The sequence below is a fragment of the Vicia villosa genome, linkage group LG1 (assembly GCF_029867415.1).
Source record: "Vicia villosa cultivar HV-30 ecotype Madison, WI linkage group LG1, Vvil1.0, whole genome shotgun sequence".
Classification (NCBI taxonomy): domain Eukaryota; kingdom Viridiplantae; phylum Streptophyta; class Magnoliopsida; order Fabales; family Fabaceae; genus Vicia; species Vicia villosa.
In genome coordinates this window covers 60501083-60573171 of record NC_081180.1, presented here as the reverse complement: position 1 = coordinate 60573171, position 72089 = coordinate 60501083, and the positions used below count along the sequence as shown (strand labels likewise).

Sequence of the window (72089 nt, the reverse complement as noted above, 5' to 3'; positions counted from 1 at the left end):
AGGGAAAATTTTGGGGTATGACAGCTGCCCCTGTTCAATATTCTTAAACCTGAAGAGTCAGATAGGCACGTCTGCCTATCGTGATCTAAAGGTAGAAGATGATTGGACACTGAGAATGCCCCGAAATTTGCATTTGTTGGGAAGAAGTTATGTGGGAGGTGGGCTCACAGATGCCACCCAAGGTAAATGTCCCTCTCATTTTTTTTAGAGAGTGAAGCATATGCTTTCGAAAGGAACCAATGTGTTTTTGTTGTATCACGGCCTAAAAGGCAACCTGAAATTTATGCAATGGTATGATGCATGCGATGTATGATGCAGTAAGCCTCTCAAAATAAATGAGAGCGGTGTATGTATATGCATAATGTATGAATGAGGTATGTTAGTTGAATGATGCATGATTGTTAGTTGAAGTATGTTAGTAACTCGAAAAAGAAAGATAACACCTTTTATTGTTGTTGATGATGTGTTGAAGGAGATCACTGCCAAGGGACTAACGTGATAAACCCAAAAGGATCACTTGCTATAGCGCTAGCAAGCTTTCGTAGTTTGTGAACCCCACTTACTATAGTTCTAGTAAGTTTCCGTAGTTTTTTTTTTTGAACCCCAATAGGATCACTTGCTATAGTTTCTTAGCAAGCTCACCTGCACCAATAGGATTACTTGTCATAGTTCTGACAAGCTCGCCTGCACCATTTGGATCATCTGCCCTTGTTCGGACAAATTTCACCTACACCATTTGGGTCATTTGCCCTGGTTCGGACAAATTTCACCTATACCATTTGGATTATTTGCCCTGGTTCGGACAAATTTCACCTACACCATTTGGATCATTTGCCCTGGTTCAGACAAATTTCTCCTACACCATTTGGATCATTTGCCCTGGTTGGGACAAATTTCACCCATACCATTAGGGATTACTTGTCATAGTTCTGACAAGCTCACCTGCACCATTAGGAGTCACTTGCCCTTGTTCGGACAAGCTTACCTACACCATTAGGGATTATTTGCTATAGTTCTAGCAAGCTCACCTGCACCATTAGGAGTCACTTGCCCTTGTTCGGACAAGCTTACCTGCACCATTAGGGATTATTTGCTATAGTTCTAGCAAACTTACCTGTATCGAAGGAATTACCTGCCATGGTTCTGACAAGCGTACCTGCATAAGATGAGCCATTTGCTATAGTTCTAGCAAACTTACTTGCATGAAAAAGATTCACTTGCTATAGCGCTAGCAAGTTTATCCATGTAAAATCCTTGACGGTATCCTGTAAATGTATGAAGATGATTCTCGCGACTCGAGGGTCGGCAAGGAAACGATATGTTTAGACACTCATGACTCGAGGGTCGGAATACACACCTATCACAACACGAGGGTTGGAAACTCACGACACGTGAGTCGGAAAACACCTATCACAACACTAGGATTGGAAACTCCCAACACGTGGGTCGGAAAACACCTATCACAACACTAGGGTTGGAAACTCGCGACACGTGGGTCGGGAAATACACCTGTCACAACACGAGGGTTGGAAACTGGATTTTTGTAGTATGTGAACGCGCTAGACGAGATGCATACGCTAATGCGTATGTATGTATGTATGCTGACACTGATGTCAATCCCAAGATTTTATCCCCTTATTGAACCCGTTGAACTTGTTTACTCCATGCTTGCCCCTATACCATGACTAGGCTTATGCTGGCTTGGTGATGTTTATGTATGTGGATGAATATGCATATGTGTAGTTTGTTTATGAGTGGAACGAAATAATGTCTTCTATAAGACTACCTGAAAAGGTTTCTGGAATGGATGTGAAAATTTGTTTTAAAGAAGACTTCCTGAAAAGGTTCTTAGAATGGATAAAAATTTGTCTTAGAGAAGACCACCTAGAAAGGCTCTTAGCAAAGGATGAGGAATGTCTTAAAGAAGATTGTCTGGAAAGGGCTGAAAGATGTCTGAAGGGACTACCTAAAAAGGTTCTTAGAAAGAGAATGTCTTGAAGAAGACTACCTAAAAAGGTTCTTGGGAAATGGCGATGATTGTCTTAGAGCAGACTACCTAGAAAGGTTCTTAGAAAAAGAATGTCTTACAGAAGACTACCTAAAAAGGTTCCTGAAAAGGGTGACAATTTATCTTAAAGAAGACCACCTGAGAAGGTTCCTAGAAAGGATCGTGCGATTTGTTTTAGAGAAGATTACCTGAAAAGGCTGAAAGACGTCTTAAAAAAGATTACCTGGAGAGGTTCTTAGAAAGGACGATGATTAATGTCTTAGAAAAGACCACCCAGAAAGGTTCGTAGAATGTCTTAAAGAAGACCACCTGAAGAGGTTCTCGAAAAGGATGACAAATTGTCTTAAAGAAGGCTACCTAAAAAGGTACTTAGAAAAAGACTGTCTTAAAGAAAACTACCTGAAGAGGTGTAATGTATCAACCCATGTATGTAATGCATGATTTATGTATTTGCATGATGCTCCAATGCTAGGTTGTTGGTAACCAAGAGCGTATATAGCTTGCTAAAGTTGTAAGGTTGTTGGATGCTAGCGCGATTTCCCACTACCTGCTTTTGAACTTTGATGATCGTAGTTAGGAGAGAGAGTGGTTCGAGGTTGTAAAGTGTGAGAACTCCTTTGCCTTTTGCCGTGCGTCTTGCCCCAGTTTGGCTCTTTTGAATTACTCCACACCTTTGAATTTTCGAAGTCCTCCATGTCTTTCACCTTCTTGCAATTCGTACCTTTAACCTTTTCGAGGATCACTACACCTTTAACCTTTGGAGGTTCTCCACACCTTTAACCTCTCGAGGTTTTCCACACCTTTAACCTTCCGGGATTCTCCACACATTTAACCTTTGAATGATTCACCTTATGTAATTATCCACACCTTCACCTTTTTTTGGAACTCTCCACCTCTTTCGAGATTCTCCATGCTTTTAACCTTTCGGGACTCTCCACACCTTTAACCTTTGAATTGTTCACCTTATGGGTTTGATACCCCATGCCCCAATGTTTAGTGGAAAAAGATGCCTATGATCCCCAAGCCATGAAGGAAGTGCCCCGAGAAATAACCTTGTCGTGTGCTTTGACGTTTAGATTAAAGGGTATGCCCTTGATTTCCAGATTATGGAAGGTTATCCATAGTCTTCTATCCTTCTGAATTTGAGTTCTTCCCATGTTTGACATGCCCCTGTTTGAGATTGCTCCGAGGTGTGCCCCAGTCCATTGCACCTTAGGAAGAATGCCCCTAGTGAATAGGATGTTCGATTGCATGCCCTTGTGATCTTTGAAATTTTAACCTTGTTTAGGAAAACCCTCTGGACATGGTTTCCCCATTCAAGAGTCTTTATTAGAAATGATCGCCTTTGGTTAAACCAATTTCGAGATCTTGATGCTAAGTGTATATTCATAGATGATGTTGTACCCTTTGAGAAGTAACTCCAATGTAATGCGTATGCAAGTTTTAAAATCGAAGTCCGTTATGAATTAGGACTGGATGATGAATGCTTGAAGAAGCGCAGTGGTTAGAAATAGTTTTAATAAACCTAGGAGTCAGTATAACAAAATCCTGCTTGATATGCTTTCATAGTTAACCTTGCCTCAATTAGGACTTTTAAATGTTGTAACTTGGCCTGGTTTATGTTTTAAGAACAATGGATATAAGGCTCAAAAATTTATTTATCCCACCCCTTTCTCCTTGATGTTCTCCAGATCCTAAAGATTCGCCTAATCCAATGAATGTGCTTTGTTGGCAAGAGAGTCGTTTCAGTTGTTATGTTGAGCAGAAGCTTTAGTAGAGATCCAAGCACCGATGAAAATTGTCGTAAAGATCCAAGTGTTTATGAGGAGCTTCGATGATTTGGCTGTCACAAGATTATCCTTTGTTGTTTCGCCTTTGTTTTGTTTTTATCCCCTATTTTTGCGTGAACCAATTCCTTTGAATTTGATCCATCGGGATGCCCTAATTTTTGCCTAAGTCGCTTTTGTTTTCTTTCATGGAATTTTTCCATTTTGACTTAGCGGGCGTTTTTTCCTTTTTTTGAATACTCCTTTGGAAATATTGATCCTTGGATATTGAATGTTGTGACTGCCATGTTGGTTTGGATTTGCAAGCTTCGACTCTAATATGTCCTCGATTTTGGATGATGTATTGAGGAAGAAGATGTTATGAATGTTATCTCCATTGCTTCCTCAATCTTGGATGAACGCGAGGAAAAGGATATGCTTGAAACTTTGCTTGATCCTTGCTTGGATTAACTGATTCTCTTGACAACCAAAATACACCATTGAATTAATTGAAATCTACCCTGCCCCTGGTTAAAATCAAGGTTTATTTGAAAAGTAGAAACAAGCTCCAACTCCTGGCTCGAGGGGGTAACGAGGGATTAACATCCTTATATCTCCACTGTTTAGGAATTGAAACAATGCCTGTACATCCTCGGCACGGTCTTACTTTGAAAGCATATGTTTAGCTGGACTTAGTTATTTGCATTCGTCATCCTCCCTTAAGTTTGTTAATAATTGAAAGTTGAAATTGAAATAGAATAGAAGGGTGCGAGTGGAAAGTCGTACTAGTGAGCGAATGTAGCGAATGAATTGATTTCAAAACATGCATGATTATTTTATTGAATTACTATTCGAAAGGTACAACGTTTTACATCAAATAGCATTTTGTGATCGTAGAGGTTACAACTTGACATGATAAACCTATTAATCCTAAGGGCAAACTCCTTTGTGAATCCGTCGACTTTGTTTTACTCCTTAGTTCGTGGAATTGTAGGAGTGAAGGCTAATCTCGAATTCTCCTTGGGCACGTCGAATCTGTCGGGAATGAATTGTTAGCGGTGGGTTTTCGTCGTATCGGAACTTCATGAGTTTCCTTTGACTGAACCTCTTTTGCTTTTTCTAAGGATAGTATCACGCCGTTCGCAATCCTCGGGGTTCGTAGATTGATAAAGGAAATTTAGGACCCTTTTGCCCCTTGGTGGAGAGTTAATATATGTCGCTTTCCCTCCACCGTAGTTATGCACCTTTGTTCAGGATATTGCCCCAGCTAGACTAATCATTGCCCCTAGGTTATCGTAGAGTGTCCTTGCAAATTTGATGTGTTCTAAGATGAACCCTTTTATGGCTAGATACCCCTTGAGTGTATCTATGAGGGAACTCTTTTATTGAACTAGTCCTTGCTCGACGATAGTCTTTTATTGTATTTATAATCAAGTTACGACAAGGCATGGATATGTAAATGGCATGGCGAAAGACATCCTCTTTTTTTTTTTGTAGTGAGGCCGAGATCGTTTTCAATAATTTATCCTCCTTTCTCCATAGTTGATGAACCCTTTTGGTCTTTGAAAGTTGCGGGAGACCGGCTAGCATGGTAAGTATGGATGCGGGAGAAGGTAGAAATGCAAGTTTGAATGTAAATGTATGAATGCACGAAAATGCGACTGCACGCGTATGCAAAGGACCCCTTTATTTTTGTATATTATGACTCCTTGTATGTAATGCAATTCGGACGTGCGATAGATATAATCCTAAGGATAGTCTATGCGGATTTAGGGATGACATTAGACCCTAGTGACATACGTGCGAGCTTGAGATTATAATACGCCAATGGGAATCCCTCAGATTAAGGGGTACGCGGAAAGTAGCAGTTGATGACCGTTCAGGACAGTCACCAAGTCTCATGACCTTCGAGAGGTCGTTCGACGTGTACTTACGAAGTTGTCCCTCGTGGGAAGGTTTTCTATGTGGAACGCAACCTATCTAAGGACGATATAAGACGAAGTTAACTCCCTACAGGCTAGGGATTGAAGGCGCATAAATGGAAGTCCAAACCCTACAAGTCAGAGGATGCGCGGGAATAAACACGGGTTAACCGTTCAAGTCAGTTACTAGCTCTCATGGCCATCGTGAAGCCAATCAACGTGCATTAATGAGGATGTCCTTCAGGGGAAGGACACGTTGTTGTAGAAACACATGGGTGTAAAAGAAAATCCCTATCGGCTAGGGGGTTCGTAGAGGCAAACACAGAGTGACCGTTCGAGACAGTCACTATATCTCATGGCCTTCGAGAGACCAATTGACGTGCGTAAACGAAGATGTCCCTCGTGGGAAGGACACGTAGTTGTAGATACAAGGATATAAAAATAAAATCCCTACATGTTAGGGAATGCATAGATGGTGATGTCCTTCGTGGGAAAGACGTGGTCTTAGAAATTAGAGTCCCTACAGGCTAGGGACCACGTAGGGATACCTGCAAAATTGAAACGCATACATTCGTGGCATATAAATTGCAAATATATATCAAGCACAAAAGCATAAAAGTCCTAGGTTCATAGGTTCGACGTAGCGGCTTTAGGGAGCCTACCCTTTCCATGGGAGTGTTCTAGAAGGTCTCATGGGGTCGTTCGTAGCCTCCGAGACTTTTTGTCTCTTCGGATTTTAGAACAACTCATTTTATCCATGAGGTTCGAATTTTTGGGTTAGGTTCCCAGAGAGATCAGCCAAATACCAAGTCCTGCCCTCAACAAAGTCAAGCCTCGTATTGGACATTTCCGGATATTCAACCCACTCTGAGTGGAATTATCAATAAGACTCGTAGGCGATTCAAGTCCCCCCTGGTCTTAAAGATAACTCTCACACTTAGGTTTAACAACAATTTTATATATCCCAAAAGATGCAATAGAAATAAAAATATTCACTTAAATAAATATTTAATTAAATTGCAGTAATGAAATTGCAAAGGAAAATAAATAAATAAATAAAATTTAAATATTTAAACTAACCTCGAAATCCGGCCGCTTATAATTCAAAATGCAGTGAAAAACAATTAATTAAATAAAAGGTATTTATTTAAACTACTATAAATAAATAGCAATGCGGTAATGGAATTGCAAATGAAGTAAATAAATAAAATTTTAATATTTTAAAAACTAACCTTGAACTCCGGCTGGCTTACAATTTAAAAAATGCAATACACCGCAAATATTTAAATAAACAGACATTATTTAAATAAACAGATATTATTTAAATAAAGGGATATTTATTTTACTGATGTAAATAGATGGAAAGGGAAATAAATAAATAAATAAATAAATAAATAAATAAATAAAATTTAAATTAAAAAAATTTAAATTTAAATATTTATGAAAATAAATAAACCCTAAAATGGCGAACTAAACAAACCCTAAAAAATTTGCCAAAAACCTAAATGTTTCGCCAAAAACCTAAACCCTGCCAAAACTTATAGGGGCATAATAATTCACCATTATAGTGTATCCCCAGCAGAGTCGCCAGCTGTAGCAACCTGCCCTAAAAATTAGATTATTTAGAGTCGCCACCTATTCTACCAAGGCGAATAGGAAACCTCGCGCAGTTAAGAGATCAGGGTAAGATACTATGTTCAGGTCGAGGGAAGGTGTTAGGCACCCTCAACCCTTTCCTAAGGTTTGCATTATAAAGCTAAGGTTTAGGGCTAATATAAAGAAAGATGACAGACAGTTAATAGGGTTAAGGCAAATAATTATCATAATTAAAGGTTTGTAATTCAAAGAAATAAAATCGGGACAAAATGAGATTTATGGGGGAGGGGACTCGCCTTGTTGCCAAGTGCCTACGTACCTCCTTATGGGGGATCAGAGTCTACGTAGTTCGGGGACAGGGTTGTACGCCTTAGAATTTGATTTGAATGGTTTGAAGGCTTTTTGAATGGCCTATCGTAGTTTTTGAAATTGTGATTTGAAAGGCATTTTGAGTTGCCTGATTGAAAAGGATGAAAATCCGTAGTTTGTGGTTTGATGTGTTTTAAGTGTTTGGGCGTACAACCTTGATTTGATATGTCACCGTTAGTTGTGATAATCAATAGGTTTGATTACCACGACTAACAGATTGAAGGGAGGATTGCTAACCACTATAATCGATATATTCGACTACCACGAATAGCAAATGAATATGTTTTATAGAATTAATTATTTAAACTCCATCGTCATCCCTCATAGTCGATAGATTCGATTATAAATAATAACGAATTTCGGAGAAAAAATAGGCTAATCATTGCAACCAATAAGATGGTTGAAACCCTTTAGCCAAATAATATGTATTTGAATTATATTAATTTAATTGATAATTAAATGATCGATTATTACCCATCGCGGCCGATTAATATGGTCGAAACGAATAATAAATTCAATCCTAAGATTTCGGTTAAAAAAACTAATGGGATTGGGCAAACCCTAATATCTTATATCACCGTTCTAGGGTTTTTGTGATAATTAAAGATTAATTAAAATTAATTAAATTGAATTAATCGAGGAAATAATCGAGAAAATAATCGGTACACATTATAATCCTAATCCTAGTTTTATTATTCTAATCCTAATTTTATAAATGAATTAAATTAAATATAAATAACTATCATTTAATCTAAATAATAAAATAAATAAAACAAATAAACAAAAATAAAAATTACATAGAACCTGGTTATAATCCTATGTGGCTCCCTTGTGAAGGTGCATAAGAAACCTTAGCCTTGTGTACGTTAGATCTGGGTTGTAGGACATCTGATGGTGGTAAGGCGAGGATGCATTGTGGACCATCAGGCAGCGAAGCATAAGATCCATGTTCAAATATATTGCAAAAGAAAATAGCATACCATGGGGATCGAACCCAGGAAACTTCACCCCACACCAACAGCCTTTGACCAACTGCGCTAGTCTTCTACGTTGTTAGTAAAAGGAGACACAAACAATAAATATAAAAATAAACGTCATTAGTAGAAGGTCAAACAAAACCAGCGCGTGGGACCCAGTGGTTCTTGGAACGGCCAATCAAGAAGTAAGCAAGTGGGCTGGCTTGGTTGACTCGCGAATCAAATGGAGAGAGAGTCAGTTGACTTTCTGACTGGCCAATGAAGCTTCGCCAACACGACATGCCTGCAAATCCAAAACCCTGAGATGCCCTGCCGTCGCCGGAACAGTGCTCCGATCACCCTCTCCGACGTGCAAACAACATCCAACCCTGCAAAATGAAGCAAAACGCCCGAACAAACAGCCCAAGTTAACCAAATCAAGTGCTGCGAGTTCAATAAGCGCGTTAGTTTTGGCCGAAACGGCCTGCATCACTGGGTTTCGAAGCTTGGTCATGATGTTGCCCTAACCATGGCAGATCTTGGTTCCGACCTCAAACCTCACGCATGATGGTTCTGAACTTTCCCAAATCGCTCCACAAACTCAAACAAATCACGAAATAGGAGTGAAACACGATACTTTATGAGATACGAAAATTTAAAACAATGCATGAACATGGGAAATTGATATGCACGTTATGGGCATCATGAGAGCATAAGGGTGATGCAGACTTACCTTCCCTTACCTTAGAACTTGACTGGGACGATTAGAAAGACTTGAAGGTGTCTCTAATTCGTGATCCAAATGTTCACCTTCCTTGAATATTTTTCTTCCTTTGAAACCCTAGTTTCCTCCCCAATTTTTCGTCCCCCCTATAAACCCCCTCATGGCTGCCACAATATCAACTATATATATGATAGATTTTAGGGTTGCAAGTGTGAAGAAAAATCCAACCAAATATTACACTTTGATGATTAAGAATTTGATTGAATTTTGCACCTAAACTTTCTATTTTGGTTCTTTTCTATTTCCAATGCTCTTCCACGAAATTTTTATCAATATTATGATGATTGGATGATTTGATTTGATTGGTAATTGAATCTTTGATTAAAACCTATTATTTCATATTTTATATGATTTATTTTCATTTAAATGAATTAAAATTCGAATAAATGAAATAAATATTATAAAAATAAAATAATTAATTAGAGATGATTTAAAAGGCCTACGGATATGTTTGGAATCAAAATTCTAGGCCCATTAACCAAAAATCCAAGTTTTGGTCAATTAGGGTTTCATGTATCACTTGCAAATTGCTCAACTTCAACCACGCGTATTTCTCTCAATCTTGGTCATATGAAGATGTTCTTTATCATTTTAGAAAGCTCAAAGTTTCCTCTAAATGATCCTTTTTGTTTTGTCTCAATTGAAGCTCCCATGCTCGAGTTATGAGCTTTGACCCAAAAGGTGTTTTTGTTGACTTTTAAGAGGACCCATAATCTATTGGATCATATCTCTTGAATGAAGCATTTCTAGCCTTGGCTTGTGAGAGACAAAGTTGTGAAGAATCAAATTTCCTTCAAGATAGGCTTTGGTTGGGAAATTTTTGATGCTCCATGTAAAAGTTATGACCAGTCAAAGTTGAGTTGACTTTTCCTATAAAAACCCTAATTTGAACCTTTTAAATTTGTTCATTTCTGAGTTTTTATTAATGGATCATGATCAACCTTTGATCAAATGATGGATATAACCTCACCTACTTGATATTGACAAAAAATCTCGCAGTTTGACTGTATTTTGACTATAGTTGACTTTAAGGTCAAACTAGTCGATCGTTGATCATCTGAGCCATTGAGTGAGAAGTCCTTGAAATTTGTGCTTGCCTTTTGTCATGAAGATGCTTTGAGACATATGAGACCCTTAGAGATCCATTTGAGGCCCCAGGGATTCAAAACTCCTTTGATAGAATACTAACCCTAATTTTGAATAGGAGAGAGTGACTTGAGAAAACTTTTGAACCTTGAGTTATTGGAGCTGAAATGCGGAGGGCAAATTTTGGGGTATGACAGCTGCCCCTGTTCAATATTCTTAAACCTGAAGAGTCAGATAGGCACGTCTGCCTATCGTGATCTAAAGGTAGAAGATGATTGGACACTGAGAATGCCCCGAAATTTGCATTTGTTGGGAAGAAGTTCTGTGGGAGGTGGGCTCACAGATGCCACCCAAGGTAAATGTCCCTCTCTTTTTTTTTAGAGAGTGAAGCATATGCTTTCAAAAGGAACCACTGTGTTTTGGTTGTAGCACGGCCTAAAAGGCAACCTGAAATTTATGCAATGGTATGATGCATGCGATGTATGATGCAGTAAGCCTCTCAAAATAAATTAGAGCGGTGTATGTATATGCATAATGTATGAATGAGGTATGTTAGTTGAATGATGCATGATTGTTAGTTGAAGTATGTTAGTAACTCGAAAAAGAAAGATAACACCTTTTATTGTTGTTGATGATGTGTTGAAGGAGATCACTGCCAAGGGACTAACGTGATAAACCCAAAAGGATCACTTGCTATAGCGCTAGCAAGCTTTCGTAGTTTGTGAACCCCACTTACTATAGTTCTAGTAAGTTTCCGTAGTTTTTTTTTTGAACCCCAATAGGATCACTTGCTATAGTTTCTTAGCAAGCTCACCTGCACCAATAGGATTACTTGTCATAGTTCTGACAAGCTCGCCTGCACCATTTGGATCATCTGCCCTTGTTCGGACAAATTTCACCTACACCATTTGGGTCATTTGCCCTGGTTCGGACAAATTTCACCTATACCATTTGGATTATTTGCCCTGGTTCGGACAAATTTCACCTACACCATTTGGATCATTTGCCCTGGTTCAGACAAATTTCTCCTACACCATTTGGATCATTTGCCCTGGTTGGGAAAAATTTCACCCATACCATTAGGGATTACTTGTCATAGTTCTGACAAGCTCACCTGCACCATTAGGAGTCACTTGCCCTTGTTCGGACAAGCTTACCTACACCATTAGGGATTATTTGCTATAGTTCTAGCAAGCTCACCTGCACCATTAGGAGTCACTTGCCCTTGTTCGGACAAGCTTACCTGCACCATTAGGGATTATTTGCTATAGTTCTAGCAAACTTACCTGTATCGAAGGAATTACCTGCCATGGTTCTGACAAACGTACCTGCATAAGATGAGCCATTTGCTATAGTTCTAGCAAACTTACCTGCATGAAAAAGATTCACTTGCTATAGCGCTAGCAAGTTTATCCATGTAAAATCCTTGACGGTATCCTGTAAATGTATGAAGATGATTCTCGCGACTCGAGGGTCGGCAAGGAAACGATATGTTTAGACACTCATGACTCGAGGGTCGGAATACACACCTATCACAACACGAGGGTTGGAAACTCACGACACGTGAGTCGGAAAACACCTATCACAACACTAGGATTGGAAACTCCCAACACGTGGGTCGGAAAACACCATTCACAACACTAGGGTTGGAAACTCCCGACACGTGGGTCGGGAAATACACCTGTCACAACACGAGGGTTGAAAAGGTTCTAAGAATGGATAGAAATTTGTCTTAGAGAAGACCACCTAGAAAGGCTCTTAGCAAAGGATGAGGAATGTCTTAAAGAAGATTGTCTGGAAAGGGCTGAAAGATGTCTGAAGGGACTACCTAAAAAGGTTCTTAGAAAGAGAATGTCTCGAAGAAGACTACCTAAAAAGGTTCTTGGGAAATGGCGATGATTGTCTTAGAGCAGACTACCTAGAAAGGTTCTTAGAAAAAGATTGTCTTACAGAAGACTACCTAAAAAGGTTCCTGAAAAGGGTGACAATTTATCTTAAAGAAGACCACCTGAGAAGGTTCCTAGAAAGGATCGTGCGATTTGTTTTAGAGAAGATTACCTGAAAAGGCTGAAAGACGTCTTAAAAAAGATTACCTGGAGAGGTTCTTAGAAAGGACGATGATTAATGTCTTAGAAAAGACCACCCAGAAAAGTTCGTAGAATGTCTTAAAGAAGACCACCTGAAGAGGTTCTCGAAAAGGATGACAAATTGTCTTAAAGAAGGCTACCTAAAAAGGTACTTAGAAAAAGACTGTCTTAAAGAAGACTACCTGAAGAGGTGTAATGTATCAACCCATGTATGTAATGCATGATTTATGTATTTGCATGATGCTCCAATGCTAGGTTGTTGGTAACCAATAGCGTATATAGCTTGCTAAAGTTGTAAGGTTGTTGGATGCTAGCGCGATTTCCCACTACCTGCTTTTGAACTTTGATGATCGTAGTTAGGAGAGAGAGTGGTTCGAGGTTGTAAAGTGTGAGAACTCCTTTTCCTTTTGTCGTGCGTCTTGCCCCAGTTTGGCTCTTTTGAATTACTCCACACCTTTGAATTTTCGAAGTCCTCCATGTCTTTCACCTTTTTGCAATTCGTACCTTTAACCTTTTCGAGGATCACTACACCTTTAACCTTTGGAGGTTCTCCACACCTTTAACCTCTCGAGGTTTTCCACACCTTTAACCTTCCGGGATTCTCCACACATTTAACCTTTGAATGATTCACCTTATGTAATTATCCACACCTTCACCTTTTTTTGGAACTCTCCACCTCTTTCGAGATTCTCCATGCTTTTAACCTTTCGAGACTCTCCACACCTTTAACCTTTGAATTGTTCACCTTATGGGTTTGATACCCCATGCCCCAATGTTTAGTGGAAAAAGATGCCTATGATCTCCAAGCCATGAAGGAAGTGCCCCGAGAAATAACCTTGTCGTGTGCTTCGACGTTTAGATTAAAGGGTATGCCCTTGATTTCCAGATTATGGAAGGTTATCCATAGTCTTCTATCCTTCTGAATTTGAGTTCTTCCCATGTTTGACATGCCCCTGTTTGAGATTGCTCCGAGGTGTGCCCCAGTCCATTGCACCTTAGGAAGAATGCCCCTAGTGAATAGGATGTTCGATTGCATGCCCTTGTGATCTTTGAAATTTTAACCTTGTTTAGGAAAACCCTCTGGACATGGTTTCCCCATTCAAGAGTCTTTATTAGAAATGATCGCCTTTGGTTAAACCAATTTCGAGATCTTGATGCTAAGTGTATATTCATAGATGATGTTGTACCCTTTGAGAAGTAACTCCAATGTAATGCGTATGCAAGTTTTAAAATCGAAGTCCGTTATGAATTAGGACTGGATGATGAATGCTTGAAGAAGCGCAGTGGTTAGAAATAGTTTTAAAAAACCTAGGAGTCAGTATAACAAAATCCTGCTTGATATGCTTTCATAGTTAACCTTGCCTCAATTAGGACTTTTAAATGTTGTAACTTGGCCTGGTTTATGTTTTAAGAACAATGGATATAAGGCTCAAAAATTTATTTATCCCACCCCTTTCTCCTTGATGTTCTCCAGATCCTAAAGATTCGCCTAATCCAATGAATGTGCTTTGTTGGCAAGAGAGTCGTTTCAGTTGTTATGTTGAGCAGAAGCTTTAGTAGAGATCCAAGCACCGATGAAAATTGTCGTAAAGATCCAAGTGTTTATGAGGAGCTTCGATGATTTGGCTGTCACAAGATTATCCTTTGTTGTTTCGCCTTTGTTTTGTTTTTATCCCTTATTTTAGTGAACCAATTCCTTTGAATTTGATCCATCGGGATGCCCTAATTTTTGCCTAAGTCGCTTTTGTTTTCTTTCATGGAATTTTTCCATTTTGACTTAGCGGGCGTTTTTTCCTTTTTTTTGAATACTCCTTTGGAAATATTGATCCTTGGATATTGAATGTTGTGACTGCCATGTTGGTTTGGATTTGCAAGCTTCGGCTCTAATATGTCCTCGATCTTGGATGATGTATTGAGGAAGAAGATGTTATGAATGTTATCTCCATTGCTTCCTCAATCTTGGATGAACGCGAGGAAAAGGATATGCTTGAAACTTTGCTTGATCCTTGCTTGGATTAACTGATTCTCTTGACAACCAAAATACACCATTGAATTAATTGAAATCTACCCTGCCCCTGGTTAAAATCAAGGTTTATTTGAAAAGTAGAAACAAGCTCCAACTCCTGGCTCGAGGGGGTAACGAGGGATTAACATCCTTATATCTCCACTGTTTAGGAATTGAAACAATGCCTGTACATCCTCGGCACGGTCTTACTTTGAAAGCATATGTTTAGCTGGACTTAGTTATTTGCATTCGTCATCCTCCCTTAAGTTTGTTAATAATTGAAAGTTGAAATTGAAATAGAATAGAAGGGTGCGAGTGGAAAGTCGTAGTAGTGAGCGAATGAAGCGAATGAATTGATTTCAAAACATGCATGATTATTTTATTGAATTACTATTCGAAAGGTACAACGTTTTACATCAAATAGCATTTTGTGATCGTAGAGGTTACAACTTGACATGATAAACCTATTAATCCTAAGGGCAAACTCCTTTGTGAATCCGTCGACTTTGTTTTACTCCTTAGTTCGTGGAATTGTAGGAGTGAAGGCTAATCTCGAATTCTCCTTGGGCACGTCGAATCTGTCGGGAATGAATTGTTAGCGGTGGGTTTTCGTCGTATCGGAACTTCATGAGTTTCCTTTGACTGAACCTCTTTTGCTTTTTCTAAGGATAGTATCACGCCGTTCGCAATCCTCGGGGTTCGTAGATTGATAAAGGAAATTTAGGACCCTTTTGCCCCTTGGTGGAGAGTTAATATATGTCGCTTTCCCTCCACCGTAGTTATGCACCTTTGTTCAGGATATTGCCCCAGCTAGACTAATCATTGCCCCTAGGTTATCGTAGAGTGTCCTTGCAAATTTGATGTGTTCTAAGATGAACCCTTTTATGGCTAGATACCCCTTGAGTGTATCTACGAGGGAACTCTTTTATTGAACTAGTCCTTGCTCGACGATAGTCTTTTATTGTATTTATAATCAAGTTACGACAAGGCATGGATATGTAAATGGCATGGCGAAAGACATCCTCTTTTTTTTTTGTAGTGAGGCCGAGATCGTTTTCAATAATTTATCCTCCTTTCTCCATAGTTGATGAACCCTTTTGGTCTTTGAAAGTTGCGGGAGACCGGCTAGCATGGTAAGTATGGATGCGGGAGAAGGTAGAAATGCAAGTGTGAATGTAAATGTATGAATGCACGAAAATGCGACTGCACGCGTATGCAAAGGACCCCTTTATTTTTGTATATTATGACTCCTTGTATGTAATGCAATTCGGACGTGCGATAGATATAATCCTAAGGATAGTCTATGCGGATTTAGGGATGACATTAGACCCTAGTGACATACGTGCGAGCTTGAGATTATAATACGCCAATGGGAATCTGTCATACCCCAAAATTTGCCCATGCTATTTTTCATACACAAAACCAAATCAAAAGACAAAGCTCCAAAACACAGTCTCCCACATTACCTCCATGACAAGTACCAAAGCCTATCTCAAAGTTCTGGTCATTCAAAAGCTCAGAAAGTCAACAGTCGACTGGTTGACCTAAAAAGTCAACTGTGGTCAAAATAAAGTCAAAACTCCTGATTTTTTGTCAAGATCCTCATATTGAAGTATCATTCACCATTTGATCAAAAATTGATCATGGTTCATTAAGAAAAGATCAGAAAAGTCAAAAGTCAAAAGTTACTATTTTTGGCATGAACTGGAAAAGTCAACCAAACTTTGAAAATTCACCAAAAATTCATACTTCATCAGAAAAATTCCCACCAAACCTCATTTTGAAGGGAATTCACTCCTCTATCCAATGGTCCAAGAACCAAAACCCATAGGTCAATGGTTTGAGAGATATGGCCTAAAACATTATAGGTCCTTTTCAAAAGTCAACAAAAAGTCACTTTTTTCAAAAGGACACACAAGGAGAATGGAATACCATTTTGATATGAGACCAAAGACACTGGTTAGAGGACTCTTTAAGGTTTCTAAAAAGTCCTAGAAATTTTCCATACCTCAAAAATTGAGAGAAATAGGCCTTGTCAAAGTTGGACTATTTTGGAGGGAAGAATGTGAAAGAGTTTTGAATTTTTTGTTAATGGGCCTATACTTTCAAGATCCAAACTTGTTCCCTATGATATTGAGAGCCCATAAACCATTTGCCACAAATTTATTTGATTTTTATTAATTTTATAAGAATTTTTATTCATTTAAAATTCATTAAAATTAAAGAAAATCAAAAGATTTAAGAGAAAATTTGTTTGGTATCAAATCCAATCTACATTTACTCCAAAATTCAATCAATTTTCGTGCACATGGTAATTGGGAAGAGATTGAATCATGCAAGGCCAAAAGTAGAAAGAATAAAAATCAAATTTCAATCAAATTTGCATAATCTCCAATCAAAGATTCAAGGAGATTCTTTCTAGTTTTGTTAAACCCTAAACTCTCCTCTATAAGTACCTGAACAAGGCCAAAGACTAGGGGAACGTTTTGCAGCCTCAAGAACCATAGAACCCGAGTTCAAAGAAGCAAAAAAACTCAAACTTCAATTTCGTGTTGCAAGGCAATTCAAGGTGTGAAATTGATCCCAACACGTCCCTGAGGAATCACTGGAACTAACTGCATCATTTTCATCAAGCAAGAGTCCCAGAATCGTCACCAACAAGCCTCGGTTTGCATCTTTCTAATTCCATTCGATTCTGTCAAATCATGCATCATAAACAAATTTTAATGGCATATATGTGTTAACGTTGATGTATTTTAGAATTCTGGAGGTCTAATTGCGTTTTCATGAACGTTTGAGGCCCTCGGCCATGTTAGGGTTCATGCCCTTGAAATTAGGGCTTTCCGATTTAACCCAAATTAGGTTTCAATATTAGTACAGGTGAGTTCGTGATGACGAGACGAGTATGACTATGGTCTCATCTTCAATTTTCTGTGCTTGTATGAGATTTTCGTGTTTAATAGGTGTAATAGACACGCGTTTTACAGCTATTTTGTAAAAAGCGCTGCAAAAGGGTTCTCTGCAGGTTTTCAATGAAGAAGATGGAGACGTGGCGTTCTCCCATTGGAGGATTCGCGCGCGCGTCAGTTTTTGAACCAGGATGGATCCGGTACTCGTGGCTCCACGCGTATGGGGTGTGTGCTCAGCAGTCAGCTATCAGATTTCCTTTTCGCCAGATCCAACGTGCAAGAGAGCGCAGGAACACCATGGATTTGCAGAGCTGCGTCACACTGAATCAAAAGTTAAGATTTTCAGAAATTTTTTTAATTTTAATTACATAGCCCTTTTTATTTTTGTTTTAATAATATATATATTATTTTCCTTCAAATAAATTTGTTATATATATAAACTACATAAAAACTTTTTAATACTTTTATTTATTTTATATAAATATTATTCCTAAAAATAGATTTTAATTATACTAATTTATTTAATACTTTTTAAAAAATTCATATTTGTTTTATTTTAATTCCAAAAAATCCCAAAAAAATATTTTTATGCTTGACTTTATTTTCTCATCCCGATTTAATTAATTAGGTCGCGAGACCAATAATTAATTAAATCAATTTACTATTATACTTGATTTGAATCTTAATTAGAGTTGACGAAGAATAACCCTACACTAAAATATTATTTTTCTGTGCCTTTTCAGGATTGTCTTTCCAGGTGTGCTCCCGACTACGCGCCACTTCAAAGCCCAAAGCTAAGTATTCGATTTTAAAATTCAAAGTTTGTTTTGATTTTAGGGTTCGCCCTTATATTTCTTGAACTGTCCCTACATTCACTTTCTTTCCCTTTTCTGCCTCGCCTTTCAGGGTTAAACTTAAAGGCGCCCTATTAACCATATCAGATCAAATCCAAATCAAAGCTAAGTATTATTTATTATTCATTATTAATTTATTTATCTTTTATTTTATTAGGGTTAGCCTTAATTGTTCCCGAACCGATAATGCACTCACCCTCTTTTGTTGGCCATTTTTTTTCTTTCTTTCAGGGTTTGTCAAATGCCAAAGCTACGTTATTGGTAACCCTGAACCCTATTTTTTTTATGCCTTTTATTACTTGTGTCAACCCTGATAAGGGATCCGCTGGTTACAATTTCCCGCCCCCTTTATTGCTTTATGTTATTATATACTGCGTGGTTAGTAATCTTAGGGAGTGCAAGCCTTAAATTGAACTAGAATAACTAATTAAAAGATAAATATCTGAATATAATCACGTGATTGTTGCACACACGCACCCTTTTGGGTAACCCCCTGTTGCCTGTTGCCTGTTGCTTTCGTATTTTTGCAGAATAAGCCAAGTCCCTCGAATACGAGGATACCTCAGCCATGTTGCCTCGATAAAAAGGTCATGACCCTAAATGATGCTGCCTTCGATACACAAATGACCTCGACCCTCGGAAGTTGCCTACGGAAAAAGGCTGAGGTATCTTCTGGCTGCCTACGAAATGGCTTATTCTGATCCTTGCCTTAGACTACCTGCCCTTCTATGGCATGGGACAGTCTTATGGCAAAGGATGCTTCGATGACCCTTCAACCTCCAAACGAAAGGCTTCCTGCCCTCTTATGGCAAGGATAGACCCTTTCATTCTGAAAGGCAAAAAGAGACCTATCATCTGAGTTTAAGGTAATTGCCCCTAATTGCCTTGCAATGCTCAAACCTTTTTATTATACTCTTTCTCATAATTTTTCAAAAGGGCAACGCTTATTCACAAGCTAAAGTCCCTATCTCTTTCATCTACATTTTCTAAACAAACGAGCAAGCAAAGCAATTAAGAGCCCATGGAAAACCATGGATGCAAAGGGTGCCTTACACCTTCCCTTTGCATAAATTACCCCCCGAACTTAGATTTCTTAAAAGGTTTTTTTCTGTTTCTTTTTGCCTTTCTGATTTAGTTTGGATAAAATAAAAGTCGGTGGCGACTCTTGCTTACCGCGACATTCCGATTTCTCAAAAGTCAGTTCACCGTATTACAGAATCCCTCAGATTAAGGGGTACGCGGAAAGTAGCAGTTGATGACCGTTCAGGACAGTCACCAAGTCTCATGACCTTCGAGAGGTCGTTCGACGTGTACTTACGAAGTTGTCCCTCGTGGGAAGGTTCTCTATGTGGAACGCAACCTATCTAAGGACGATATAAGACGAAGTTAACTCCCTACAGGCTAGGGATTGAAGGCGCATAAATGGAAGTCCAAACCCTACAAGTCAGAGGATGCACGGGAATAAACACGGGTTAACCGTTCAAGTCAGTTACTAGCTCTCATGGCCATCGTGAAGCCAATCAACGTGCATTAATGAGGATGTCCTTCAGGGGAAGGACACGTTGTTGTAGAAACACATGGGTGTAAAAGAAAATCCCTATCGGCTAGGGGGTTCGTAGAGGCAAGCACAAAGTGACCGTTCGAGACAGTCACTATATCTCATGGCCTTCGAGAGACCAATTGACGTGCGTAAACGAAGATGTCCCTCGTGGGAAGGACACGTAGTTGTAGATACAAGGATATAAAAATAAAATCCCTACATGTTAGGGAATGCATAGATGGTGATGTCCTTCGTGGGAAAGACGTGGTCTTAGAAATTAGAGTCCCTACAGGCTAGGGACCACGTAGGGATACCTGCAAAATTGAAACGCGTACATTCGTGGCATATAAATTGCAAATATATATCAAGCATAAAAGCACAAAAGTCCTAGGTTCATAGGTTCGACGTAGCGGCTTTAGGGAGCCTACCCTTTCCATGGGAGTGTTCTAGAAGGTCTCATGGGGTCGTTCGTAGCCTCCGAGACTTTTTGTCTCTTCGGATTTTAGAACAACTCATTTTATCCATGAGGTTCGAATTTTTGGGTTAGGTTCCCAGAGAGATCAGCCAAATACCAAGTCCTGCCCTCAACAAAGTCAAGCCTCGTATTGGACATTTCCGGATATTCAACCCACTCTGAGTGGAATTATCAATAAGACTCGTAGGCGATTCAAGTCCCCCCTGGTCTTAAAGATAACTCTCACACTTAGGTTTAACAACAATTTTATATATCCCAAAAGATGCAATAGAAATAAAAATATTCACTTAAATAAATATTTAATTAAATTGCAGTAATGAAATTGCAAAGGAAAATAAATAAATAAATAAAATTTAAATATTTAAACTAACCTCGAAATCCGGCCGCTTATAATTCAAAATGCAGTGAAAAACAATTAATTAAATAAAAGGTATTTATTTAAACTACTATAAATAAATAGCAATGCGGTAATGGAATTGCAAATGAAGTAAATAAATAAAATTTTAATATTTTAAAAACTAACCTTGAACTCCGGCTGGCTTACAATTTAAAAAATGCAATACACCGCAAATATTTAAATAAACAGACATTATTTAAATAAACAGATATTATTTAAATAAAGGGATATTTATTTTACTGATGTAAATAGATGGAAAGGGAAATAAATAAATAAATAAATAAATAAATAAATAAAATTAAAATTAAAAAAATTTAAATTTAAATATTTATGAAAATAAATAAACCCTAAAATGGCGAACTAAACAAACCCTAAAAAATTTGCCAAAAACCTAAATGTTTCGCCAAAAACCTAAACCCTGCCAAAACTTATAGGGGCATAATAATTCACCATTATAGTGTATCCCCAGCAGAGTCGCCAGCTGTAGCAACCTGCCCTAAAAATTAGATTATTTAGAGTCGCCACCTATTCTACCAAGGCGAATAGGAAACCTCGCGCAGTTAAGAGATCAGGGTAAGATACTATGTTCAGGTCGAGGGAAGGTGTTAGGCACCCTCAACCCTTTCCTAAGGTTTGCATTATAAAGCTAAGGTTTAGGGCTAATATAAAGAAAGATGACAGACATTTAATAGGGTTAAGGCAAATAATTATCATAATTAAAGGTTTGTAATTCAAAGAAATAAAATCGGGACAAAATGAGATTTATGGGGGAGGGGACTCGCCTTGTTGCCAAGTGCCTACGTACCTCCTTATGGAGGATCAGAGTCTACATAGTTCGGGGACAGGGTTGTACGCCTTAGAATTTGATTTGAATGGTTTGAAGGCTTTTTGAATGGCCTATCGTAGTTTTTGAAATTGTGATTTGAAAGGCATTTTGAGTTGCCTGATTGAAAAGGATGAAAATCCGTAGTTTGTGGTTTGATGTGTTTTAAGTGTTTGGGCGTACAACCTTGATTTGATATGTCACCGTTAGTTGTGATAATCAATAGGTTTGATTACCACGACTAACAGATTGAAGGGAGGATTGCTAACCACTATAATCGATAGATTCGACTACCACGAATAGCAAATGAATATGTTTTATAGAATTAATTATTTAAACTCCATCGTCATCCCTCATAGTCGATAGATTCGATTATAAATAATAACGAATTTCGGAGAAAAAATAGGCTAATCATTGCAACCAATAAGATGGTTGAAACCCTTTAGCCAAATAATATGTATTTGAATTATATTAATTTAATTGATAATTAAATGATCGATTATTACCCATCGCGACCGATTAATATGGTCGAAACGAATAATAAATTAAATCCTAAGATTTCGGCTAAAAAAAACTAATGGGATTGGGCAAACCCTAATATCTTATATCACCGTTCTAGGGTTTTTGTGATAATTAAAGATTAATTAAAATTAATTAAATTGAATTAATCGAGGAAATAATCGGGAAAATAATCGGTACACATTATAATCCTAATCCTAGTTTTATTATTCTAATCCTAATTTTATAAATGAACTAAATTAAATATAAATAACTATCTTTTAATCTAAATAATAAAATAAATAAAACAAATAAACAAAAATAAAAATTACATAGAACCTGGTTATAATCCTATGTGGCTCCCTTGTGAAGGTGCATAAGAAACCTTAGCCTTGTGTACGTTAGATCTGGGTTGTAGGACATCTGATGGTGGTAAGGCGAGGATGCATTGTGGACCATCAGGCAGCGAAGCATAAGATCCATGTTCAAATATATTGCAAAAGAAAATAGCATACCATGGGGATCGAACCCAGGAAACTTCACCCCACACCAACAGCCTTTGACCAACTGCGCTAGTCTTCTACGCTGTTAGTAAAAGGAGACACAAACAATAAATATAAAAATAAACGTCATTAGTAGAAGGTCAAACAAAACCAGCGCGTGGGACCCAGTGGTTCTTGGAAAGGCCAATCAAGAAGTAAGCAAGTGGGCTGGCTTGGTTGACTCGCGAATCAAATGGAGAGAGAGTCAGTTGACTTTCTGACTGGCCAATGAAGCTTCGCCAACACGACATGCCTGCAAATCCAAAACCCTGAGATGCCCTGCCGTCGCCGGAACAGTGCTCCGATCACCCTCTCCGACGTGCAAACAACATCCAAACCTGCAAAATGAAGCAAAACGCCCGAACAAACAGCCCAAGTTAACCAAATCAAGTGCTGCGAGTTCAATAAGCGCGTTAGTTTGGGCCGAAACGGCCTGCATCACTGGGTTTCGAAGCTTGGTCATGATGTTGCCCTAACCATGGCAGATCTTGGTTCCGACCTCAAACCTCACGCATGATGGTTCTGAACTTTCCCAAATCGCTCCACAAACTCAAACAAATCACGAAATAGGAGTGAAACACGATAGTTTATGAGATACGAAAATTTAAAACAATGCATGAACATGGGAAATTGATATGCACGTTATGGGCATCATGAGAGCATAAGGGCGATGCAGACTTACCTTCCCTTACCTTAGAACTTGACTGGGACGATTAGAAAGACTTGAAGGTGTCTCTAATTTGTGATCCAAATGTTCACCTTCCTTGAATATTTTTCTTCCTTTGAAACCCTAGTTTCCTCCCCAATTTTTCGTCCCCCCTATAAACCCCCTCATGGCTGCCACAATATCAACTATATATATGATAGATTTTAGGGTTGCAAGTGTGAAGAAAAATCCAACCAAATATTACACTTTGATGATTAAGAATTTGATTGAATTTTGCACCTAAACTTTCTATTTTGGTTCTTTTCTATTTCCAATCCTCTTCCACGAAATTTTGATCAATATTATGATGATTGGATGATTTGATTTGATTGGTAATTGAATCTTTTGTTTAAAACCTATTATTTCATATTTTATATGATTTATTTTCATTTAAATGAATTAAAATTCGAATAAATGAAATAAATATTATAAAAATAAAATAATTAATTAGAGATGATTTAAAAGGCCTACGGATATGTTTGGAATCAAAATTCTAGGCCCATTAACCAAAAATCCAAGTTTTGGTCTATTAGGGTTTCATGTATCACTTGCAAATTGCTCAACTTCAACCACGCGTATTTCTCTCAATCTTGGTCATATGAAGATGTTCTTTATCATTTTAGAAAGCTCAGAGTTTCCTCTAAATGATCCTTTTTGTTTTGTCTCAATTGAAGCTCCCATGCTCGAGTTATGAGCTTTGACCCAAAAGGTGTTTTTGTTGACTTTTAAGAGGACCCATAATCTATTGGATCATATCTCTTGAATGAAGCATTTCTAGCCTTGGCTTGTGAGAGACAAAGTTGTGAAGAATCAAATTTCCTTCAAGATAGGCTTTGGTTGGGAAATTTTTGATGCTCCATGTAAAAGTTATGACCAGTCAAAGTTGAGTTGACTTTTCCTATAAAAACCCTAATTTGAACCTTTTAAATTTGTTCATTTCTGAGTTTTTATTAATGGATCATGATCAACCTTTGATCAAATGATGGATATAACCTCACCTACTTGATGTTGACAAAAAATCTCGCAGTTTGACTGTATTTTGACTATAGTTGACTTTTAGGTCAAACTAGTCGATCGTTGATCATCTGAGCCATTTAGTGAGAAGTCCTTGAAATTGATGCTTGCCTTTTATCATGAAGATTCTTTGAGACATATGAGACCCTTAGAGATCCATTTGAGGCCCCAGGGATTCAAAACTCCTTTGATAGAATACTAACCCTAATTTTGAATAGGAGAGAGTGACTTGAGAAAACTTTTGAACCTTGAGTTATTGGAGCTGAAATGCGGAGGGCAAATTTTGGGGTATGACACCAACTATACCACGCCTCCTCTTGGGCTTCGTAAAAACGACTTGTCCCTCCCATAGCCTCCTCTTGGGCTTACAATGCAAGGACCCTCGATGGTCCCTCCCATAGCCTCCTCTTGGGCTTACAATGCAAGGACCCTCGGATAGCCTCCTCTTGGGCTTCGTACAAGGACCCACGGGCTTCTTATAAGCATCCCCATAATCCAAAACAAATACCCTAGGAGATTAGACATTTATCATCTCTATGATAGGAGTATCTCTTCTATATCATCACAATCAATCAATCAAACTTCTTTTTTTGCCACAAGGATGGCTAATCAATCAAACCTTTTGCCACAAGGCTGGCTGATTAATCAAAGTTTTTGCCATAAGGCTGGCTTATCAAAACTTTTTCCACAAGGCTGGCTGATTAATCAAAACTTTTTGTCACAAGGCTGACTTATCAAAAGTTTTTGCCACAAGGCTGGCTAATCAAACTTGTTTTTGCCACAAGACTGGCTAAACAAAAAAAAAACATCTTTATCATTCTAAGCGCCATAAGTGGCACAGCCCAGGGCTTATAATGAAAAGATTTCAAACAAAAACAAACAGATGTATGTGATGATATAGATTAGATACATCGAGCATTAAGATGACATTTGTCTCTTATCCTTTGCTTCCACTAGCATAAGTGGGAACTACGATTGCTCTGACTTTCTCAACATCCCTTTGAGAATACGCAGGCACAAGGTCTTATTCCTTGGCGAGCAAAAACTTCTATCTCCCTCAAACCACTCAAACCTTAGCACCCGTAGACCCCGAGCTACAGATGCTCTGATTCCCTCTAAGGGATATGTATGCAAAAGATTGCGATGATCTTTGCGAGCATAATCAAACAAACACCTTAGTTTCCCACCTATCTCACAACAGAACCTCCTCAATAGCATAGAAAGAAATGAACATAACAAAGAAACCTTTAGAGTACTATAGATACGTTGGGTGCTAATACCTTCCCTTCGTATAACCAACCCTCTTACCCAAGATCTCTCCCCCCTTTTGCATTGCTTTTAATTTTGTGTTATTTGCTTTGCATATCTTTTAAGGTTATTGCAACTTTTTTCCTTTTCCTACTTTGGAAATAATAAAAAGTTTGGTCGTGACTGTCATACCCCAATTTTTGACCCTAAGGTCATACATCATTTGCATTTCAATCATCAATCAAGAGTTTCATCTTAAAGCTCTGCTCTCGGTGTTATGCTCATTTCACCTGTAAGAGGGATCATCAAACACCAATGTTTTTGGTATATATATGTTTTACTAACCAAAATACCAAAAATAATGCCTTGTGCTTTTGTATGTTTGTGTTTTGTAGGTATCAAGTCAAACTACCCATCAAAAGGAGCATTTTTCAACAATTGCACTGTGCAAATTGATTTGCATAAGGTGTAAATCGATTTACACAACTGATTTTGCCCAGATTTTGCTTCTGCCATCAGCGCAAATCGATTTGCATAATGTGCAAATCGATTTACATAACTGTTTTTTTCCCAGATTTTGCCTTTTTCAGCTATGTAAATAGATTTGCATAAGATGCAAATCGATTGCACCAGTGCGAATTTGGAAAAATGAAGGCAAATTTCAGCTTTTGAAAGTGTTGACATCATTTGCAAGCATGGGAAGCATGACTTAGTTCTCACATTGGATTTCCTACATCATTTTATCATGAGCCCTCATGTGATTGCATCAAGACCATTGGATTTCATTTTTGGCTCCAAAACCTTTCTCCAAGCCTAATTCTATTTTCCAATCCTAACTCCAAGCCACAAAAATTCCCAAGCCTAGCTCCTATAAATTGAGCCATTCCCCTCTTCATTTTTCAAGCTTTGATAGCCAAGAAAACTCTTGCTCTTTCTCTCCTCACCTCTTCCAAACCCCTCACTCAAAGCTCTCTTCTTCTTCCATAAAAATTAGTGAGTCACATCTTGAACCTCACTAATTTAGAGCTAAACCTCAACATAAACACTACTTTCTTCATCAATTGTGAGAGATCAAGGCTTGTGGTTGTGTGTTCTTGAAGAAGATTCAAAGTTTGTGAAAGATTTGGTAAAATTCTAGATCCATTCCATAATTCAAGATGTGATCCATTGTTGTTTATGCTTGATGCACCTTTGGTGCTACATTGATGAGATTTGCTTGCTTACTTGATACATTTTCGTGCACAATTTGATCCAAGATCACAAGGTGTTTGGTTTTATGTTTAAACAAGTTTTCTTCCCTTGATTTGCTGTTTTTTTGAAAAACTGTGCTGTGCAAATCGATTTACATCTGGTGCAAATCGATTTACATAACTGAAAAAACTGCGCAGATTTGAAAACAGAGTTATGCAAATCGATTTACACTCTGTGCAAATCGATTTACATCTGAGCAGAATGTATTTTTTGCCTTTTTGGACTTGTTTTTGGTCCTAACTCATCTTCTACTCCATTCTTTTGATATTTTCTTTGAATCACAAGTTAGAGGCCTAATTTCTCTCTAATTTCAATGGACTTAGGGCGTCGATAGGATGAGAATCCAAATCCGCAATATTAAGTGATTGAAACTATGGATGAAAGGAGCTTTTAATGTGGTTCCATCTTTTACTTCTTTTTATTTTGATCGATGAAAGTCTTAATACCTTGAGAATTCTTATGGATTCTTGGTAAAGACTAGATCACTCACCATTTTTCTTTTCGTGCGGTATTGCTTTCGGAGAGTGATCTACATATCGCTTCTCTCGCATGCATTAGCACATAAAGTTTTGACCGGCCTCGTTGTAGGGTGATTTCTACATAAATCACTTGGCGATCTGCTTAACATAGCGCAATATTTCGTGTCCCGAATTAAAAAAGATCAAATATGGAAGAGAATTGTATGCGGTTGATTTAAGACTTATGGAAATTTATCGTGTAGTCGCTATGATTTTATCAAGCTTCTGATAAGTTTCCATTGACTTTAAATCCGAGAACATCCTTCACTCACCATCGATCTTAATTACTAACTTTGATAACATACTTGACAAGTTTCAAGATGGTTATCTTTAACATCTAACAATTGACTTTAATTTCCGCAATTTATTATATCGCTCTTTTATTTTACGCTTTATTGCTTTATTTTATCATTTCATCATATTTACATTCCGCTATTTTCTCTTTGTCCATTTGGACGTTTATAATTCCGCTATTTTCTCTTTGTCCATTTGGACATATGTTTATGTTTCCGCTATTTTTTCTTTGTCCACTTGGACCATACTTTATTCTTATGTTAAAACACTAATAAATAACAAAAATCTAAAAAACACTTAAGGCTCTCTTTTGGACTATTGGTTACTATCCCTAGCATTTTGGAGATTCAGACTTATGGACTTAGTACCTCTGGACCCTTATTCTATTGTTACTCTGCTGTTATTCTGTCTGTTTGGCATTGGATTGTTGTCTGTTTGTATGTGCAGGTATTTCCTTGAAAGTCCTTGATGGTTAATTCCAAGGCATTGAGATAAGGATTTTACCCGGAAACAGTCGTTACTCTGCCCGATTTTCGTCAGAATTTTAATGTGCTTAATGCGAAATGGTGCTAAGATAATAAGTTCATCTGGATCCCCAAGTGATAATGTTGGTTCAGTATTGATATTCCAAAGGATGGGAAATCTACCTTGACTCACAATGTCAAGTGTTGGCTTCTTATTTCGGTTAGACCGTTTCTTTCCTTAGCTTTTATTTTACGCAATAGGTTAGCCTCTTCATCTCCTCCCACTTCTTAAATTTTCAAAATCTTCTCCCTTTTTCCAAAACCTTCCTATGTTTGCAACCTTTTCAAAACCTTTCTTTAAAAATATCTTTTGCCTTTAATGGCCTTTTTCTTCAAAAGTTTAGACACTGTTAATTGTCGAAACGAGTGGTTATACCCCACGATTTTGAAATTGGTTGATATAATGAGATCTTTTCCGCGTGAGAGAGCTAGTGGCATACTCGTCGATTTTATCCGAGTTGGAGCCCTTCTTTCATTAGCGATGCAAAGAACTCGTTTGTTCTCATGCTCAAGATCAATGGCTGAGTATTTCTCTCCAACGACGATAAAGTGTTTATTCGTTTTAAAAATGTTTTCCCTTTAAGCGGAACTACATTAGCTCTGACTTCTCCATTGCACCGAGGAGGTATGTAGGCACAAAGCTTAACGCTTTGCCGAGCTTATTTTGAAAATAAAACAAACCCTTTTTTAGCACACACGACACAGATTTTCAAAAAGGTTCCTGTGGAGTACCACAGATATGAGGGGTGCTTAAAATCTTCCCCTTGTATAAACAACACCCGTACCTAAGATCTCTTCTTTTTGTTTTTTAAAACAAACTTTGGGTTTTTTTCGTTCTTTTCCCTTTTCCTTTGGAAATAATAAAGCGCGGTGGCGACTTTCACAGAAATATTGATTCGAGTCAATCCTATGACTTCGATATCAGATTTTCCTCGCTACAGAAAAAATAGCGACTTCACTGGGGATCCAGTTTTAAGTGTGTTAAGCCTATTTTTGCTTATCTGCGTGTTTTTATCTGTATATATTATTGTGTGTTTTGTGTGTTTATTTTCTTTTTTTTCTTTTTGATGCTCGATGGTTCCTCTGAGATGAAATAAAGTTCTAACCCGGACTTTTGTGAGTAACTTGAGATAGGAGGTGGTAAGACCAATAGTTGCATGTCAGGAGCAATCCTTAACATGAGCATCATATGGTGGAACCCCAATCAGTGGAGGCCTCATGGAAGGTAGTAGATGTTGTTACGAACTATCGTAAGAACGCTATTACTTTCAATAGTGAGTGTCCGTAGAAGCTGAATGACCTAGAACCCCTTTTAACCCATCTAAGCCTTTTTAGGATGTAGCGCAGAAACAAGGTCAAGTACCAATTTGAGCTTGTTGTCATGCGATGCTACGCTCAGACGAGGTCTTTTTAGGCATATTATTGGCGCCCATGAGCAATTGTGCGAGCCGGTAGTATCCGATAGAAGATTGAAAACTCTGGGAACCTTTGTAGAACCCGTTCGGCAGGTACAAAATTCCCTAGTACATACCTTTGTGGGTGGTTCTTAACTTTGACTCCATGCTCGTGACGTCGAACCTTTGAACTTTGTTCGTGCGGCCATGTGTGATCTTGATTGTGATTGATGCATAAACCATGCATCCATGCATTCATTTGATTTCCAAGGAACTCATAGGTCTTTCTTTGTAAACATCATAAGTTTCATCAAACTCAATAGATCTTGGGTGTCGATGGGGTGAAAACCTTAATCCACCAAAATGGATGATTGATCTTGATGATAACTTGATCAAAGCTTTGATCCAATATAGGATTTACCTCCTTCATGTTTTCATGTTTACAAATTAATAACTTGAATTCTTTGAAAATCAAATAAATAAAAAGAGACAACAACAATTGCATCATTTGCATACATACATCCAGGTTGTCCAGAAAAACTTATCCTTGTCTGTCTCCATCTTCAGAATTTGTCTGTCTACTGTCAAGCTGATTCCTCCACACAAGTACGGAACTAGAGCTGCTGTTAGACAAAGAATGGCAGATCAAGAGAAACATAACATGGAAGTCAGAATGGAAATTGATGAGTTGAAATCAGGCATGATTAAGCTTACCGAGATGATGCAAGTGTTGATGGCTAGGACTGATCCCCCTTAGAGGACTGTTATTTCCGAAGTCTCCACTGCTGTTGTTGATCCTTTACAGGTTCAGAAGCCACCTTCTACTTGGCCAGAATTTGGGTTACCTGAGAATTTCTCTCCAACATATGTCAATGCTTCTATGGTGGGTCAAACTTCGAGGCAGATATTCCAACCTCCGGTCTTTTCTGAACCTCCACCTGTTGTTCATACTACTGCTCAAGCTGTTCCAGTTCGCTATGACAATCCTCTCTATGATTACCGTTCTGTTGGTTCTCGAAGTGTTAGTCAAGGAGATTGTGGTGAAGTTGAAGAAGTCCGTGAGCAATATCAGGCATTGGAAAAGAGGCTAAGAGCCATGGAAGGAAGCAATTTCTTTAGTGTGAATGCTGATAATATGGGTCTTGTTTCAAATCTTGTCATGCCGTCCAAGTTCAAAGTTCCCGAGTTTGAGAAGTACAAGGGGCATACTTGTCCAAGGAGTCATTTGACCATGTACTACAGAAAGATGACTGCTTACACCAACAACCAGAATTTGCTCGTTCATTGCTTTCAAGACAGTTTAAGTGGAGCTTCGTTGAAGTGGTACATGAGTTTGGAAAAGGGTTGTGTTCAAAATTCCAAGATTTAGCTGATGCATTTATGAAGCAATACAAGTATAATCTGGATATGGCACCTGACCGTCGACAACTTCAGAACATGGCTCAGAAGGAAAAGGAATCTTTCAAAGAATACGCTCAACGTTGGAGAGAATTGGCTTCCCAAGTTGAACCACCATTGGCTGAGAAAGAATTGACTGGAATGTTCATGGATACTCTCTCCCCTTTCTACTAGGAGAAAATGATTGGAAGTGTGTCCTCAAACTTCACAGACTTGGTTACTATTGGCCAGAGACTCGAAGAAGGAATCAAGAATGGGAAGGTTGCTAATGTTGCTGAATCCTCTGGTGGATCGAAGAAACCTTATGGAAACTTCCACAAGAAGAAGGAGCATGAGACTAATGCTGTGTCAGATGACAGAAGGGGATCTCGTCGTAGACCTCAAAATGGTGATCAACCTTATGTAGCCGTTGTCGCTCCTGTGCGAATTCAAGCTCCTCAACCTCAAACTGCTAAACAGAATTAGATTCGTAATAGGATCGACTTTGATCCTATCCCCATGACTTATACAGAACTGTACCCTGCTTTGGTCCAGAAAGGGTTGATTACAACAAGAGCTATGCCGCCTCCTCGAAATCCTCTCCCTGATGGTTTCAGATCTGATCTCCATTGTCCTTTCCATCAAGGTGCAGCAGGCCATGATTTAGAAAGATGTTTTCCTCTGAAGGAAAGAGTTCAAGAGTTGGTGAGATCAAAGATGCTCTCTTTCAAGGATATGGGTCCCAATGTTGTCACTAATCCTTTGCCAGATCAGAGTGGCTGAAAACAAGTCAAAGCCCAATTTTCCTAAAGCCAAGTGTTTTAGACAAGATAGCTCATCTTTGTTGCTGATTAGTCACTAGGCCTTGTTTCTGTACTGTTCGTATTTCCTTTATTGTGGTATTTACTTTTAGGCTTTGTTTGTTTCTGAATGGTGATTTTAATGAAATGAGCATTGCATATTTTGAATTCATTTTCATCTACTATGTTTATGTTTATGCCTTATTTTTCAAAAATTTTTCTTCTATTTGCTTTTTCTATCAAACTTGTGTTTTATGCAAAGATTGGAGGGAGGATGATGACAACGAAATACCCAAGTTGCTGAACTGTATACTTTCAAATAAAACTTTGTTGATGATGTACAGGCATTGTTTCAATTCCCAAACACTGAATAAATAAGGAAGTTAATCCCTTGTCAACCCCTCTGAGCCTTCGAAGTTGGTGTTTCTTTCTGTACGAAAAACCCGCATTTTTAACCTGGGGCAGGGTAGTTCTCAGTTAATTTGGCTATGCATTCTATTTTAAGAGAATCATTCAGTACACCTTTCAACAAGTGTTTCAATCGCAAGCTTTCCTCCGCATACGTCAAAGAAGTGTTGGAGATGTCAATCAAAAGGCCAATGATGGCTCATCAATCATTAAGCAAGGCAGTCACTATCTTTCAAAAAAAAATATATATGTATCAAAAAAAATATATACAAAGAAAAGCCTGCTAAGTCAAAACCAAAAAACGACTTAGGCAAAAATAAGGGCATCCCGCTGACTGTAAATGCAAAAATAAACAGTTCAGGCAAAAGGTAGGGATATCAAAAGAAAAAGAAAAAAAAGAGAAGTCAATAAATTCCTCAAGCAACAAAATGTTGTGACAACAAAAAGGAAGAAGTGACTGCAATCTCAAAAGTTCTCTTTGCTTGTGAGCTATCATCATTACAAAGGTGCAATTCCAGAAGCCTCTTGGAACCTGAATGCATGAGTTGAATTAACTGAGTTTAGGACTGGAGATCATCACGAAGATGGGGTGGGTACAATCAAATTTTGAGCCTTATATCCTTTGTTTCTTAAACCGTGAACCAGGCCACGTTACAACCTTTGAAAGACCTAATTGAAGCAAGGTTTGTTTGAAAGCATACTACAACAAGGTTGCATAAGCTGACTCCCATGAGATTTGCCAATCATTTGTTTTGATATCATGCCTTTGCTTTATCTTTCACTTTGAATGTCTTAACCTTTATGTTTTGACCAGTGATTCCATTTGCTTTACATCAATAACATCATTCCAAAAATGATTTTGATTTCAAAAATATGCTTTGAGCATTGCATTAAAATTACCATTCTTGAATGAACATTTTATTTGCAAGTAATCACTCATATTTCAGGAAGTTCAAACAGTCGAGAAACTTGATCAGTGATCCTATTAGGGGCACGTTACTTCAAGATCCTGTTGTTCAGATGTTCATTCAAGATTTGTTGATCAAAATATCATTTCAAGACTTATACTGGGGCAAGCCATCCCAACATGCATTTCAAGAATTGAAGCCATGATCTGTTCATCCCCAGTACAGTTCAACTGAAGCCATGATCAGTTAACTTACAACAATTGGTCAATCAGGGGTAATCTTCTTCAGTAATCCCCAAGCAATTTTATCAGTCCTTCTCAGAGGATCACCAGTCTGATACAGTTACCAATGTGACAAGAAGTGTGTCCAAGCATCTTCTTCATAAGCAGAATTGGCAGGGTTCCCGTGTTGAGGAATCGAGTTCCTATCGTGCCTCACAAAAGAGTCTCCCTCAGTTGTAACAAACAATTGCATTGCATTGATCATATATCATGCATAGAAAAATTCAACATCATGCATTGAAACAAATTTCATACTCATTTGCATTCTTCGAGGTTCTGTTGCTATCAACATCTTCACCTTGAGATCAAAATCCAACTTACTTGGCACCTATCCAAAACAGATACTTGTTTGTCTTGTCCGTCTATTGTTGTTCCTAGATGTATCTTTTCTTCTTTCAGTGTCATTCATGAAAGATTTCCACCATGTTTTATCTTGGTTCCCTTCAATCATGTTTTATCTTGATTGTCTTTGATCATGCTTTATCCCGATCGCCACCATGTTTTATCTTGGTTCCCTTCAATCGTGTTTTATCTTGATTGCCTCCAGTCATGCTTTATCATGATCGCTTTCAACCGTGTTTTATCTTGGTTACCTTCAATCATGTTTTACCTTGATTGTCATTTGATGTTATCCAATCATGTTTTACCTTGATTATCCCTTAATGACATCCAATCATGTTTTATCTTGATGGACCTGTGATGATTATCTAATCATGTTTTACCTTGATTGTCCGTTGATGATTATCCAATCATGTTTTACCTTGATTATCCTTTGACGATATCCAATCACGTTTTACCTTGATTGTAAGTTGGTGTTGCCCAATCACGTTTTACCTTGATTGTAAGTTGGTGTTGCCCAATCATGTTTTACCTTGATTGTCATTCGATGTTGCCCAATCACGTTTTACCTTGATTGTTATTCGATGTTGCCCAATCACGTTTTACCTTGATTGTCATTTGATGTTGTCCAATCATGTTTTACCTTGATATTCAATTGATGTAGCCACATTCATGTATGCCTCAGATATTCTCTATTGATTCTTCCCGAAGTTCAATCATGTTTTATCTTGAAAACTTCTGTCGACTGTCTCTTTCTCCTGTGGAATCCAAGTTTTATCCCTGGATGACACATACCTTTTCCCCAGTGGAATCCTTTCTTATCTCCCCAGTGGTGTTATACTTCCCTCTATTCCATAATCATACTTGATGCATCCATTAGCATCGCATCATACCTTAGGTTCAAAAATTGTGTGTTTTATATTTAAGTCTCTTCAATTACGTCGAGCCGAGGATTTTAACCCTCACATCTCCGGATAGAAGAAACTTAAATAGGGGCATCTGTCATACCCCAATTTTTGACCCTAAGGTCATACATCATTTGCATTTCAATCATCAATCAAGAGTTTCATCTTAAAGCTCTGCTCTCGGTGTTATGCTCATTTCATCTGTAAGAGGGATCATCAAACACCAATGTTTTTTGTATATATATGTTTTACTAACCAAAATACCAAAAATATTGCCTTGTGCTTTTGTATGTTTGTGTTTTGTAGGTATCAAGTCAAACTACCCATCAAAAGGAGCATTTTTCAACAATTGCACTGTGCAAATCGATTTGCATAAGGTGTAAATCGATTTACACAACTGATTTTGCCCAGATTTTGCTTCTGCCATCAGCGCAAATCGATTTGCATAATGTGCAAATCGATTTACATAACTGTTTTTTCCCAGATTTTGCCTTTTTCAGCTATGTAAATAGATTTGCATAAGATGCAAATCGATTGCACCAGTGCGAATTTGGAAAAATGAAGGCAAATTTCAGCTTTTGAAAGTGTTGACATCATTTGCAAGCATGGGAAGCATGACTTAGTTCTCACATTGGATTTCCTACATCATTTTATCATGAGCCCTCATGTGATTGCATCAAGACCATTGGATTTCATTTTTGGCTCCAAAACCTTTCTCCAAGCCTAATTCTATTTTCCAATCCTAACTCCAAGCCACAAAAATTTCCAAGCCTAGCTCCTATAAATTGAGCCATTCCCCTCTTCATTTTTCAAGCTTTGATAGCCAAGAAAACTCTTGCTCTTTCTCTCCTCACCTCTTCCAAACCCCTCACTCAAAGCTCTCTTCTTTTTCCATAAAAATTAGTGAGTCACATCTTGAACCTCACTAATTTAGAGCTAAACCTCAACATAAACACTACTTTCTTCATCAATTGTGAGAGATCAAGGCTTGTGGTTGTGTGTTCTTGAAGAAGATTCAAAGTTTGTGAAAGATTTGGTAAAATTCTAGATCCATTCCATAATTCAAGATGTGATCCATTGTTGTTTATGCTTGATGCACCTTTGGTGCTACATTGATGAGATTTGCTTGCTTACTTGATACATTTTCGTGCACAATTTGATCCAAGATCACAAGGTGTTTGGATTTATGTTTAAACAAGTTTTCTTCGCTTGATTTGCTGTTTTTTTGAAAAACTGTGTTGTGCAAATCGATTTACATCTGGTGCAAATCGATTTACATAACTGAAAAAACTGCGCAGATTTGAAAACAGAGTTATGCAAATCGATTTACACTCTGTGCAAATCGATTTACATCTGAGCAGAATGTATTTTTTGCCTTTTTGGACTTGTTTTTGGTCCTAACTCATCTTCTACTCCATTCTTTTGATATTTTCTTTGAATCACAAGTTAGAGGCCTAATTTCTCTCTAATTTCAATGGACTTAGGGCGTCGATAGGATGAGAATCTAAATCCGCAATATTAAGTGATTGAAACTATGGATGAAAGGAGCTTTTAATGTGGTTCCATCTTTTACTTCTTTTTATTTTGATCGATGAAAGTCTTAATACCTTGAGAATTCTTATGGATTCTTGGTAAAGACTAGATCACTCACCATTTTTCTTTTCGTGCGGTATTGCTTTCGGAGAGTGATCTACATATCGCTTCTCTCGCATGCATTAGCACATAAAGTTTTGACCGGCCTCGTTGTAGGGTGATTTCTACATAAATCACTTGGCGATCTGCTTAACATAGCGCAATATTTCGTGTCCCGAATTAAAAAAGATCAAATATGGAAGAGAATTGTATGCGGTTGATTTAAGACTTATGGAAATTTATCGTGTAGTCGCTATAATTTTATCAAGCTTCTGATAAGTTTCCATTGACTTTAAATCCGAGAACATCCTTCACTCACCATCGATCTTAATTACTAACTTTGATAACATACTTGACAAGTTTCAAGATGGTTATCTTTAACATCTAACAATTGACTTTAATTTCCGCAATTTATTATATCGCTCTTTTATTTTACGCTTTATTTCTTTATTTTATCATTTCATCATATTTACATTCCGCTATTTTCTCTTTGTCCATTTGGACGTTTATAATTCCGCTATTTTCTCTTTGTCCATTTGGACATATGTTTATGTTTCCGCTATTTTTTCTTTGTCCACTTGGACCATACTTTATTCTTATGTTAAAACACTAATAAATAACAAAAATCTAAAAAACACTTAAGGCTCTCTTTTGGACTATTGGTTACTATCCCTAGCATTTTGGAGATTCGGACTTATGGACTTTTAAATTCTGGACTCAGACACGCGATGTCGAACAGGATGTCACGACATTACTATCTGAATGCTTTTAAACAAATGAACAAGAAGTAAACAGAATAACAACACAAGAAAGTTGTTAACCCAGTTCGGTGCAATCACACCTACATCTGGGGGCTACAAAGCCAGGGAGGAAGTCCACTATAAGTAATATCAATTAAAGGTAATACAGATCAAGATTACTCCTTTCACTTAATATCTACCCAATGCAACTTCAATCTAAAACTACTTAGATCAGAGATCCTACTCATTCCCCCTCAATCACAGCAGTGATGAAAAACACTCTACGAATAACAAAAGAAGACACACTTCAAGGACACAACTTGATCTTGCTTAAAAGCTTTAATCAAGTACAATAGTACTCTTGCTTAAAAGCTTCGAGTATTTCTTACAACTCAAACCAAAACACCTAGACCAAGACAATCATCATGATGATTGTTTGGCTTACAAGAAGGCTAGAACGCAAAAACTTAAAACAAAGAACTCTTAAAGCTTCTCAATACAAAAACCCTAATCTGGTCTGCAGCTTCTTCGTAAAATATATAGCCTTCAGAAAACGCAGCAGCTGGGCCTTGGATCCAAATTAGTTTTAAACCTAATAAAACTAATTTCCATAAATCAAGGAACTAAAAATAATAACCATCAAAGACGTCCTTGAATCAGATCAGAATCCAACATTTCCAAATAAAGCGCATAGGATCTTATCAGATCACATAACCATAAATAGTAACAGAAAAGAACGTAACAGCTGCGAATGTCATGACATCGGCCTTGACATCGGGTAAAGGCCTGCATAAGAAAAACTTCACAACAGTAGAATGCATGTCATGACACCAGATTTGACAAGATAGAAACACGATGAGTTTTACCAAAAATTACAGCCAATCAACAACATCTACAAACTCCCCCTTTGGCAAATTTTAGGCTAAAACACTAATTGATGTACCCAAACAGATATCAATGCATACACAGCAGCCAACAACAGAAAAATAAATTCTGTAAGCAAACAACAGCCAGCTTGATTAATCACCAGAAATCCAGAAAACATCTATTTAATCAACTGTTACAGAATACCACTTGTCATTGTCAAGGAGAACCAGGAAACAACCAAAATATAAGAAAACAACAATACAACCATATCCATCAACCAAAAAGATCAACAACAAAAAAAAAACCCAAAACCACCAAAACAACCACTACTCCCCCTTTTTAGCCACAAAAGGATCCAAACACAAACAGAAGCAGAGCTAATCATCAGACCCATCACTGTCTTCATCACTAGAGCCACCAGTATTGTCATCACTTGAGCTACTAGTCTCTTCATCAGCATCACTGCTCCCAGTATCCTCAGAGCCCTCTCTACCCTGAGCAGAAAAGGTTTCTGGAACAGATCCACCAGTTGATTTTCTTGCATGCATCTTTCTTGGTAGACTACGAACATGATCGGTAGCAGGAATAGTGTTCAATGGCACAACATTCAACACAACATCTTGATCACTCACCACATTTGGTGCCCTAGATCCTGATGCTGTTTCAGAGGGAGGAGACGATTTCTTTGAGGGAGAACTCTGAGACCTGGTGAGAGAAAATGGAATGCTGGGGAAAGGTTTGTGAATGCAACGACACAGAGAGGTAGCGTGAGTGCTGAAGATAGGTTTTGGGGGAATGGAAACCGTTTGGACAAATTGTAAAAGAGGGGGAAAATACACTTTAATGTGTAATGATAGCAAATATTTGGAGAGAGAAATAATGTTGGCCCCACACCCGGTTAATTGCTATAATCCTTCACAAAGACAAATGCCTAGTTTACTTCTTAGATTTTCAAATTGATTTGCATCCAAGGCTTTTGTGAAAATGTCAGCCAGTTGAAGATTTGTAGCAACATGTTCCAAGGCAATTATTTTATCCTCAACAAGATCTCTAATGTAGTGGTGTCTAATATCAATGTGCTTGGTCCTGCTATGCTGAATGGGATTCTTTGAAATGTTAATGGCACTTAAGTTGTCACAATATAATGTCATGACATCTTGTGTGACATTGTATTCTGTTAACATTTGTTTCATCTAAACAAGCTGAGAGCAACTACTTCCTGCTGCAATGTATTCTGCCTCTGCAGTGGATAAAGACACACAATTTTGTTTCTTGCTGAACCATGAAATAAGATTATTCCCCAAGAAGAAACATCCTCCTGAAGTACTTTTTCTGTCATCAGCACTTCCAGCCCAATCTGCATCACAATATCCAGTGAGAATAGGTTCACACCCATGAGAGTAGAGCATTCCATACTCACAAGTACCATTCACATATTTCAGGATCCTCTTGACTTGGTTGATATGACTGATCTTTGGATCTGCTTGATACCTAGCACACACCCCAACAGCAAAAGCAATATCAGGTCTACTGGCTGTGAGATACAGCAGGCTTCCTATCATGCTTCTGTATAAACTTTGATCAACACTAGTTCCCTTTTCATCTTTGGACAATTTTAAGTGAGTAGGAGCTGGTGTTCTTTTGTGAGTAGCATTTTCCATTCCAAACTTTTTGACAATGTTTTTAGCATACTTACTCTGAGAGAGAAAGATTGAGTCTTCCATCTGTTTAACTTGCAGCCCAAGAAAATAAGTTAATTCTCCAACTAGGCTCATTTCAAATTCTGATTGCATCTGATCAACAAAATGTCTAGTCATCTTGTCTGACATCCCACCAAACACAATATCATCCACATAGATTTGAGCAATCAGGATCTTTCCTCCTTCATCTTTAACAAAAAGAGTTTTATCTATCCCTCCTTTCCTGTACCCATTACTAGTAAGAAACTCAGTTAGTCTCTCATACCAAGCTATAAGGGCTTGTTTCAGGCCATAAAGAGCTTTTCTTAGTTTGTACACATAGTCAGGATGGTTTGGATCAGCAAAACCTTTAGGTTGCTCCACATAAACTTCCTCACTCAAGTATCCATTCAAGAAAGCACTCTTCACATCCATCTGGTATAGTTTGAATTTTAGAATACAAGCAACTCCTAGCAGTAATCTAATTGACTCAAGTCTAGCAACAGGAGCAAAGGTTTCATCAAAGTCAATTCCTTCAACTTGAGTGTATCCTTGAGCAACTAGCCTTGCTTTGTTTCTGATAACAGTTCCCAGTTCATCTGACTTGTTCTTGTAAACCCATTTTGTTCCAATGATATTAGTACCTTTAGGTCTTGGTACCAGCTCCCATACTTCATTCCTTTCAAACTGGCCTAGTTCTTCCTGCATGGCATTAATCCAGAACTCATCTGTTAATGCTTCCTTAACATTCTTAGGTTCAATTTTTGACACAAAACAAGAGTTTGAAGCTAGTTCTCTTGACCTTGTAGTAACTCCACTGTTGAGATCTCCTATAATAAGTTCACTAGGATGATCTTTTTGAACTCTTATAGATGGACTCTTGTTAGGAGGTTCAGTCTCAGACTCTGTGATAGTAGGACTGCAATCATCTTCTCTTGTAGATCCTTCAGCTGTAATATCCCAGAATGTTCCGACATCTTCTGTGACATCTGCTTGATTGTGGACATCATCAACCACAACATTTATGGACTCCATTATTACTCTGGTTCTTGAGTTGAACACTCTATAGGCTCTACTATTTGTAGAGTAGCCCAGAAAGATCCCTTCGTCACTCTTGGAATCCATCTTCCTTCTGTGATCTCTATCAGCAAGAATGTAACACTTACTACCAAACACATGGAAGTATTTGACAGTGGGTTTTCTTCCCTTCCAGATCTCATATAGGGTGGTAGAGGTTCCTTTTCTTAAGGTAACTCTATTATGGACATAACAAGCAGTATTCATGGCTTCAGCCCAGAAGTAGATAGGAAGATTCTTAGCATGGATCATAACTCTGGCTGATTCTTGAATGGTTCTATTTTTTCTTTCAACAACCCCATTTTGCTGTGGAGTAATAGGGGATGAAAATTCATGATGTATTCCTTCAGAGGAGCAGAAATCAGCAAACTTTTGATTCTCAAATTCCTTTCCATGATCACTTCTAATTCTCACAACACCATTTTTTTTTTCTCTTTGAACTCTTTGACACAGGTCCTTGAAAACATCAAACACATCTGACTTTTCTCTGATGAAGTTTACCCAAGTGTATCTGGAGTAGTCATCCACAACCACATAAGCATATTTCTTTCCTCCAAGACTTTCCACTTGCATTGGTCCCATCAAGTCCATATGGAGCAGTTCAAGAACTCTGGAAGTGGTCAGATGTGTAACCTTTGGATGTGACATCCTGGTTTGTTTTCCTACCTGACATTCACCACATATTCTTCCTTCATCAATTTGTAGCTTAGGAATTCCTCTCACAGCTTCCAGAGAAATAATCCTTTTCATACCTCTTAGATGAAGGTGGCCAAGTTTTTGGTGCCACAGCTTTGCTTCTTCTTCTTTAGAACATACAGTTGAGTAGCTGGATTCATGGGACACCCACAAGTAGCAGTTATCTTTGGATCTGACTCCCCTCATTACTACTTCCTTTTCTTCATTAGTAACCACACACTCAGCTTTAGTGAAGTTGACTTGGTATCCTTGGTCATAGAGTTGACTGATGCTTATGAGGTTAGCAGTCAGGCCCTTGACCAACAAAACACCTTCTAAATTTGGCACTCCTGAACAGTCTAGTTTTCCAACTCCTTTGATTTCTCCTTTAGCTCCATCACCAAAGGTTACATAGCTAGTAGAGTGATTCTTGATATCAACAAGCAGATTCTTGATTCAAGTCATGTGTCTGGAACATCCACTGTCAAAATACCAATCTTCTTTGGCTGAAACTCTAAGAGATGTATGGGCTATTAAAGCCATATTTTTAGGTTTCCATTGTTGCTTCTGGATGGACATGATCTGCTTAGGTTTGTAGTAAGGAGCTTGATCTGGGTATCCGTATAATCTGAAGCAAAAGGGCTTAATGTGTCCAAATCTTCCACAGTAATGACATCTCCATCTTTGAAACTTTCTCTTCATTTTACTTTTGTCTTGATGTTGAATCACATGTTTTGACATTGGTTTCAACATCTCAGTTTCAAGTTTAGCTCTGCTACTATCTTGGGAATGTTTCTTTGCACCAACAAATCCTATACCAGACATATCTCCTGAACTTTTTCCAATCTGCAAAATCTCCTCCAACATATCCGAGCCACTGTTAAACATTTTTACAGATTTTGACATCTGATCAAGTTTGGATTGTAACATGATAATTTCACTGTTTAGTTCAGATATAGTTTTACTAAGTCCTTTGTTATCAGCCTCCAACTGAACTATGTATTTCTTCTGCTTTTCACCTTGTTGACAAACTTCAGCACTTCTGATACACAGCTTTCTGTAGGAGGCTGCCAGTTCTTCAAAGGTTAGCTCATCTTCACTAGAGTCTTCATCAGAATTACAAACCCCAGTAAGGGCTGTGACATGTTTGGCTGATTCTTCTTCAAAGTCACTCTCAGAATCTTCATCAGACCAGGAGACTGACAATCCTTTCTTTTGTTTCTTGAGATAAGTAGGACATTCAGCTCTAATATGTCCATACCCTTCACATCCATGACAATGAATCCCTTTGCTGTGATTGTACTTTTCTTCTGGTTTTACTCTTCTGCCAGAGTCATAAGATCTACTGGTGTCAGATGAGATGTTCTTGGCATTAGGTCTTGGCTTCTGATCCATTCTTCTCATTATTTTGTTGAATTGTTTACCAAGCATAGCTATAGATTCAGATAGATTCTCTTCTCTACTTTCCTCTGCTTCTTCTTGAGAGTTGGACACAAAAGCTATGCTTTTGTTTTTTTTTTTTCAGAATTGTCACTGATCCCCATCTCAAAGGTTTGAAGAGATCCAATTAACTCTTCTACCTTCATTTTGCTGATGTCCTGTGCCTCTTCTATAGCTGTAACTTTCATATCAAATCTCTTAGGTAGGGATCTAAGGATTTTTCTCACCAGCTTTTCATCAGACATTTTCTCTCCCAAAGCTCCCGAGGTATTAGCAATATCAAGTATATTCATATGAAAATCCTGAATACTTTCATCATCTCTCATCCTTAGATTTTCAAACTTCGTAGTTAGCAGTTGAAGTCTTGACATCTTCATTTTGGAGGTGCCCTCATGAGTAGTCTTGAGGGTATCCCAGACATCTTTGGCTAGTTCATAATGATGTACTAGTCTGAATATATTCCTGTCAATTCCATTGAATAAAGCATTTAAAGCTTTAGAGTTGCCAAGCGCCAATGCCTCCTCATCTTTGTCCCATTCTTCCTCTGGTTTAAGAGTTTTCTTGCCATCTTTATCAGTAATGACAGGATGTTCCCATCCTTTGTTTACAGCTCTCCATGCTTTACTATCCACGGATTTCAGAAAAGCCACCATGCGAGGTTTCCAATAATCATAATTGGAACCATCCAGAATGGGTGGTCTAATCACAAATCCACCACCTTCTTTGTCCATAGTACCAGAAAATACTGTCCCTAGATCTCACCCAGTAAAAACAGGCAGGGTGCCTGCTCTGATACCAATTGAAATTCTGGACTCAGACACGCGATGTCGAACAGGATGTCACGACATTACTATCTGAATGCTTTTAAACAAATGAACAAGAAGTAAACAGAATAACAACACAAGAAAGTTGTTAACCCAGTTCGGTGCAATCACACCTACATCTGGGGGCTACCAAGCCAGGGAGGAAGTCCACTATAAGTAATATCAATTAAAGGTAATACAGATCAAGATTACTCCTTTCACTTAATATCTACCCAATGCAACTTCAATCTAAAACTACTTAGATCAGAGATCCTACTCACTCCCCCTCAATCACAGCAGTGATGAAAAACACTCTACGAATAACAAAAGAAGACACACTTCAAGGACACAACTTGATCTTGCTTAAAAGCTTTAATCAAGTACAATAGTACTCTTGCTTAAAAGCTTCGAGTACTTCTTACAACTCAAACCAAAACACCTAGACCAAGATAATCGTCATGATGATTGTTTGGCTTACAAGAAGGCTAGAACGCAAAAACTTAAAACAAAGAACTCTTAAAGCTTCTCAATACAAAAACCCTAATCTGGTCTGCAACTTCTTCGTAAAATATATAGCCTTCAGAAAACGCAGCAGCTGGGCCTTGGATCCAAATTAGTTTTAAACCTAATAAAACTAATTTCCATAAATCAAGGAACTAAAAATAATAACCATCAAAGACGTCCTTGAATCAGATCAGAATCCAACATTTCCAAATAAAGCGCATAGGATCTTATCAGATCACATAACCATAAATAGTAACAGAAAAGAACGTAACAGCTGCGAATGTCATGACATCGGCCTTGACATCAGGTAAAGGCCTGCATAAGAAAAACTTCACAACAGTAGAATGCATGTCATGACACCAGATTTGACAAGATAGAAACACAATGAGTTTTACCAAAAATTGCAGCCAATCAACAACATCTACAGACTTAGTACCTCTGGACCCTTATTCTATTGTTACTCTGCTGTTATTCTGTCTGTCTGGCATTGGATTGTTGTCTGTTTGTATGTGCAGGTATTTCCTTGAAAGTCCTTGATGGTTAATTCCAAGGCATTGAGATAAGGATTTTACCCGGAAACAGCCGTTACTCTGCCCGATTTTCGTCAGAATTTTAATGTGCTTAATGCGAAATGGTGCTAAGATAATAAGTTCATCTGGATCCCCAAGTGATAATGTTGGTTTAGTATTGATATTCCAAAGGATGGGAAATCTACCTTGACTCACAATGTCAAGTGTTGGCTTCTTATTTCGGTTAGACCGTTTCTTTCCTTAGCTTTTATTTTACGCAATAGGTTAGCCTCTTCATCTCCTCCCACTTCTTAAATTTTCAAAATCTTCTCCCTTTTTCCAAAACCTTCCTATGTTTGCAACCTTTTCAAAACCTTTCTTTAAAAATATCTTTTGCCTTTAATGGCCTTTTTCTTCAAAAGTTTAGACACTGTTAATTGTCGAAACGAGTGGTTATACCCCACGATTTTGAAATTGGTTGATATAATGAGATCTTTTCCGCGTGAGAGAGCTAGTGGCATACTCGTCGATTTTATCCGAGTTGGAGCCCTTCTTTCATTAGCGATGCAAAGAACTCGTTTGTTCTCATGCTCAAGATCAATGGCTGAGTATTTCTCTCCAACGACGATAAAGTGTTTATTCGTTTTAAAAATGTTTTCCCTTTAAGCGGAACTACATTAGCTCTGACTTCTCCATTGCACCGAGGAGGTATGTAGGCACAAAGCTTAACGCTTTGCCGAGCTTATTTTAAAAATAAAACAAACCCTTTTTTAGCACACACGACACAGATTTTCAAAAAGGTTCCTGTGGAGTACCACAGATATGAGGGGTGCTTAAAACCTTCCCCTTGTATAAACAACACCCGTACCTAAGATCTCTTCTTTTTGTTTTTTAAAACAAACTTTGGGTTTTTTTTCGTTCTTTTCCCTTTTCCTTTGGAAATAATAAAGCGCGGTGGCGACTTTCACAGAAATATTGATTCGAGTCAATCCTATGACTTCGATATCAGATTTTCCTCGCTACAGTGACAAAAAAACAAAATCATTTTCTTGAGCACTCGAGCCCAAAGAAGGCATCAGGTGTCTCATCCCGATTTTTTCACGCGACAATTAGTCCAAACAACTTTTGAATACTTACACAATCAGCGACGGATTCACATTGGGGAGAGTGGGGGCTCATGACCCCGCAAAGCAAAAAAAAATTAATAATTAGTATTAATTATTTGTTCAGCCCCCATATAACTCCAACAAACCCACTAACGTGTACTATGTAACTACCCAATACTACTTTAACTCTTCAAATTCTTTTCTTAATTATTACCATTTACTATTTCTATTTTATTAATTGTTTTAACTTTTCAAATTCAATTACAATCTCCACTCATTCTCTCTCTTAACTTTATTCACATTCTCTCACAATTCTTACGATTTACTCTCACATTTTGACATAACACTTTTTTTTGTTTCTTCCTCTTCCATTATTTTATTCAAGAGTTCAAGTTCAACATCAATTTAGTTTTGTGAGTCTGTGACTTTGTCTAATTGAGTCATTTGCAACTGATATATAGAGGTATGTTTTTTCTTTAATAAATTTATTTTTGTCATTTATTTATGTTTAACATAACATTGTAAAATTATAGAAATAGTTTTTTTATTAGGTGTTTATTATAAGAAGAACAACAAAGAGTATTTGAATTAAGATAAATGTATGTTCTTTTTCACTTTTTGATATAAATTTCTATATTTTTTTAGTGTGCTAGAAATGGAGAGATATTTTAAAAGGAAATTTACATCAGAGTTTCAAGAAAATGTTGAAAGTAGAAAATTATCAACACCTTTAAGGTCAATTATTGGTGGGGAAAAAAGATTTTTAGAAGTTTATTTGAACAATCTTCCAGCTGATCCAGGAGAGAGGAAACAAATGGCATGTTATCATCCAAATGACCGAGATAACATTCGAAGAGCTTATTTACAAAAAGGACCTTGTCAACCAAGAGAGCGTGATTTTCCAAAAAGAAAAATTGGACCTCTTTTTAGGAAGTTTAATCCTGACTGGTTTTTAGAATTTGGAAATTGGTTAGAATATAGTGTCTAAAAAGATGTTGTATTTTGTTTATGTTGTTATCTCATGAGATCCGATATTGGAGAACAAAAAAGTAGTGATGCTTTTTCGATTGACGGTTTTTCAAATTGGAAGAAAAAGGAAAGGTTGGATATACATGTTGGGAATTTTAACAGTGCTCACAATCAAGCTTGGAGAAGTTGTGAGGCCTTAATGAATCAAAAACAACATATTGAAGTTGCTATCAGTAAACAATCAGACTTAATGAAAAGAGAATATAATATTCATTTGACTTCAGTAATTGATTGTATTCGATGCCTATTGAAGCAAGGATTGACATTTCGTGGACACGAGGAGTCAATTAATTCAAAAAATAAAGGTAATTTTCTTGAGCTTATTCATTTAGTTTCAATACATGATAAAAAGCTTGATATGATTCTAAAAAATGCTCGTGGGAATCTTATATTAATGTCACCTTAAATTCAAAAGGACATTGTGACAGCTGCAGCTCGTGAGACCACAAAAGTTATTGTTGATAGTGTTAGAGATGATTTCTTTTCCATTTTAATTGATGAATCTCGAGATACATCAACTAAGGAACAAATGTCTGTTATTTTGCGTTATGTTGATAAAAAAGGAAGTGTCATTGAGCGATTTCTTGGTCTTGTTCATGTTGCAAATACAAGTGTTATATCTTTAAAATTAGCATTGGAGTCATTGTTTGCAACACATAATTTAAGTTTGTCAAGAGTGCGTGGACAAGGTTACGATGAGGCTTGTAATATGCAAGGTGAATTTGATGGACTGAAAAGTTTGATCTTGAAAGAAAATAGCTCTGCATTCTATGTTCATTGTTTTACTCACCAACTTCAATTATCACTTGTTGTTGTTTCCAAGAAGCAAGTTGATGTTGGTTGTTTTTCTAGTTTGGTTAACAATGTATCTAACATTGTTGGAGGTTCGTGTAAATGTCAAGAGATTCTTAGAGAAAGTCAAATGCTTAAAGTTCAAGAAGCTTTATTGAATGGTGAAATTTCTAGTGGTTCTGGATTTAATCAAGAAGCTACATTGAAACCTGCCAGAGGTACAAGATGGGGCTCACGTTATGGTACATTACTTAGCTTGATCTCTTTGTTTACTTCAGTAATTGATGTCCTCGAATTTGTTGAGGAAAATGGCTCATCATCAGATCAACAAATTGAAGCTTGTCATTTATTGAAAAGTATACAGTCTTTTGAATTTATTTTTAACTTGCACTTGATGAAAAATATATTTAGAATTACTAATGATTTATCTCAAGCATTGCAAAGAAGTAATCAGGATATTGTAAATGCTATATCATTAGTTAGAGTTTGTAAAGGCATGTTACAAAGTATGAGAGATAATGGTTAGCATACTTTACTAAATGAAGTATCATTATTTTGTGAGAAGCAAAATATTAGCATTTCAAATATGGATGATGCACTCATTACACAAGGAAGATCGAAGCGTAAAGCTCAAAAAATTTCAAATCTACATCGTTTTCAAGTTGAGTTATTTTATGAAGTGATTGATAGACAACTTCAATAGCTTAACAATAGATTTACCGAGGTGAACGCTGAGTTGCTTCTTTGTGTAGCAAGCTTAAATCCAAGAGATTCATTTTTTGCATTTGATAAGGAGAAGTTGATTCATTTGGCTAAGTTTTATCCATCAGAATTTTCTCATGTGGAGCTTATTGTGCTTGATAGTCAGCTTGAGACTTTTAACATAGATCTTCGGTCTGATGATAAATTTTTTAAGTTAAATGGAATCACCGAACTTTCTGAAATGTTGGTGAAAACTAAAAAGTATATTGTGTATCCAATGACATACTTACTTGTGAGGTTAGCTTTGATTTTACCTGTGGCAACTGCAACTGTTGAAAGATCTTTCTCTGCCATGAGTTTTGTGAAGAATGGTTAACGCAATCGTATGGGAGATGAGTGGTTGAATGATTGTTTAGTTACATATATAGAGAGAGTGACATATTTGATGAAGTGGACAATGAAAAAATCATTGGAACATTTTCAAAATATGAAAACTCGTAGAGGACAATTGTAAGTTTTTTTGTATTTTAACTTTTTTTGTCGTTATATTATGTATTTTGGAACAATTTGAAATATTTTTCTTTGTCAAAGTATATCCATTATTTTTAAGCCCCCACCATAAAAAAGTTCCGAATCCGCCACTGTACACAATTTTGATTAAGGTATAAATTCATTTTTTTTTTATTGTTGTGAAGTGATGGTGTATGCTAATTTTATACAGGCCATGAAACTTTATTGTAATGACATGTGTTTTTTATATGCAGGCTATATTTCCTCGCATATTTGGCCATGAAGAGCACTTATCGCATCTTTTGGATAAATTGAGAGCATGGACATGAAGATGTTTTTGCATTGGCTTTTTCAATAGTAAAATTAGTTTTTGCATGTAGTAGTTTCAACATGGTGAACAAGTTCTATTTAGAAAATGTTTCTATATGCTAATGATAATGAGGTAGGAAAATGAGTTTATACTCCATTTGATAGTTAAAAAATTAGTTTACGCATACATATTTGTTATCATTTCTTTATTATTAACAAATCTCAATCATTTAAATACTAGTAGAAAATAATAGTTCAAACTCTCATTCATTTCATAGATAAAACTACAACAACTGATACATAGAGTAATAGAAATTTTCAAATAAAAATTTAAGTTGTTGTGAAAAACGATGTCAAGAACAAAATATAATAGGAATTAGGGAAGATAAGATGAACACAAGAAAAATATAATAGGAATGAGGGAAGATAAGAAGAACACAAGAATTGGTTATAACTGCTATTCTTTTACTTTCTCTTAAAACAAGATTACAAGAATAACAAATAACCTCTCTCACCCTAAATTAGGATTTGCAGCTTAGCAATGATGAGAGACTAGTATGCTATTTATAATAAAACCTAACATACTAACTAATGGGTTTTTTCCACAAGGCCCATTACACAAGTCAACTTAATAAACAAGCTAACTTAACAAATTTGGGTTTAAACACTAAAACCTAATTTAACATGCTAACAACCCTAGCATCTACGACACAAGCATATGAACAACCTTCGACTTCATGCTTAATCCTGTCGAACCAAGAAGCTACCCTTCGACCATACTAGAGTTCGATCCAATATCTCACATAAATTATTTTCAAATTTAAGAAAAACACCCACATGTAATTATTCATAATTTTTCTCCCTTTGATCTCCAAGCATCTAGTAGGAAAAATCTACAAAAAATCTTCAGCATATTATGAACTTCTTTATTCAATACTTCCTTCTCAAATCCAAAATCCAACCCATCTTCTAGAAATTTATTTAAATCTACAACATTTCTGTTAAGATCCAAATATCTTCTATTATATGGTTGAACAATTTCACTTATAATAGTTAAGATTATATTTTTTTCTCTTATAATTTGGGAAAATAAAAAATACCACTTTTTCTCTTATATTTTAAGATGAGGGAATAGTTGTTCTTATATCATTAATTATGGTCATAAGCCCACTACTATCAAAACAATAAAATCAATTTATAAACTTTAATTACGATCAAAACTCAGTTAGTAAAATAATGTAAAATTAGTTTATAATATCTCTGTTTCTCCTAAACATAGTATTTATTCAAATAAATTATGAGGATTAAAAATTTAATTGTATAAAAATAATTCATTTAGAAATTAATGCAATGAAAAATTTAAAGATAATTTTATAAAAAAATAAACAAACAAAAGCGATTATTAAGAAAACACTGGCAGTATTATTTTTGGAATAAAAATAGAAAATATACTAGTACTGGAAAGGGTACTAGATTGGCTGGCCGCACGTGACGCGGGGATGGGGGAACCTGCAACTGAAAGCCGTGAAAGATTTGAATTTATTTACCTTTCCGTACCTTATCATTGTCCTGTATTAGACCGTTTTTTTTGTTTTCCCAATAAATAAAACCAGGACAAGGATGAAATCCATGACACGTCGTTAGATTCAAGATTCAAATGGTTTGTGTGGACTTTTCATTTTTTTCGTATAATAGCACCGCCACGATGGACAAATTTGTAATTTACCACTTTACTTTGCCGCTTAAAAGGAAGCAAATGCCACGTGTGTCCGTTTTGCTTGATGTCCGAATCTGGTCACGTGAACATTTGGATGTGGATTTATTTCTTGTGAGCGAGTGAAGGATTTTTTTACCACGTTGCTACAGTAATGAAAAGATAATACCAAAATATTATGAAATGAAAAAAAAAATACCCAAATGCCACACTTTTCTTACATGTCCGTCTAGGGGTTGGCCGGACTGATGAAGCCTTTTTTTTCCCAGTTGGGGTCCGTCCAGGGGTTGGTTGGACTCTAAGTGAACTTTTTTTTTCATTTTTATTAATTGATTTAAATGATTTTGTAATTATAGTAATTGTTTATTTATTATATTTAATGACTGATTCAGTGAAAATTATAGTAATTATTCATTTTTTTAATCAATTTTATTATACCAATATACGTTTATGGAAAATTAAAATTTGAACGTTGACACCAAAAAAACAACAAGAATGAAAGTAAATGGTAGCTCTATGAGGACGTGAGAAAGGTAATTCTAACGCTTTGCCTTCCAATTGAGATAAATACTTCGGTTTTAGTTATAGATTATTTTTAATAATTAAATAAATTTATTTTTCTTAATTTTTTGTAAAATAATTAACACAATTATTAATTTATCTTTAATTAAATTGTCATCCTCTAAAGACGTTAAATGTGCAGACTTTTACTTATAATTAAGCTTAATTTTTTATATCTTTTTATTTTTAGGGAAATGCTAAATTTATGGTTGATTTTAATATATTATAAATTTAATTAATTAACTTATTTGCATCGACCATCAACTTATTTAAAATATATTAATTATGGAGTTTACCATAAACTCATTTATTTTTATTTAGATCTATTTTAACAAGCATTATAAACTACAAAATTGTTAAAATAAGTTGATGTATTTTAGCAAAGAGGTTTGTTAAAATAAAAAAATTAAAAAAAAAACGAAAAAAAAAAGTCCAGTTAGAGTCCGGCCAACCCTTGGACGGACCCCAACAGGGAAAAAAAAGGCTTCACCAGTCCGGCCAACCCCTGGACGGACATGTAAGGAAAGTGGGGCATTTGAGTATTTTTTTTCATTTCATGGCATTTTGGTATTATCTTTTCATTATTGTGGCAAAGTGGTAAAAAAATCGCGAGTGAAGTAATGCCATTCGTTATTGAGTAAATAGTAATTTTTAAAAAAATTGTTAATGTAAGAAACATTTTTCTTTCATTCAACTTTAAGTACACTTAAAACGTAATCCATTTCTTAATGCTTCTTTCTTTTTTTTTTTTTACATTCTCGCACAAATTAGTGATTTTTAATGTAATTTTTACTTTAAAAAGTTATGTTTGGATATCACGAAATGAACGGAGCGGAATGGAGCGGAGCGGAGCGGAGTGGGATGAAGCAGAATAGAACAGAGAGGAACGAATGTACCATTCCATTGTTTGAAAATTTTAGGACAGAATAAGACATATTGTTCATTCCGCCCAAATCAGAGGGGAAGGAATATGGTGGTAAGTGATAGAATCGAATGGAATCCATACCACTCATTTCCGCTCTGCTCCATCCGTTTTTAAATTATCCAAACAACGGAATATCATTTTATTTCATTCAATTCCGCCCCGCTCCATCCGATTCCATCAATCCAAACAAAGTCTAAAATAAAAATATTATAAAACTGTTTTTTTCAGAAAAAATATTATTATGAACAATCAAAAGTCCGTAAGACTTTGTTTGGTTGTAAAAAGAAATTGAGAAGAGAGAAGTATGTGAGAAAGAATGAGAGAAGATAGAGGAAGTAGGAAATAGAGTAGATTTAATATATCAATCAATTATCTAGCCATTAATGGAAGATACCACCATACTCCCTAAAATGTCATTTTCTGTTTTAAAATTTACAAAGCACAACAGTTAAAATTGGTTTATTCATAATCAACCTATTTTTCCAACCTTCTCATCATTTCTCATATTGCCACATGTAATAACCCAATGAACAATCTAATAATCCTCCCAATATATATTTTCTTTTCACTAAAACCATTGGTGTACACCACCCTCTCATTTCAACATACTTTCACTTCACTTCTAAATAACTTTTATCTCTCTCCACTAAAACCATTGCGGTTTGAATTTCACAATAAAAAATTATGATAGAGTAACGCGGTGACATATAAAACGCAAACAACAACAGAGTCACTTGTGAACCAATGAAGAATCTACAGCTCAGCATGCAAATTAAATAAAATACAAAGCTTAGAATCAAATGGGAAGCCGTTAGAAACATCATCATAAGCAAAACGGTTACAGCATTTAAAAGGAACAATTCCCAAGGTTGATTGAGGAAGCAAGCCACATGCAGTGCATCGGAAAGACAAGCTTAACCAAAGAAACACGCCATCAACTGCAATCATCATGTTGAAGATAAGGTTCTTCCAAGAACAACACTTGTCATTAAAGCTTCAATCTAGACAAAGCATTCAAAGCAATATTCAAACTTCAAACTATATATATAGATCAAACTTCAATCTCAACGGCTAGATTCCAACGATAACTCATCAAGCTATATATATATATATATATATATATATATATATATATATATATATCAAATTTCAAACTTGAGAGTGTGCCCATTCGTACACCAAAATGCATTGAATATGCATCCAAAGTGTGAACCCATGGTGCAACTACAGAATGCAGAAAAAGAGAAATCTTGAGAGAAAATCTGTAGACAGAAGCTGAGCATGAAAGTATAAATGAAGAAATATGAAATCATGCATCATAAGTTACACAAGAGGCAACACATACTCTGTATGTGATGAAATAATCCATAGTGTTGTTATACGCTAAGCATAAGCCTACATGAAGAAATCATAGAAGAATTGAAGAAGAAATCTCTGCTGTTTAGCAGTATTCTCCACTGGAGTTATCAGAAGTTCACCAATACTTGATCAACTCATACATTGTTCACATTGAATGACTTGAGAAACTGAATATACTGAGTTTTTGCTCGAAGAAGTGTTTCATGTCTGCTTATGATCATTAAATGTGTTATCAGCTGTAACAAGTTTCATGATTAGTATTCAAGAAGAAGACAAGCATTGGAAGAAGCAATTCAACATAGAGCTGTTGCTCTAAATCTTCTTGAAGAGGAAATGAAGATAGTCTTACAAGAAGGAATTAATTTCAAGAGCTAAAGCTCTAATCTCCTTACTTTGATGAGAAAAAAGACTGAGCTGAAAGAAGCAATTAATACAAGAGTTGTTGCTCTTAATCTGCTTTCAGAAGAAGATGAAGATCCCTGAAGAAGCAAATAAAAATAGAGTTGTTGCTCTAAATCTGCTTTCAGAAGATGAAGATCAAATCATAAGCAATCAACAAAAGAGTTGTTGCTCTTAATCATCTTAAGAAGATTTGAAGACAAAGATCAGCATGAAGAAGCACTTACCATTTGGAGCTGATGCTCATATTCTGCTTAACAACAGAAATACAAGGATCTCATCCAGAAGTTGAAGACAAGAAGACTACAAGATATTTTGTTTCTTGTAATAATATGTAAAAACACATAGAGTCGTTGCTCGTAGTGTGTTATAGCTTAAGAAACTTCTGATAGATTGTTTAGGCACCAGAAGTGACTTTTAGTCAGTGTATCGTAAACATACGTATTGAGAATAGGAGACCATTTGCTTAATTAAGAAGCACACCTGTAATCTCCAGAAGATAGATGAACGTTATATCCAGATGGGATCACTGAACGGTTAATCATCTATAGTTAGTCACGAGCAGTTGGCTTGTGCGGGGTTAGTCACAGCAGGTAGCTGTGCAGGTTACTAGATTGATGAACGTTATATCCAGATGAGATCACTGAACGGTTCAGTCATCTAGGAGTTAGTCACTCGCGGGTAGCTTGTACAGGGTTAGTCACAGCAGTTGGTTGTGCAGGTTGTTAGTCACGACGGAGGATCGTGCAGATGTAATCAAGTTTGATTATAGTGGATTAAGACATCTGTTGAAAGGAAAATCACCTGAAGAAGGTGGACTGGAGGTAGCCTTATTCAGAAGGTGAACCAGGATAAAAATAAACGTGTCTTTTATTTTCTGCACAATTCAATTAAATCTGAACATTCACGCAGAATATCCTTAGAACTGTACTGAGACAAGTCAGAAGTTCTGATGATACAAAGAAGTTAAATTGAATATCTCATTGGTTATGCAACTCCATTCCAAGCATGCTTCCGCAATAGTGTAAAGCATATCTAGAAGATGAGATACTAAGAAGAAAGAAAAGAATTTAAAGAAAGGGAATTTTTAATTGATAAAGAACACAATTCAATCCCCCTTTTTTGTGTTTTTCTCCACCTTCAGAGTTGTCACAAGAAGACTTAAGGTTGAAACATATTTGTCTTCTTTTTAATAAAAAATACATGTTTGTCTCCTTATATAACTGATACATATATAATACTGGAATGGGTGAAGATATGGATTATTAAAACACTGTCGAGAGTATAATAGAAATTATATCTAAAACCATATCAGCTAAAAATGATTTTACGGGTTAAAAATGACATTGACACAATATCATTAATATAATTGTTTTAATTGTCTTATTATTAAAATGGTCATGCTATCGAGTGCCTCAGGGGTACTCTTTAAGCATTACATATAAAGAAAAAATTCCTTAAATAAATGATTTATTTCAATATTCAATACATTGAATACAAGCAATTTCAATAAAACAAACTTTGTTATTCTTAAAAAAAAGTCAGTTATTTCCATTTCTAAAACGTTAAATATAAGTATTACTTACTTTTTTTTTAAACTCTTAACAAGTACCCCTAAGACACTCGTTAGCATTTCCCTTATTAAAATACTCAAATAATGATTTATTTAATACAACATTTAATATTTTTTTAGTTATTCTATTAATTTACATTGCATAAATTCCATTCAATATGCTTTATTATTTATTATATTTTGAATATTTTTAAGATAGATGAATAAATCCATCAATTCACCTGTTTTTGCTTCAAGTTTTGTTAACTAATTATGAGAAGTATAATTAATTTTGATATTTTGAGTGAAAATTAATAAATTTTACCTTTTTTTTTTTTCTATTGTAGAAATTATATTAAAAAGGAAAAACAAAACAATTGATTCAAATATTGAAAAATGAAAAATTTATTGATAATTTTTTAAGTATGTTAACAAACGCGCGTCCGACCCTGTTACCCGTGTGTTTAATTAAGTTTTTTTCCTGGGTCCGATTTTTTAATTCATGTTTCTACTTTTATTTTTGAAGACAATTTGTTATCTAATTTTATTTGAGTCTCATATATTTAATTATTATATTAATTTAATTTTTAAAATATAATATGTGTAAATATTATATTTAGCAATTTTTTTTAACGTTTTATGAAATACATATTAAAATTTTATTTGATAATTATAAATCCAAAATCAATTTTGATTCAAATTATCCAAGCAATATTAAATGTTCATAATTAAAACAAGTGAAACGATTATATTCAATTTCAATTTAATTCTTTGTGTTTTTTTAAATAATTTCTTAATGCTCATTAATATAAATGTAATGTTCATAACTATTTTTTATTGACATTAAAATATTTTTCAAATTATTCTAAGAGATAAATAAAAAAATATTTTAATATAACAACAAAAAAAATCACCTTATTTTTTGTTTACTAAGAAAAACTGTATATAATAATTTATCCAAAAGTATTAGCATTTAGACTAAAAAATTGTTACAAATATTTGTTTTTAAAATATGTCCTTTTGGGTAATGTATCTAATCATTAATATTAGTAATTAAATACAGTGGAATACATGAATATATATTTTTATTTACAATGTATTCAATTAAATTTACTCCAATGCACTTATTAATTGTCACTAGACATTATAATTATATCTTATATATAAATTCAAGGTTGTCATGATGGCAACCCTAGCCACATGTCACCTTAGTCGTATCTCTAAATAAAATTTAGCCACATGTCACCTTGATAGTAAATCTAAACAAAAATTCTAATTTTGACATTTACTAATTTAACCCTATATTAAAAATAAATAAATATAATAATCATAATAATAACATAATATAATATACAGCCACAAATATTAATAATAATTATATGAATATGTAATATATAATATTTAACTAATAATAATAATAATATAATGTCTAAATATATAAAATAAATATTTGTATATAATATTTAGAAATGAATAGTTATTTTAAAACATATGGTATAATTTTATTTTATTTAAATTTTAACTCGGATCTATATTCTTTTATAAAAATCAATTGAAATATATACATGTTGATTTGTACCAATACTGAACATATGTTTAAAAAAAATCATTAGTACTGTTATTCATGATACGTAGTGCCTAAAAATGTAATGATCCAATTATTATAAAAGCCATGACTTATTATTTTACAAAAACATCCATGACTTATTATTTTACAAAAACATTATCTCCAAATATATTTTTTTATATGAGCTATATTTTAAATTCATGAACATACATCAATATTTTCTTCAATTACTTATATAATTTAAAATATTTACGTCCAACTAATCAAGTTAATATATATATATATATATATATATATATATATATATATATATATATATATATATATATATATATATATATATATTAAATATATAATCTCTCTATTATATTTTAATATCATTATTTAAAAACAATTTATAACAATTATAAAATTTATTATGCTTTATTATACAATTTACTATTTTTTTCTATTTCTTAACTATTTTATCACTCAATACAAATATTAGTTAATAACCGTTTTTAATTACTAAAATTAAGAGTTACAATTTAATAACTGTTTTTAATTACTAAAATTAAGAGTTATAATTTTTAATACGAGTTATTATTGTCCTATTAATAATTATGATCACATATATACTTTTTGATTTTGTATTGTAATTCCTATTTCATATTCTTATTTATCATGTAAGTTTGAAATAAAATTTGATTTATGATATCGGCTAAAGATTCAAGTTACTTTACTATATTGTATTTAAATAATTTGTTTTCATACTGTAACTTCTTAAAATTTGTAAAATTCTCCGAAAAATATATAGTGTTAATCTTTTTCTTTTTGTAATTGAACACATACGTATTAAGTCTTTTATGCAATACATTATAATGTTATTTTTTTGAAGAAATAAGATATATTAATTCAAAAAACCAATATGTACATGGTGATCTAAAAGATCTAACCCCCTAAAACACCAACACTATGTCATCAGACTAGCTATATGATGCCTAATCCTTTTGGATTGCCATCCCCTATACACAATGCATTCAGTTATTCGATCCACTATATTCCTATCAGTGTTGTTCCCAAAGACAATATCATTTCTATGACGCCAAACTTCATATAAAGTTTCTGCAAACGCAATTTTCAGGACCTTAGCACGCCACCCCTTCTTCTTAGTTTCTTTTAGCACCCAAATCAGTTCCTCATTCCACCCACATGGCTTTCGGTCAATCTCCAACCAGTGTAGCACACCTTTCCAAATGATCTCCATCTTATCACACTTAAAGAATAAGTGCTCAAGAGTTTCAATATCCTTACCACAGACACTGCATTGGTTATCAGTGAGCATATTAAACCGATGCAGCCTCTCCTTCGTGGGTAGCTTTCCATGGCAAGCCATCCACATAGTGTGCAAGGCCCGAGGACGCGCAGCATTATTCCTGAAGAGATAACGCCAGTCCACTTTCGGGCCATCAGCTACAGCCACAGTATACAAATTCTTCATTTGGAATTTATTCTTACTCACCATCTGCTGCCAGACTCCCGGGTAACGCTGCACATAGTCTCTCATGCTCATGATCTTCCTCAGCACCCAAGAGTTTGATATGCCCACGCCGATAGTCATAACATCTCTACCCTTTAAAAAATATTGGTGAACCCACTTCACCCACAGCGAATCAGCTTTAGTACATAAATTCCACAAACATTTGGCCATGGCAATATCATTCCACATAGTGAGATTATACAGACCTATGCCTCCTTGCTCTCTAGGTTTGCAGACCGAATCCCAAGCCACAGGGCTTTTTCTCGACATCTCAGTGCTTCCTGCCCAAACATAGCTTCTACAAATTGCTTCAATTTTCTTGATGACAAATTGAGGCAAAGGTAGACAGTGCATCCAATATTGGGTGATGGCAACAGTGATGCTTCTAACAAGTTGGATACGGCCCACATAGCTCAACAGCTTTGATGTCCAATGTGTCATCCTCTGCACAATCCTCTCCACAAGGGGCATGTAGTGTTGTATAGTCAGCCTTTTGCTAGTGATAGGAACACCCAGATATCGCATGGGCAGCATCCCTTCATCAAAGGTAGTGAGAGCCTTCATCTCCAGCTTTTCAGCCTCATTTAACCCTCCACAGTAGAACTTGCACTTTCTAGGATTAACCTTCAGGCCAGTAGAGGAGGAGAATTTGTCAATGGTATCAAGCAATAATTTCACAGACTGAGTATCTCCCCTGCAGAAAAGTAAAACATCATCTGCAAAAGACAAATTAATCAGCTTGACCTTCTTGCATTTTGCATGAAAGTGAAAGCCAGGGCTGGTTTGCAGACACAGGAATAGCCTATTGAGATACTTCATTATGATAACAAAGAGCAAAGGGGAGATGGGGTCCCCTTGCCTCAACCCTCTCCTTGCTGGGAACTCTTCAGAAATAACTCCATTTATGTTGAAAACATAGGTCACAGTAGTTAAAATAGTCATAATAATATACATTATAATGTTATTATTATTATTTTATTTAATTTATATATATTTTTTGGATATCCTTTAATATTTTTAATTTGAAAATTTTAATTTTTTTAAAGCATAATCTAAATGGTCAAAAAAATAATTTTATATGCAAATAAAATTAAAAATTAATTATATAATTTAAAAAATTGTAGTTTTATCTCTAATATACCTGTGCGAAGCACAGGTCCGCAATCTAGTTTTATAAATCATAAATTATGATTTATGATTACTAGTATTTTTAACGGTATAAAAATATATTTTATAAATTATTTTATATGTAAATTATTTTTAAATAATAATACATTTTTTATTGAAAATTAAATTCAAAATACTCCTTCCGTTCCAAAATATAAGAGATAAAAGTGAAGATTTTTTGTTTCAAAATATAAGACCATTTACAATAGGGGTGTTGAAAAAATTATTCAATAGTTGAATGTCTACAATGGTTTGTTGAATGAGGTGTTTAATGTGATGTGGATTAATTGGTGTTGAAAAGATTCATCAGGTTGAATGAGAAAAAAGTGGGGCCACATGCAACACTTTACACAATTTTATTGGTTGTTGTGATTATTTAGATTTTATTTTCTTTTAATCATTTAAAATTAATTATTTCATAGTAAATAAATTTTTTATTTATTTTTATTTTTATCAAAATTCATTATTTTTTTTCCTCTATAAATAGAGACTTGGTTCATTTGATTTGGACTCATAAAAAAAAATTCACTTTTTTCTCTCAATTTTTTTCTATTTAGCCTTAAAAAAATCATTGTTTGTAGCTCTAAACATCCTTGTAGTGAAATGGATCCCAACAATAACCCTTTTAACACCCTGAGGCAAGTGAGTCTAGTACACCGGAGTCATTCTCGACCGAGGTGCTACCTGCATTTGCGAATCACGTGCGTGCTAGATCTGTGATGCGTGATTCAAATGTACATCACGAATTGCAAGCAGATCTAGTCAAACACATATGGGAAAAGTTCGGAATATTTCATAATTAAATAAATTGTTTGTGAGCCGAGTCTATTGTACTAATTAAATTATGTGTGTTTCATTTTTTGTGTGTTTCTTTTTTAGTGTGTTGTGTGTTTAGTGTATTTATTGCATTTTTAAGTTTTTTTATAATTTTATTTTTTTAAAAAATAACTATTTTTACATCTCTTATTTATTACTTGCAAGAAAAAAAATTAAGAATAGAAAATTAGAAAAAATAAATAAATTATTAAATTTAAAAAAAAAGGTTTAAATATTAATTATTTTAATTTAATTTTAATTGATAATAGATATTAATATATAATCATAAAAACAAAACTTTAAAAGAAAATAAGAATATGATGTGGGGTAGGGTGTTGAATTTTATTAAACAAAACCATTGTAGTGAAAAAAAATTGAATAGGTGTTGAATTATTAGGTGGAAGAGAGAGAAGATGATGTGGAAGATAAAAAGTGAAAAAGTAGGGTGTTGAATAATGTAACCATTGTACATAGTCTAAGAGAAAAAAATCAACTTTCATTTTTTTCAAGGTGAAATTAAAGACAAATTGCATTTAATTTACACTCTCTTACTTTTTCTATAATCAACCACCCATTAGAATTGTTTTTACATCTTCTGAAGATAATCATTTCATGAAAATCTCAAAAAGTTTTCATCCAAAATTATTATGGTGTTACTTTTCTTAATAAGTGTGATTTTATTTTTTCTCTTATATTTTGAGACGTAGGGAGTATAAATTAGTTTTACACATTTCTTTAATCATATATTTTTTAATTAGGAAGATTTAAAAAATAATGATAATACATTCAAAAATAACAAAATTTAAAATAAGTTAATAAATATTTTTTTTTCAAAAAACTTGGTTTATCTAGAATATAAAAAGCTATATTACAATTTTAAACTCCAATTTTATTAATAGAAAATTGATGATATTTTTTTTGGTTTTTTAACTTATATTTTTATTTATAAATTTTTACAATAAATTTATATATGATTAGTTTTTATTTATTTTGAAGATTGTTATTGAAGATTAAGTTATATGTTTCATTTTAATCTTCAGGTTGAATTTGCATGGGCATATTAACATAATTTATTAATTTTTGACGGGATACTGTCATACATTTTAGATTTGTAAAATTTGTAAATATGATCTAATAAGAAGGTTTTAAAATTGAAATTTAACGAATTGTTGTCATACATTGTAGGCTATAAAAAAAATGTAAATATGATGTAATAAGAAAGTTTTAAAACTAAAATTTGACGGGGAGCTGTCATACATTTTAGGTTTAGAAAAATGGACTAATATTTAAAATAGGTTTAATAAATTTTTAAAACTAACTCATTTGGATTCTACTGGGGTTTATTAATTAATATGGACTCAACTGGTAGATGTGAACGTATCTATGAGATACCAGCGGTAGATTGTTCATTTTAATCTTAAAATTTGGTGTATATTATTAGTCTATGGTTGTGACTGGTTTGATAGACGTATAATATGAATTCAGACAGGACCTGTGTGATAGCACAAATATCTTATTAGTATCTTTAAAATTTGAATACAGAAGCATGTATACGGGTTGTTCGGTCACGCTGGGTCGATTTTTGAAAATCGAGCCCGCCTATTTTAACTCATTTAAAACCAAAAATATCATTTTAACTACCCGAGACCCTCATATACCCGCCCATTTGGGCTTTTTTTGATTTCGGATAACTCGGTTTATACCTGTTTGAGTGTTTATGTCCATCCCTACCCGTCACCACATCTTTATTTCCAAAATACTTGAAAGAATTTGTGAAATACTTATGTCAATAACAAACAAAAACTGTATCTAATAATAATAATTGTACATTACAGCTGTCCCTGCTCGATTTTAATAATTGTGATAAAGTACTACAGTTCGCCGTACTATATTTATTTTCTATTTATAGATAATTCCACGCGGGTTGAAAAACTTACAAAACTCTCTCATAAAGGTGAAGTGAAGCATTATTATTACCATCATTACCACGCTCTCTCTGCAGTAAATATATACAGCTGCAAGTTACCAGTCCAAAATGATGGTTAAGTAACTTTACACTCCCTTTTCATTTTGCAGTCCTCAACTTACTCTAACTAGTAACTACTGTGTATTTTGGGCACGTCAAAATATCTTATCATCAATTGAAAGTGACCATATTAACTAGGGTGGTAAAATTAGGGGTGTTCAAAATCGAATCGATCTAATAGAAAATTGGAAAATCGAACCGAATCAAACTAAAACCGTAAAAAATCGCTTTTGATTTAGATGTGTTTGGAGCATTTTTAATGGAACCGCGTAGTTCGATTCGGTTTATAGTTTGTATTTTACAAACCAAACTAAATCAAACCAAACTGCATTATGTTACAAAATCTTACTAACTAATATATATTTTCTTAATATTTTAGAAATATCATCATAAAAACAAAATATATTTTATCGTATTCTTTGTAAAATATTAATTTGCATGTATAATATTTATTTACAAATGCAAGTTCATGTATATCATTCTTTAGACCGAAGATAAAATTGTAAGACACGTTATTAACTTATTTTGACAATTATAAATTTTTTTTATGACAATGTATGAACGATTAAACACAAAATTATATTTTTCTCTACATGTATATGTATAGCTCAATAAATTTTTTGTAAAAAATCGAATCAATTCAAACCGCATTAATTTGGTTTGGTTTGGTTTTATTTTTGAAAGTCAATCAAACCGAACCGCATATTTTTTTCTCTTGCGGTTCGGATGATTTTTAGCATCAAAATCATTCAAACCGCACCGCGAACACCCTTAGGCAAAACGGGCTAGATTCGAAGGAAAAATCCATTTTATCCGCACTTTTTCGTGGGGTTGGGTAAGATTTTAGGCCTGTTTCCTTTAATGTGTCCGTCTTACCCGGTCCTATTTTTTTGTGGACTTTTGTGGACATGAATTTTTTCATACAATTTTACAATTTTTAGGTTTAATATGTTCAATGCCCGCGGGTCTTCCTCGCTCCGTCATCACTTTTTTGTATGGCGGGACAAGATTTTATACTCGCACTCTCAAATATGTCTATCTCACCCTATTTTTTTTATAGACTTTCACGAAACTGATCTAAATGTAACGGACATGTCCATTTGCCACCCTTAATATTAACTAAAATTTTTCTTTATATTGCATTCATTGGCATGGTAAAATACAATTAATTTTAATGTTGATATTAAAAGTTGTTAGTTTGGTAAGGAACATTAAGTATTGTTAATTTAGCTCATAATCAGAAGATTATTGCATGCATTGCATATTGACACAATCCGAAGATGAAGGATTAAGATTGCATGAAGACAGAAGGCATTAGTTGGCACTGGGCAGTAGGTAGGAGTAGGAGGTACAAGTAAACAGAAATGGATTGGATACGGATCTGTTGGATGATACTATTTGACATTTGAATAATGAAAACCTATACCCCCATCCTACCCGACAACTTTCTCTTTCGCCCTTTCCCTATACCTTTCTTTAATTCATCAACATCCACTAGTCCCTACTTTTAGTATTCATTCAATGACAAAATTGCACTATAGCACTAGGTTCTTAAATGTGATTTTAAATTTTAAGATTTGTGGTCACTTCGTTCCTTCTTATAAAATCTTTCAAAAAAAAAAGTGTATAAGAAGTACTCAAACTCGTCATATAAAAAAAATCCGGAAACTTAATCTACCCATTTTTTAAGGGGTCTGGCTAACCAGTGTCCTCAGAATACTCTTTAAACATACTAAATAATAAAAATATTTTTTATAAAAATTAATATTTTAATTTCCAATGCATTTTTAATACATTAAATACACGTATTTTTAAAAAAATTTATCACTTTAATCACTTAAAAAGTGTCTCAAAGACATTGGTTAGCATTTTTATCTAATCATTCATAATTTGAAAAAGAATAAATCTATTTTATCGCATTGATTTAATTTAACAAGTCAAGTCATGCATATATCAAATTCATAAAATATTTTTTAAATAATTTAATATCTAAAATTTTACTTTTAAAAAATAAATTAAATGTTATCTTGGAACTCATACTTTGATGTTCATACATCATTACAAACAAAATTATTGAAGTATTTCTATTAATAAATATAAGGTGAAATTTTTTTTATTATAATAATAACAATAGTGAATAAAGAATTAAAATTGCATTCAATTTTTGTAAATGTGACAACTAGTACTTCAGACAACATACTGTACAAACAAAAATGTTTATTCTAACATGTTCAGTTAAGATAATTAAAAATGGAAGAGGCTTATAATTAAAGAAGAAAAAGTAAATAGGAAGAAGAGAGGAAGGTGACCGACAGGTGTGAGTGAGTGAATGGAGAGAAATAGGGATAGATATAGGCAGGTAAAGAATACAGCCTGGACTGATAAAAGAAAGCAAGAATGATTCGCGCTCCGATTCGGCGACCGATCTTGTCGTTTTCTGCCACGTCAACATACTCTTGTCTTCTGGGTCCTACTCTGCTTATGTATTTTTCTCCCATCAATCAACGACCAAAACTTTTTTAAATTAAAATTCATAATAAATAAATATCCGCACGTAATGCTATACAGCCTGTATAGTCGTCAGTCAAACTCAGAAAACCCATCATCACCCAACCGTTATCATCGTTATCTCTCTTTCTCTCTCCTTTCCGTTTTTTCTTCTTTATTTTACTTTTATTTTATTTTAAGCTTATTAATTATTGTGGATCTCAGGATTTTCTTTGTCCATATTAACTTCAACAACTGTTATATTCATTCATGTTCACTTCCACATCCCTATCTTGCCCCTAACGCCTCAACTTTACTTTCAATGGTTGTTAAGTTTACTTTTTTTTAAACGGAAATAGGTCCCAGAAGAAGAAAAACTGACTTACCTAGATATGTTTTTGTTGCTTCAATTTAAATTTGTGGGCCTCGAATATTGTTTTTATAAAATGCAAAAACATTTTGTTGGATAAAACTAGTATTATTAATTTAAAATTGCTATCCACCGTTCTTTTCTCGGTTGTGTTTGTTGTTGATGAAACACTGTTCTTTTCTTTCAAAATATAGTAGGCATTTATGTATCAAAACAAATAAAGTAGCAGATACAACGAAAATAAATTTTAGGTAAACTTTAACGGGTCTTGTTAACCAGTACTTTCAGGACACTCTTTAAGCATATTAAATAAAATATATATATATATATATTTTATAAAAGTCAATATTTTAAAAGCACCCTAAAGACGTTGGTTAGCATTTCCCAACTTTAAAACCGGAGGTCATAACTGTTAATTTTATAAATCAGTCTTTCAAATCTTTTTTATATAATATTACATTAATTCTATTTACTTTTCTATCCTAGTGAACACCCATAATTTTTAATCTATAATGTTAACATTCAACATTCAAGTCAATATAAGAAAAAAAAGTGGCGTATGACTGAAAGAGGATTATGCTGCTGCACCATATTTGAAACAATGTTCAATAGGTCATTGGCCACCTGCACGCCATTGTTAGCATATAACAGGTTGGAAAACACTTTCTCCATGCACTATTACAAAACATATCATTGATGAAGATATATTACTAATTCACTGTAATAATATTTTTTTTATGTATATTATTATTTTTTATTTTATGAAGAAACATTGATCATGGTTTTTAAATTTAAATGTGGTTATAAAAATTGGGTGAAAAACTTCGAATTCCAGCATCCACATTTTTCTATTTTTTCAATAAAAATAAGCGTGTGACCCTTAACATTTTTTGTTATTTAAAAATTTAAAGTATAACAATTACGGTTGTTTTATTCAACTGTGGTTATGTGTTTCATATTTCATTACAGTTGTTTCTTGCAACCATTGTGAAATTCTTTTCACTTAATAAAAACATAACAGACAATTGATTTTGTTTATAACACTCAATGTTGCCTTAGCGAACGAGATGACTGCGATAGTAAAATCTTCACCATCTTCAGTAGATGTGCCTACATTAGATAATTTTATTCTTCTTCCACTTTGGAGGCCCTAACAGATGTGCCTTCAGACTTTCGAACCTTTGAAGTTAAAGCTTCCTCAGATTTCTTCTTCTCTTCCTTTGCTTGTTTCTTCATGAGCTTGGTAATCTCCTTCTTAAAATCCCTCTTTTCAGCCTTATACTGTTTATGTTTATCCATTTTAGCTGTAATGTGACCTGGATGTTTAAGTTTACCCATTTTTATAAGAAGAAAGCTTCCTTGAAGACTATGCATGAAGAACCTGACTTTGACTATCTGGAAGACTATGCTTAGATTCTCTCTGTTTTTGTTTCTGCAAACGTCTATTTATGTTTTTACTCAGATTCTCTCTTATCTCTTTTTTTATCTTTTATGTGTAAATTCTTGTGCCTACTTCAAAAGAAGAACATCAAGAAGAAATGTGGGAAAACTAACAAGTAAGTATTTTATATACTTCGTTCATAATTTACTGTAAGTTATAATTTCTAAGGTTGTTCACTCACAACTATTATTATTTGGAATTATATGTATTTATTTGGATATTATGGATAACTACTTCATATGTAGGTCAAGACACCAAGAGACAAGACTCCAATAATGGCGACCTATGTAGGTCAATGACCTATGACTTATTTCACAACGGTTGAAAAATTCAACTGTAGTTATACGTAACGCGCTACTTAACTTATAACAACAGTCACACGCCCGTTGTGAAAACTATAATACATACAATCACACCTTACCTAACAACAGAGGTAAAACTGTTATTATATGTGTTTCAGAACCATCATTATGGTGGTTTTCGTACTAGTGATGTGTTGTAGGAAATGGTGAAAGTATAAGTAAAGGCTCACCCTAGTGAAACTATGGCACAGATCCGAGGAACGAAAGAAGCTAAAATTATCGATTTATCCTAGGTTAGACATGATCTTGTTTCGACAAATCGCACAGAGATGTTAGAAGGACTTGGTCATCTATTCTTTGAGGACAAGGTGGTGGATCTGTGATTGCTTCAGCTGTAGCGACAACAACTTTACGTTGTAATACGTAGCTTTGGAAGCCACCATTGTCGATGGGTCGAAAGAAAGATCTGAGGGAATAGAAGCTGAAATTCAAGAGAAGTGATCAGGAAATGATGATTTGCACTTCCAATGGAGGAGATATAGATTTCTAACAGAAGATGTTCAATTGAAATCAGATTTGGTTATAGTCGAAATCCCTTGGAAGTGCAAGAGGATTGGACTACTCCTGAATTGTGGGAGAAGCCAGGATAAATCCTTGTGTCTCACTTTCACTCTTCTTTATCTCTTAACTGTTTTTATCCGCTGCTGCTCATCAGACTCTGAATCAAATTCTAATTTTATATTTAGAATCTGTCAAGAGATTTTATTAAGAGAAAAGGGAGAAAAAGTTAACACAATTCAACCCTCCTTCTTGTGTTTTCTCACCTTCATGCAGATGGTAACAAATTCTTCTAGAGAAAGAAAGATTTCTAGCTTACATAACTCTGTTTTGATAATTCCATCTCTAAAGCTGAGATGAGCATAAACATTCTTGTCAATTTCAGGAACAAATCCTCAGGCATGTTGCAGTCAAATTTCTTCATATTTGTTTGGATGAAAGCATCAAAGAACTCAAATTTTAAATAAACATTGTCATCCATATAATAAGATGAAATGAGATTCTTGAAGGCAAAGTTATAGTAAAACTTATTTTCTCGTTCTTGAGACAAAAAAATCATCTGAGAAGTATGTTGTAGTTAAGATACTTTCGAAGGAACAATCTATCTTTGGTTCCATTGATATTGATGATGCTAACACAAAAGTAGCACGAGAATAACAAGAAGGCAAGGAGACGAAAGCAAGAGAAGATTATATAGCAATTTAATTGATTAAATGACATTTTAATTGATTACTTCATTAGTGTCAATTGATTCTTATTGATTGGTGGAGGCAACAGGCATGTTTTAGGGCTTTTAATCTATTATCCATGGTTAAATAGATTAATTAACGCTAATTTTGAAATTTTAAAAAGTCCTAATCGTTTAAACATTTAGGTTTAATCGATTAAATGAAGATTTTTCAGCTTCTTTGGTCCTTTCGGGCCTTGAGAGATTTTGAACCCAAATTTTATTTTTACACCTCCTCTTCTTTTGTTTTACACCCTCTTTGCTAAGAACTTTATTTTTCACAATAAAGATAAGTATAAAAAAATAACTAAATGGACTATGCAATTAATTTAACGATTGTTAGAGGAACAACCAGAGTTTTTTGAGTATATTCTTTTACCAGGTAATTTACCTTAAATATCAAGAAACATTTGAGAAGAGATCTCCCCCCCCCCCTTTTACAAAAAATGGAACCAAGGTTTATTCTCTTTATTTTTGCATCTCTTCGAATAATTTGATACGAGTTGTTAGCTTCAAATATTATTTCCTCCTTAGTGAGGTTCCTTAAAAAGAATCTTGATCCAACATAAATTTCCAAAGAATTCTTTGAGCAATGAATTATATTTCTTCTAAGAATATTTGGACTCGTGCTTTGCACAGATTTTCATGGTTTGAAGATTGGTCTCTGAAGTTGCAATGTATTCCTACAAAACATATCATAGATATGTTTTAATCTTTGGTTCCCAAATCTTTTTTTGGGTCCTGGTGGTTTTAAGATGACTTAGATCTTTTGAGATATATGTCATTGACCATCTTAAATCATGCATTTTGTAAAAACAAAAAAGGTTCAATATGACCATGCTTATGACAAAAATTGCATTTATAAACAGGGTGACTAATTTTCTTTTTAGAGTGACAAATACTTATAAATGACTTGGAATTATTATTATGATGATAACATAATTTGGATTTATTATAAGTAGCTCTTTGGTTAGATAAAATCATATCAATATTATCTTTTCCTCTAATAAATTTACTTATGGTTTCATGTAAGTTATCCACTAGGGATGGGAATAGGCCAGGCCGGCCTACAGGGGCCTATAACCTAGCCTATTGTTGGAGCGGTAAAGCGGCAAGCAAAAAGTAATAGGTATTATTTATTACCGGGTGATATAGGTTATATCGTATCGTAGTCCACAGAGATTGGTGAGAAAAACTGCCGTTCGACTATCTTGCGTTCTAAGTTTCATGATTGGGTGCGGAAAAGTAAATGCGGGAAAAGTAAATAAAAGCAAATAAACAATCTCAATAGTCTAAGAGAAATAGTTATGGAATTGCATTTCGTTCTACCCGTCGAATACTTAAATCGGAAGATCTTATCGCAACACACTCATAATATGCATCAAAATCACCAGGCATCAATCGAAACGCCACATCAGTGTCCATTTCTGAAACACAGACAAAAACTCAACCGTACTATTTACATCAGCGATGTCTCAACCGACACAAACAACACAGAGGCATTAAATTCGATACCCATTGCGATTATTAGCCCTAAATCCATTTCTGAAATCTAGAAACTAACAGTTATCATTCCTAATCAAGATCTACGGTGTCCATTTCTGCAACAACACAGATCCAGAGCATTTAAGCAAAAAGATCAAGAATAAGAACAATGATGATTTGTAAAGCGAATATATAAACGATCCCAATATCGAAAAATGTACATACAATAAGAGTAGAAATATACATACAACACCCACTATTGGAATGAAACATAGGGAAGAAAGGAGATGAACCGGAAACTCTCACCGTCACAATGAAATCGAGACAAATCCATTGTCAATCCACATGATGTAGCATCCAATGATGTTTCTTAAGCCTCTAAACTATCAAAAATGGATCAGAGCCACTCCAAGGGGGAAATGGGTGATAAAACCGTAAAAAAATCTGTTCAAAACTATTTATACAAAACTGATATCGCAGAGCGCGCGACGCGCCCTCTCACTTATGTACCAAACCGCCCAAGTGCACGACGCACCCTAATCCGGAGCGACGCGCCCTTAGTTCTGCCCAAAATTTATTCTTTTGCTCCTACAGCGCGCGACGCGAGCTACACCAGAATAGTAGCTTTATTTCTTCAAAAACGTGCAGCAGCCGTGTCTTTGACACTTTATTCCTCGAGGCTCCGACAACGCAGTAAAACCTACAAAAATACAACAAAACTATCAAACGGTACATATTTAAACGAAAACGTAATAAAACTCAAAGTATACGAATTTACACAAAAACGGGGAATTATTCAAACGGTACTAACAAAAAGTATCGATAAGTGCCACTATTTACATACACAAAATAACTACATTTTGGCACTTATCAAACTCTCCCCAACTTGAATCTGTTTGTCCTCAAACAAGGCCCAACACTCAAATCGCAAAAGTAAAAATCCAAAGAATCAAGAATCAACAAGATTTGGAAAAACGAAACAATTGTACGGTTCAAACAAAAACGTACGAACAAAGTAAATACTTACCACAATCCTACAACGACAACATGAAAACGAAACGAATCCTAAGTACAAAAATCATACAAAACATTCAAAAACAAAGCAAACTCAATCACGAATCACGCCTAACAAAAATTCATCGGTAGATGAAAAACACCGAAAGGTGAGGACTTTGACACACACCCGACAAACTTGCAAACAAAAGACAAAATTATGCATTCATCCACAAACAGTATCGAAAATGCAATGACACGAATCACAAGGGCTTTAAAGGTTGTAATGTGGCTCGGTTAATAAACAAGTGATAAGTCCTAAAGCTAATCGAAACAAAAACTTGCCTAAACCTAAGGGAGTAATTACTTCCACAAAGTTTCAAACAAAGGAATTTCAATCCAACTTTTCTCTTCATCACAAGTTTCACACCAAACACAATACTTATTAGCACACTCTTATTCATACTCTTTTTGTTATTTTCTTTTTCAAACTTTTTCTCTTTTTTTTTCTTTCTTTTTCTATTCTTTCTTTCTCACATTCTTTTTTTTTTCATTTTCTTTTTCTTTTCTTTCCACAACCTCATACCAATCATATCATAAAGAGGCAAACATCCTCTTCCCAACTTGAATCCAACCACAATATCAAGTGAATACTCCCTACTTTCTAAGGCAAGGTAAAAATCCAACCAAACATCATAGTTAAGGATCAAGAAAAACGATAATCAAAATCCATCAAAAAGGTGAACTATGTCTCAAGTTCAAAAACAAAATGGACAATAACAAAAAGGCTCAAAGGGGTTACGAATGGTCACACACTCACAAGGTAAATTGACATTTGGCTAAGGTAGTTGTGCTCAAAATCAAACAAGTGCCTTGATCACTTTCGTGCATTCACAAAATCAATACTAACGAAAGATTAAACATAATAATATCCAGTTAAAACAAGAAAGTCGGTCACTCGCATATGTACACAATGGAAAGCCACCTCACATTTATGGTAAAAAGGGAAAACTAATTGTGATTCAAGTCATGAGCAAGTTATGCAAAAAGAATGAGTAATATGAAATGTGTACTAATGAAAAGTCTCATAAACATGCTATGCTATAGAAAGCGATAAACGAGTACCTTGCGACGCACAAATTTGAACAATCATTACCGCACAA

General features: G+C 35.2%; 1 pseudogene; it reads left to right on the top strand.

Moving 5' to 3' along the window:
* The first annotated feature begins 30239 nt into the window (after positions 1–30239).
* Positions 30240–48978, top strand: LOC131643836 (uncharacterized; annotated as a pseudogene).
* Positions 48979–72089: the final 23111 nt, after the last annotated feature.